This window comes from Sapajus apella, unplaced genomic scaffold (assembly GCF_009761245.1).
Source record: "Sapajus apella isolate SASKATOON/1434 unplaced genomic scaffold, GSC_monkey_1.0 scaffold117, whole genome shotgun sequence".
NCBI classification, from domain to species: Eukaryota; Metazoa; Chordata; class Mammalia; order Primates; family Cebidae; genus Sapajus; species Sapajus apella.
Window position 1 is genome coordinate 2787423 of NW_022437057.1, and position 71443 is coordinate 2858865.

Below are 71443 nucleotides of genomic sequence, written 5' to 3' on the forward strand. Positions count from 1 at the left end.
GGGAGGCCGAGGTGGGTGGATCACTTGATCACCGCCACTAAAAGTACAAAAAAAAAAAAAAAAAAAAAAAAAAAAAACAACTAGTGAGGCATGGTGGCACACACCTGTAATCCCAGCTGCTCAGGAGGCTGAGGCAGTAGAATCTCCTGAACCTGGGAGGTGGAGATTGCAGTGAGCCAAGATTGTGCCACTGCACTCCAGCCTGGGTGACAGAGCAAGATTGGGTCTCAAAGATAAATAAATAAATAAATAATAACAAAATAAAAAGAACTGCCAAGGGGTTTTCCAAAAGTGGCTGTACCATTCATGACCCCGCTGGCAACAAATGACGGTTCCAGTCGCTTCACTGATTTGTAACACTTGGGTTTGTCTGTTGTTCTTAATGTTATCTATTCTGCTGGGTGGTTAGTGATTGCCATTGTGGTCTTAATTTCCATTTTCCTGATGGCTAATGATACTGAAGCCTCTTCATGTGTTTATCATGTGCCCCCTTCATCTTCATTTGTGAAATGCCTGTCTAAGTCTTTTGCTCATTTTTGGCTTCCTTAGTTATCTATACCTAATTTAATCATAACTGGTTTATCCCCAGTTATGACAGAACCATGCAATCACCAGATCACCTGCAGCCCCTTCTGTCCCCAGCTCCTGATGGGGCTGGCTGCTATCTCCACCACTGTACCTCTGCACATCCTGGGACCCTGCCCTCTCTCCTGGGCTGGATCTCAGCTTCCTGGATCAGATTATGTCTGCCCTGTACTCCTTCATTTTTGGTGGAGCACGGCCCCAAGAGCTCCCTGAAAAAGGATATTTGAGAAGGAAATGTTTTGAGACCTTCCATGCCAGAAATACATCTTAATAGTAGCCCACTTGATTGATGAGCTGATTAGGTTTAGAATTATTTTCCCTTGGAAGGCCGAACCACTGAGCCTCTGTCTTGTGGTTTCCAAAGTTGCTGTTGAGAAGTCTGATGCCATACTGATTCTTGATCCTTTTTATGTGACTTTTTCCTTGCTCTGGGAATCTTTTGGGGTTTTTTTCTTTATCAGTAGGAGTTTCAAAATTTCACAAGAATATGTCATGCTGAGAAACTTTTCATTGACTGTTTTGGGTTCTCTGAAGGCCTTTTACATCTGGAACCTCTTATCATTCAGTTTTGCCCTATTTCTTAGACAATTTTCTCTCTACCATTTTCTCTGTTCCTTCATACTAAAGCTCTTGCTATTTGGATGTTAAATCTCCTAGACAGATCCTCTAACTTTCTTATCTTTTTTCCTTCCATAACCCATCTCTTTCTGAGAGATTTTCTCAAATTTATCTTCCAACTGTTTTATTGTATTTTTTATTGTTTTCTCTCTTATTCTAATTTTCAGGAACTCTTGTCTGGTTTCCTGAATGTTCTTTTTTTTTTTTTTGAGATGGAGTTTCGCTTTTGTTTCCCAGGCTGGAATGTAATGGTGTGATCTCGGCTCATCGCAACCTCTGCTTCCCAGGTTCAAGTGATTCTCCTGCCTCAGCCTCCGGAGTAGCTGGGATTGCAGGCATGCATCACCATGCCAGGCTAATTTTGTATTTTTAGGAGAGATGGAGTTTCTCCATGTTGGTCAGGCTGGTCTCAAACTCCCGACCTCAGGTGATCCACACGCCTCGGCCTCTCAAAGTGCTGGGATTATAGGCATGAGCCACTGCACCCGGCCAAATGCTCTTCTTTATATCCCTCTTAGAATGACCATGAATAGCTTAGATGCCCACGTGAATGTGGGCAGGAGGTCTATAGGGGCCAGGCTGGTGGAGCACTTGAGCGAGGTGGACAGGGTAGAAGACAATAGGGAGTGGTGGGGACAGTGTTGAACTGGAATGTGGGCTCAGTATTGGCCGATGTTTTCATTCTTGAAAAGACGTTGGAAATTTGGATTTTTGTGGCTTGTACATGCTGGCAAAGAATCTGGTGTTAAAAAAAATCAACACGTAAGTCAAACAAAACACAGTTACAGGCACTATTTGGCCTATGAGCCACAATTTTGTCACCCCCAAGTATGGATCCTACAGTGTGCACGTGAGCGTTCCATTCCTTTTTTTTTTGTTTCTTACAACAGCCCTGTGACGCCTCTTGCCAGAGATCTTGCCATGTGTAGGACCTGTCTCAGGATCTAAGCATAATGTTCTGTTTAAAGGTTTTTTTTTTTTTTTTTTCAAAAAAGCGTTGACTTCAGGTAGCCATTGTGTGTGCTGCTCAGATCTCCCTGCTGTGAAGAATGTGGTTTGCTCACAGCTTCTAGCTACCCCACTGTCAGGACCCCTGACGGTGTCCCTGCTGAGCTACACTCTTCCCAGGCTGCTCCCAGCAGTCACTGAGCTCACGTGGGTGCTGGAGCAGGGCGTCCATCTGTCCAGCACGGGCCTCCAGCGGCAAGCATGCTTCACTCTGGGGTTCTCCATCATCCTGTCAGGGACTTTTGGGACTGAATGGCAGTCCTGCCTGGCCCTCCTTCTGTCTCTGCAAAAGTATCAGAAGGCACCATGGGCTGAGGCTCTGCCTACCCACTCCTGTTCTTCACATGACCCTTCACGGCATTTCCCCCACATTTAATGCTGCTTCTGCCTCCCAGAGGACCCTAAGGGGCACAGCTTTTAAGGCTCCAGGCTTGGAACGGAGCTGACTTCCCTCTCGGCCTACCATGTTTGCGTAGACAAGAGGTGGTTGGAAAAGGAATCTCAGGACATTCAAGGTTGGTAGGGAGGGGCCTCCCAGGGCAGCCGGCTCCATTCCTTCTGCACAGCTGCAGCCATGAGGAGGCTGAGGACTTCCCCACCAGGTGCTGGTGGCCATCTGGAGGGGTCACAGGAATGCTTTCCCTCCTTGGAGGCACTAGGATGACCCAGGGGCTGGAGGGCCAGGAACTCTCTGCTCGTTTGCTCTTTTCTGTTGGAATGTGGGGAATACAGCTAGACTACTTTCTCCTGAGGGCTGTGAGGGGCTTCCTACCCTGTTCCTGCTCTAAGAAAGTTGGGGCAGGGGAGTTCCAGCAACTGATCCCTTTCCTGGGGTCCCTGTCTGCATTGGTCATTGTGCTCCCTGCCTTACTGGCTCTCTAGAAATGTGAGTTTCCATGGTGTTGCATGCTAGGAAAGAGGTGGGAGCCCAGCACGAAGCCATGAAGCCAGTGTTTGCTGAATGACCCTGGAGAAGGGAGGTGCTGAGCGGTTGAGGTGGTGGCTTCTCTTTCTTCTCATATCTCATTATTGTGCTTGCTTTCCACTGAATATTTCAAAATGACACTTTTGCAATCAGGGTCATCTGACCTTGGCTGTTGGAAGGGATGGGCTGTGGCAGCTTCTGGGGAGGGAGACTTCTTCCATCTCCCTCTCCTGTCCCCCTCACAGTTCCCATGCACTCGATGGAGCCATGGGAACCCCCTTTCTGTCCGTGCCTTGCGAGGTGAACGTGAACCCATGGGTTGCCTTTCTCCTGAACTCATTTGCTGCAAACCTTGCCTGCATTTTCCAAGTTGGACACGAGGACAAGCGTCTCTGTGGCCAGGTGGCTTTCAACGTTTCTCCTACAGAGATGGGCACGAGCCCCAGCAGAGACCTGGGAAGGGAGGGCTTTTGAGAGTGGTGGGCCTGGACAGCCCAGAGGACTGTCTTCATTTTCATGGTGTTGCTCTTGGTTAAGAAACCCAGGTGAGCTCCCCAGCTTTTTGAAAATTTGCCCCCCTTACTCTGAGAAGGCATCTGGACCCTGTCCTGGGGCTCCATTTCCTTCCTTTGTGCTTTTCATTGTTTCACTTTTTAAAAATACATTTCTCTTCATTTCAGCTGAGTCATTTTCCTCCTCCTCCTCCTCCTCCTCCTTCTCTTCTTGACACTCCCGGGAGCCAGAAGGAGCCCTGTCCCGAATCCTTGGCTCCTGCAGGCCAGATCTTTTCCAAATGTCAAACTCTTAGGAACCTTGGCGCAGAGCAGAGTGGGTTCTGGCCCTAAATCTCTTTCCTCCCTCATCTTTGTCAGGCTCTGCTTTCCTGTCTCAGTAAAGAGGTTTATTAATTAGCTTTTCTGTGCACCCTTTGCCTTGAAGTTTTCAGAGAAAGCCCTGGCAGGAAGGGCCCTCTGCTCCCCAGCATGGGCCTTGGTGCTGCCTGGTGGAGCTTGCCACATGGCACTCCTCGTGGAACTCAGCCTGGTGAGAGCATCATGGGGCTGCACAGGGGCTGCTCAGGGTCCACTGGCCCCCCTGGGACAGGGCCTGGGACTTGCTCAGGGCTCCTACTTAGCCTCCAACCCCTCATGCACACTTCAGGCAAAGTCCCACCCTGCGGGGCTGGCCCCTTTGTCAGGTCCCTTAGAGACTTTTAGCCTGCCCCAGAAGGGACAGGACAGAGCAGAGAGCATGGGGCAGTTCATCCCATCCATGATCTTGACTTAGGCCACTGCCTTCTGAAATGGCCGGGAGAAATAATCACCATTCTTTACGTGGCATTTCATAGTCTTCAAAGCATTTCCTAGGCTTTGTGACTTTTTATATCACTTAAGTCATTTTATCTTCAACTGTCCCCCATCCCCCTGAGGAAAGCAGGGTAGCTGTTAGTTTCCTTATTTTGTAGCTGAGGAAACAGGCTTAGAAAGTTGAACTGATTTGCCAAGTTCTCAGGGCCAGTCCTGATTTTTTTTTTCAGTCATTATTTATATTTCTTTCTTATCCCCAAAGAGATTTACCTGGTGCAAGATGAGTAGGTGGCTGGATGGATACCCCTGTCCATGTCTCCTGACTCCAAAATTACAGGCTTCCCAGCGATTTTCAATTTCAACACCCTCTCACTGATTCTGTGACATGTTCATCCCTCGTACAAGGATGCAAGGATATATTTGCTTTCAAAGTTAAAGTAAATTGAAGCTCATCTGATTTGACATTTTGGCACCCTTTTAGACAGAGGTTTCATTCATTCATTCGTTCATTCATTCACTCACTCACACCAAGCAATGGCAGGGCTGCTGGGGAAACAGGAAACTGTGTTCAAAAAAATGACACATCCTCCGTCCTCATGGAGTTTAGAACCTGTGCTTCATATAGTCCCAAGGGTGAAAACACAGCTCAGATTTGAAGAGTACGCTGTAATATCCTCCAGCCTGTCTTGGGAGAAGCCAGTCACTATGGAAGAAGTGAGACTACCCCTGGATGGTCATGCTCTGACAGGCCTTGGGGGACGAGGTGCCACAATGGGGCCTGTGGAAGATGTGGAAGGGGAGAAGAGAGGAGACTCGTCACCCAGGCACCATCTTGAGGAGGCCATCTTGGAAGTGGACCTTCCAGCCCTTGTTGCCCCAGCCACCACTGTGTGAAGAGTCTAACCACCCTTTCCAGACTTCTGACCTATAAAATTGCGAGCCAAATAAAATAGTTGTTTTATATCTACTAAACTTCAGGGATAGTTTTGTTACATAGCAATAAACAACTGGGGCAGAATTCTAGGGACTGATCATTCTTTCCGAACAAAGCCCTCTTTGGAGCCTTCAGCCCTTTGCACAATATCATTCATACCTCGGGGAACAAGCAGATGGTCCTCATCCTCTTTAGCATGCCACTGTTTTTTACATGTACATTCCCCCTCAATTTTAAAAACCATAAAAATTCCTGGAAATTATCGAATGGGAAATGGAACCAGCTGATTCTCCTCATTACCTTGTGAACAATACTCTGCCTCTGCTGTCGCTGAGAATTCCATGTAGGAGCTTTCTCTGTTTCTCCCAAGTTTTAGCTCACTCAGGCAGGCCCACTGTTCAGTGGTGGCAAGGTGGTGACAGATGCTAAGGTGCCGTGAGATCCCGGTTCGTCTTGGTGTGGAGTCCACTTCATGCACAAGTCTAGGTTGCTTTTGTGACTTTTTTTTTCTGTAATCTTTGGGAAGTGACTTTTTTTGTTGTTCTTTGTGGGGAGTGATAAAAACTGAACTGCTTATGCAAGCAGCAACACGGGACTCCCAGCCCAAAGCTTCTATTGCTCTTTTCTTCTCTTCTCCCACCCACAAAAAATAATTCACATAAAAACGGTTCTCTGGCCAGGGCTTGTCCCCTCCTCAGCAGGGGCTTTCTTTTTTGTTGACTTTAGAACCAATTTGGAGTTCTGTGTCCAGATTTTGGGGTGCATAGATCCAGCTTCCTTTGGAAACTTTGCTTAAATCCCAGCATATTTGGAAGCTCTCGGTCTTCTCCTCCCACAGCCTAATAATTCCAGAACGGTTGGATTGGAACAACCCCGGGGCTTAGGGGGAAGCAGCTGCATTTCTGAACTCATTTGGGTGAATTTAACCCATGTGTTCATGCCTGGGATGTGAGAAGACAAATCGGAGGGGTGCATTTGCCTCTGAATCTAGAGCTCACTAGCCTTGTGACTGGCTCCAGGCATATTAAATGTCATGAAGCCTCTGGTTCTTTGTCTTTAAAATGCGTTTTAGAAATAATATCCCTAAAGCACCAGGCAAAGCATGGAGCACATCATGGGTCCCCAGGAATCTGCAACTGTCATGGTGAGGGTGATGATAAGTTTGGAGGAGCCTGGCTTCTCAGAGAGGTGATGGGGTGAATTTAGTGAGGAAAGCCTCAGCTGCATGTTTCACAAAAGCCAGATGCTCCCTAAATTCTTTCCCAGTGGTGCATGAGAAGAACCTTATAAAAAATTATCCACATGCAAAGAAAAGTGAGGAGGCGCCACGACTCTCCTGCTTTCCTTATTGGAACCAAAATTTGAGTCTTTGCAGAGAGCAAAGGTGAAAGCATTAATTTTCCTTTCCATTTTGAAGCAGAACTCCTTGGAGGCCTGGAACTATAAATGTAAGAGTATAATTATTCTTTCCCCAAGCCTCGTGTAAAATAGGAATAACACTGATTGGTTTAAATTAAAAAGAAAGTGAAGGTTCTAGGCCTGAAGTCGGGGGAGGTGTGCGGGCTTAGGAGTCTTGATCTGGGTTTGAGTTCAGACCCCACCCCACTCCCTAGTTCTGTGCAGTTTGGAATAAGTCTGTACCTCAGTTTCCTTACCTGTAAAATGGGGATAGTACCTATTATTTGTGGGACATACTGAGCCTGAGATCATGCATGCAAAATGCCTATTGTGGTGCCTGGCATGTAGTGGGTACACCAACAGTGGCATAAATCCCATAAACCAAGGGCTCTAGCTCTGTTCTGGTGTCGTGAGCAAGAGCTGGGGAGGAGGCAGTGGGCTTCCCTGCATGTGCCAGGACACTCAACTGTTAAGCTGGTGGTGTCTGCTGCAGGCTCAGTCTGAGAGAGGGGTTGGCTAGGCCACAGGGGAGACTCAAAGGTGAGACCAGAGTGAGCTTTGAGGACCTCCCAAATGGGATGTGGGGGTGGCACTTCCAGGCCAGCTGCATGAAATGTATCCTTCTCCTTGTCTGGGTGACTCAGGCAGGGACTTGGACAGAATCCCCCTGATGGAGGTGACCCAGGGTGGTCTTCTTTATCTGGTGCCCCTCCCTGCAGGTTGAACATCCGCAGAAGAATAGGATTCTCTTGACGAAAGAGCTCACTTGCTCACAGCTTTCCCCCTGAGCACCGGACACCAGTGACCCTCTCAGACAATGATGCTACTCAAGTGGAAGCCATTTATTTAAAACTTTTATTAATGCTTCAAGAAAAATAATGCAATGTGACAACGTACAAGCCCTGTCGCGTAAACCCATAACAGAAACAGATACTATGACTTAGCAAGCTCACGTGGTGCCAATTCTGAGATCGGATGGGGTTGTTCTTCCTAAGGAAGTGGCCACTGGAAGCATTGTTTTTCCATGCTATTTCCGCAAAGACTTTTACTTGGTTCGAGTTTAAATTTCTCCCTTTCTGTGTGTATGACTGTAGCTCTGGCCTGGAGTTTTCTATCTATTTAGTTTTAGGTGTCAGCATTTTACTACAGTTGGTCCTCTTACTTGGGAATAATAGGGCTATTTATTGATACAAAGGAGAGGTGTTCAGACCAGCTTGTTAAGATGCAGAACTCAAAATAAACATCAAATCTTTATTTGGAGATGCACATCCTTCCTCAAAGGAAGGCTCATGAGTCAATTTGTAAGCAATATACAGCCCAAGTAGAGGGTGTATTTTTAATGACGACTTTGCTTACATTTTAGTTTGTGCAAATGTCTCAACCAATGCTTACAGGAATTTGGACCTCCCTCGGTTTTGAGCAGAAGACCCTGAGCAATCAGTACTATTGTATGCTTCCAATCTCATGAGGGACAGGATTGAAATGCTATCTACCTGACTTCTGAGAAGAAAACAAGCCGGTGAATTTTGTCAAAGGCCTTCTCTGCATCAATTGAGATAATCATGTGATTTTTGCCTTTGGTGCCATGTGTGTACCTATGCAACAATCTTGTATGTTCTTCACATGTACCCCCAAACCTAAAATGCAATAAAATAAATTAAAAAAAAAAAGAAAACAAACCAGTGGCATGAAAAATATACAACAGAGATCAGTAAATGGGTTCGAATGAACATAGTAAGCAATTTTATGCCTTAGGATCACAAGGTCAAGAGATTGAGAGATAATAAATACAAACGACAAATGTTTAAAATAGAAGCAACAACTGGGACATCAGTAGGTGAACACATAAAACATTTGCACTGAGGAAAATGGAAAAGTGATGCCTTTCACACATCCAGTCCAGGAGCTGGCGGACAAATGAACAGCTGACTCAGCAACGCGGGAGAATGTTATTGCTTTAGCTTTTGAGTGATGTTAGTAAAACAGTCAACGTGCCTGCCTGCCGAGGTGGCTCACTGCAGGAGACAGCCACGGTTTACACTTGTTCCCATGGCAGAGCCTGACACACCAGTCCTCCTCCCACCAAAGGCGGAGCTGGATTCAGTGCACCAGCTCTTCTGTTCTCTTCTCTGCAGCCCCAGATCTTGCTGGGTCCCGAGGGACCAGGTGGTGGGGGCTGAGGGCGGGGTTTCCTCCCCTCCCCCAACTGATGATTTCCCCACTTCCTCACTTCATGGACCATGAAAGACTGGGATTGGGTTTGGGACATAAAAATACTAGCTGTGTGTTGGTTGAACGCATTCCCCGGGAACTAGTCATTTTACAGCAGATACACTTAGCTTCTTGGTGTCTGGCCTCAGGTTGCTTTGAGGAAAAGGGAAAAGCTAATGAGTTGACAAATGATTCATGTGTTTTTTGGCCCACTCACTAGAACAGAGATCAGCAAATTGCGTCCTGTGAGTGAAATTCAGCTGGGGGCCTGTTCAATAAATCTTCCTGGAAGGGAGCCAAGCCCTCTTGTTTGTGTGTTGTCTATGGCTGCTTTTGTCCTAGGATGGCAGAGTTGAGTAGTTTCGACAGACACCTTATGGCCCGCCAAGCTGAAAATACTGGATTCATTATCTGGACCGTTATAGACAATGCTTGCAGACCCCTGCTCCAGAAGGGCACAGCCCAGGATACCCAGCCACTCCCTACAATATCAGCTTCTGCTTGAGAAAGGATAAGCTTTAATCTGATAGCCTATTAGGAAGAAAAGACCTACCTAGGTGATTTTTTTTTTGTTTTGTTTTTGAGACAGAGTCTCACTCTGTCACCAGGCTGGAGTGCAGTGGCGCGATCTCAGCTCACTGCAACATCTGCCTTTGGGGTTCAAGTAATTCTCCTTCCTCAGCCTCCTGAGTAGGTGGGATTACAGGTGCCCGCCACCATGCCCAGCTAATTTTTTGTATTTTTAATAGAGACGGGATTTCACCGTATTGGCTAGGATGGTCTCAATCTCTTGACCTGGTGCTCCGCCTGCCTCAGCCTCCCAAAGTGCTGGGATTACAGGCAATGATGCAAGAAACCTAGTACTGAGACTTTTAATGAGTATCCTCACCCTCCCTTCCTCATATTTTCAGTTCTGTCTCTTCACTCTGCCTTTCTTTTGTCCCACTGGACTCCTCTCCTTGTTGCTAAATTTCCAATTAGGATCTAGAAAACCCTGTCCCTTAGAGATTTTCAGCAGTCTCCTCGATTTTATGTAAAAGGTCAGCATTTCCTGATGGGAATTACTAAGCAGCCTTCATTCTCTTCTTTCCTTTCCCATCCTCTCAGATGGAGAAGCCAGGTTTCCAGCTGGGCCTCCTGGCGTTGCCAGGACGCAGCTTTACCAATCTTGGCTGAGGGTCAAGATGAGATAACAAAATCCTAAGGGAAATTTGTCAAATGTACTCCACATGTGTGCATTTTTCTCTGGGCGTAAGGTTTCCCCCAAGTGGGCAGGAGTCCATGTCAGGCAGTCAGATGTATTGCTATGTCGCTGTTTGATAGCTTTTAAAATAGAACTTAAAAAAAAAAAATCAGCCTCAAAGGATAGGCTGGTTTTTTAAAAATCCCCTTTGAGCTGGTTTTAATGACCCAATTGCTTTGTTTGAAAGCCATTTATTTAGATGTCAGATATGTAGATATAACTGGACAAATAAAAAGTGAAATGGAGATTTGAAGCAGTGGTAAAAATATAAACTCATAGGGGCCACTCCCTTGGACAGTGTGCCCCCGCCCCTAGCCCAGACAGAACAATGGCTCAGAAATTACACAGAGAAATGACACGCCTCCCACCCCTCCCCCTGCCCCCACCAAGAGCTCTGAACTGCAAGGTCCCATGCAAGAAACTTAATTTCAGTTTGGCACCAAGCACCCCTGCGGCCCCTGCCTCCTCTCCACCCTTGTCTTGCATTCTAAGCGATATTTACTTTTACATTCACTCCTGTCCTGGAATCCAGCCACCCTGACTTCCGTGGAGACAGCACCAGAGGCTGCTGCACCACAAGCTTTGGGGCGGGGCCCAGCACCCACTGTGTGGTCCAGCCCTGGGGGTCCTGCCTTACCCTGCCCCTCCCGGTTCACCTCCCCCACTACAGAGCAGCCACCACCCACTTGCTCCACAGATGGAAAGAAGACAAAGATACAAGGATAACTCGGGCGCGCTCCCTTGAGTATGTGTAAGTGCAGAATTCACCAGGCACCCCCGAGACCCCGCGGCCCCAGGGGTCTCCATCTCACCTGTCCGTTCCGAGAACACACACCTCCATGAAGCCTACAGTCCCCACAGAATCCTGCATGTGACATCCCCCCTCTCTAATGGTAAATGTTTTGGAATGTCCATAGGTAAGAAAATGGACGGCGCAGAGGAAAGATTTCGTCGCCAGGCGTTTCGTTTCACCTCCGGATATCAGAATACTCTGACTGTTCATCCTCCCACTCGCTGCTTCCAGAAGGTCCCTGGGCCCCAAGGTCCCCGACTCTACCCCGAGCATGGGGGTTTGGGTGGCTCTTGCTACCTCGCTCGCCCTTGGCACCTCTGCCGGTCTCCCTACTGCTGGGTTCTGGGAGATGATGTCCTGCTTCCCCGTGGTGGGCCCTGGAGAGCTTGGCTGTGTCCACCTGGGGCTGGCGTTCGGGGGGCTCCGTGGGGCGCCTCTGGATGGCGGAGGTGCAGAAACTCAAGATGGAGCACAGGCTTCCCCAGTTGTGCTCACACTGAGCTTGCACGCTGTGGGTGATGGCCTCCTTCACCTCCTCCCCACAGGTCAGCAGCAAGTTCACGAGGTCCAGGTAGGGTCTAAAGATCGAAAGCAAAGAGAGAGAGAGACTGGGCATGGAGCAAGTCCCGAACGCACCACAGAAGGCAGAGGTGATGCCGGGAAAGAGGCATGGTCAGTGCTTGGCTTGGGTTTGGTGGAAGAGCTCTCTCAAATGACCAAGCCTTTTCTCACTTTCTATAAAGTCCTGGGTGGCCAGTGTTCCAGGCTCATAGGTGCATAGGGCAAGAGCTTAGGGCTTAGGATGAGAGCTTAGGACCCTAAAAGGAAGAGTCTCTGGGGAAGGTCAGGACTCTAGGCGGCACTATGAACAATGAGGAGGGAAGGAGAGCTCTGGTAGGTTTAGGCTACACTAACTAGGTGAGTTTCAATTAGAGTGGAGATGGCTCTGGGGTCCAGTGGACTCATAATTAGGCAAATGGTGCAGGACCTTACATAGACTCTCAAACAGGGGATTTTTTTGGTAGGGAAGGGGATGCCAGGAAGGTTTAGGGCCATATGCCTTCTATAAGAAGCTCCCAAGAAACCATTTTCCCCATGTCTGTGTTTGCCCGGGGTTTAGGCTCACGATGAAGACAGGTGTTTTTGGAAGTTATTGGATGCATTTCCTCTGCATCTGGAGGAGTCTGGAAGAGCTGAAGTGGGAGGTAGGAAGACCACCTTCCTGGGACGTCATTGCCCATACATTCCCTCTCTCAGTAGTAGAGGCTGGGGAGTGGGTGTGGCCATCTAGGCATCTTTATTCTTTCAGTCTGAGCTTCCCTGGATTTGGAGGTGAAGGCTGGTGGTCAGGGCCCCCTGTGTTTGTGCGACGAACACGCCTAGTTCTGGAGGGCAGAGCCAGTTGCTTAGGCCATTCTGGTTGTCTTAGGTTGTTCTTTAGGGAAACTGCTGGAAGAAATGATTCTGGGGGTGGACAAGGTGTGCAGAAGGCAGGAGCAGTGTGCATCTGCTTTTTATATTTATAGGCCCATCTGGTAAGGAGTGTCCACAGCAACGGGCCACTCATTGAGCTTTTTTTTTTTTAACCTCTCACTGGTCTTTAAACCGCCCGCCACTAAAGGGGGTATAGAATGAATGTTTCATGTGGCTAACCAGCATTCCTAGTCAGTCCTCACTGGCAAAGTTTCTGATCTATCTGACCACGAGCTTTGCAGCTCTGGGCCATCACCCTGAGCAGGGAAGTCACCCTGGAATGTGAGGTCATTCATAACAAGGAGCAACCTGATTTGTCCTTAAGCCTGAACCACCAGGGAGGCTGTGTTACAGCCCATAACCCTTTCTTTGCAAGTTGGCAGTTGTTGCTATGTGGATAGAACAGATTGTGTTTTGAGATGCGTGCAGTTGTTTACTGCAGTTTTATTACTTAGTCCTCAAGTTGAAATTGACTGAACTGTCCTCACTTCATGGATGCAAAAAAAAAAAAAAAAAAAAAGAGAGGGGAGAAGGTGGCTTTTGGAAGCTTCTGGGCTTCAGGGCCCAGGGCTCGGCTGAGAGCAGAGCAGAGAGGAGGAATGTTCTGGCTGATAGAGATCAAGCTGCTTTTCAGGGCCTGCTTGATGACTTTGGAGTCAGCAAGTCTGTGCATGGCGGCTGAGCAAAGGGCTTTCAGCCCTCTAAGACAGGCCCCTGACAGCGCAAGACAACCTTACACGGTCTCCTTGGGCTGTCTGGAGTTGAGAACGCAGGAGGCAAATGCTCCACGCTTGTTTCCTTTTATTTTGTGAAAACTAGAACCTGCCTCTGGAGCTCGAGTTCACTGAGTGTGTCTGCTAAAGCGGCGGCAGGATTTTAGCACCTGACTGTGCCTGCCGCAGCACCAGGGCTAGGTGAGCACACTGCAGGGCTGAGTATCTGTCTTTCTGAGACACTCACTGGATTGGATGCTGTCTTCAAGCTCCTTTCCCCAGAGTAAGGGGAAAGCTGTCTTGGGAATATACAGATGGCCTCTTTTTTGCCTCCTCGGCCAGGGAGTTCTGTCTGCCAGATGAGCCCTCAGAAGCCCAAGGCCGATCTGGATCCGAGAAGGCTGGTCGAGCCCGCGCTCTCCTCTGCCCTTGGCCTTTTCTCAGGAGGAGGAAGCTGTGAACTGCGGGGAGGGGTGTGTGTGCCGAACCAAGTTCATCTAAGCCGTGTTCTGAGCTGGCACGGTGCCTTCTCAGGCTGCAAGCTCAGCCCGTGTCTAATGACAAAGTCTAGCTCGTTCAACTGGGTGTCAGCAAGGCTAAAGGATTTAAAAAAATACTTGGAGGGGGGTGTGCCTGGAGGCTGCCAGCACCCATCGACACAGCGAGTGGGGGCCGGGGGCTGAGGCAGGCTGGCTGCAGCTAGGGGGAAACAGATGCTGTGCAGAAAGTGGGGCAGGCGGGAAGGGGCGAGGGGAGTGGGGAGGAAGAGCTTGAAAAGAGCAGTATTAACTGGGGGTGAGTGTTCTGGTGTGGGGGGGGTTGAGTTGAAGAATGGGGGGGGTGCAGATTCTGGGGTGACTGTGATTTCCTCTTCTCTGAAATGAAAAGCAAGTTCTGGAGGTTCTCTCCCTTTTTTTTTTTAACCAATGCCACACATTCGGAAGTGGCCTTCTTGATATTTGGGGACCAATAGGATATTTTAAATCAGTTAAGATGGTTGGAGGAAAAAAACAACTGAAAAACAGGCAGTTAAGCCAGACGTACAAGCTGATGCACAGCCACGTCATGGCTTCAGAAGGAAAGGTAATAGGGGTTTTTGGGAAGCTGGAGTGAGGGGAGACCCCTGTCTAGAGATGCTGACTTAGCGGGAAGCGAGAGGACCATCATGTGACCAGGCTTCTTACTCCAGAGCAGGCTGGGGAGGGGGTCATGGGCTCATTCTGAATGGTGTGAGAAGCCCATGGCCCGAAGGGCCATATTCCCAAGAAAGAGACACTAGAACTCACAGGGCTTTACCTCCTTCTTAAATTAAGGGGAGGGGGTGGGACTTCAAACCTTCAGTTTTCCCAAAGAATACTCTTCTCCAAGAAAGATAGTCTTCCTGCGCGCCAGGCATGCATTATAGCCTGATAAACTAGGAATGGGCCCCATCACCCATCCAGTCCTGAGGCCAGCAGACTCTCTCTAATGGGTGACAGGCCTGGAGGCGAGTGAAGCTCATGGCGTTTCCTAGCCATGGGGCACTTACCTCTTCCACAGGCACCTGAAGGAAGGGAATTCTAGAGTGTTCTCCTTGTGTAATGGGGATATATTTGATAAAAGGACAAGAAGCCCACCACATGTGGGGAGCTGTGAGCCCTTTCAGGTCTAGCAGGGAGGGGATAGGCCAGGAGCAGCTTTGAAGTCTACTCCTGACAACTGGCTTCAGTCATGTATACCAGCAATTCCAAAGCTTAAAAGCAGGAATCAAACCTCAGTGCCAGTTCTCTAATCTCTTAGCTTCACTTTCCTCCTTGTGGGCATAGTGATTTCTGTCTGGTAGCATCTTTAGGAAAGATCAGTGAGATAACCCATGTAAATGCCCTGGCCAAGGGCCTAGCACATTAGAAAACATGACAGCTATCATTGTGGTTGGTGATGCTGTGGCTGCCATTGCTCCTTTACAAATATTTGAAGAATAAAAAATATTTTATAAGGTATTAGCCTAATTCAAGGAAAATGCAACATTATTTTGCTTTTGGCAAGAGCTTCCTGCAGTTTTGCCTGCACCAGGAGTGTTGCAAGATGCCTATGACCTTATAACCAAGTGGAGAGGGACAGGAGGTGGTTGCTGTCCTCTGTCATCTAAATGGCGTTGGTGTTGGTAGGGACATAGCTGGAAGAAGGTTGTGACACAGACTGAGGAGCAAGAGTTCATACAATTATACTGATTTGGCTCAATGAGTCACCATGGAGTGCCATTAAACTGGTAATGACTTATACTGAACTGGCCTGGTGAGTGGCTTTCTGCTCTGTGTCGCTGAGGAAAGAACCATCGTCAATATTTAAAAAAAAAAAAATCTTCAGGGATGCCTGGCCTTGTCTCATGTTAGAAACAAGTGTTTACCAATGTGCTTTACGGTGCTGTAAAATTTAGGATCCTCTAGCTGGGATGTTTTATAAGGAATGGGATGCATCCTGAATTTGTCATTGAATTTCAAGTCTTCAAATAAGTAAGTTCACATTTCCTTGATTTGGCATAAAAGTATTTAGCTGATTAACGTTTTTGGCATTTGTTTTGCATATTCTCTGGGAGGGCACCGATGTGTTAAGAGAAGGTGAACCAAACTTTCTATGGGAAAGGAAAGTTAAGGAGGCAGGAAAAGCATCAATAGCTCTACTTTTGGCATTTAAGAGTATAGGTTCTGGGGCCAGACTGCCTGGGTCCCAAGCCTGGCTTTGCCTGTCGCTAGCCTTAGTGAGTCTCAGTTTCCTCATCTGTCAAATGGAGGTGACAAGGGCTGTGTTGAGGATCAAGTGAAAAAGTCACAAGGAGCTCTTAGCCCAGGGCCTGGCACTTAGCAAATAATCAACAAATGTTATTAGCAATCTGCTGTCTGTAAGGACACCTCTCCAGCTACTCAAAATAGTCAGAGAATAGTGGGTTCTTGGCTAAGGGGAAGATGAAGAGCATTTTTGAATTGACACATTTCACGCTTAGTAAAATGATTTCCCATTTCTGTTGCTTGTGATTTTGAGACTGATGAGAGCATTCTCTTTTTCTGAAAGCCTGCAGGAAAGGAGCCTTCTAGGAGAGTCAGTGTAGCTTTCTGAAGTAAATGGAAGCCTTCTCCATTTGTCAGGCATTCAGCCTCTAGAAGCAACGCGGCTCTCCTCCCATAAACATTGCTGACCTTGTTGGGCAGCCCCTCCACCCCAGGCCCTCTGCGGGGCAGTACTTACTCCTGCAGCAGCATGTCCTTGAAATGGATCATCTCCACTATCACCTGGGTGTTCTCCTGGGCCACCGTGCACAGGTCGTGCTTGAGGTAGCATTCCCGCTGCAACTGCAACACCATTTCCCGGATGGCTGGGCACTTCCGGCTTATGCAGCCGAACCTGTGCCGCAGAGCGTGGGCCTTACATTTCAAGACGTCTTTGATGAATGACTTGCCCTGAGAACACACAGACCGGGGAAGGGAGAGAGGGGCAGAGAGCAGGAGTCCTCGTTACATGCTTGGACATTTAAGCCCTTTTTGAGCTTACACAGGATATTTCTGAGATCGAAACCGCAGGGCCCCACCTGAGATGGACGTCCTCCCAGTTGACAGGCAATGCCACATCAGGAGGCATGTCCAGAGTGACAGGACAGCTCCAGCACTTGGCAGCAAGGGATGTTCATTCTGTAGACTAACACCTCTCCCTCCTTCCTCCCCTGCTACTCTGTGAGTTTCCCTCCAACTGGGCTTCCATGGGTATAAGTAGCCCCATGTTGGTTCAGTGTCAACTTTTCTGGAACACAAAGGGAATTTGGCCAGATACAAATTCATAAATCCTTCACGGTTCTCGGAGAGCAGTTTTCCCTAAGAGGAAGGTGCCTGCTTGTCCAAATCACACTTTTCCTTTATCCCTTGATTCCAGGAGCAACACCAAGATTGAGTGCTGATTGTGCCTCCCTTTCTGCCTTAGCTCCTTCCTCGGACCCAAATCCATACCCTGTCTCCTCCCACCCTACCAGGAAGAGTGTTCTTTTCCTTTTTGAAAATGACTCTACTCCTTTAAACTGTTCGGATTATTGCCTCTAAAAGGCTGGCCTGGCACCCTGCCTGGCAGCATCTGGAGTCTGAACTGCCGCACTGGGGGCCCCTCCCCCATGCTCCCTGCCTCCGAGTGGCGAAGGCAGCCAGGCATACATCTGGCCTGCATTTCTCTTTCCTGGCAACCCCGTTTGATTGTGCTTACCCTAGAAAGGAGACAGCTGTTGGGGGTGTGAGGGGAGATTGGTGCTGCTCCCTTATCAACCTCCCACAGCCTGTAGGCATTGTGGGGTGCCTACTCAGGAATCCCCGCACCCCACATTACTATAGAAACGAGCTGTCGCTGGAGAGGTCACCCCTCTGTTTTTAGACAGGCCTGGAAGTCACTGAGTTGAGAAAGTAAACGGGTTTAGGTTGGAAGCGGGAAGCCAGCCAGCGCATTTATTTTGGTTCTCTTCTTTAGCAGCCATAGAAATGTCTACAGATAGCATCTGATCTCTGAAAAACCATGTGGCCCAGGCACCCTTTCCATGGCCAGAGCCATGGAGACTCTTTTGACTCTCCAGCCAGAGCCAAACGGAATGGAGGGCAGGGTGTGCCAGTTTATTAAGCAGTTATGTGCTGAGCATCGACTTGAAAGGGATGCCTCTAACTTGAGAATATATTCCTGTTGGTTGAGAAAAAAAAGGAAGATTAATTTCTGCGAGGGCTGTGGCCATCTGTGCTTGGTATTCTTCCCTGACATCCTGTGGGATTGCCCTTAAATACACGTCTTTCCTCCGGATTTCCTATTACGTTTCCTAATTCCCGTTAATCCAGAATGATGCTTTATTATGGAGCCTCGAGGAATTCAAAGTTCTACCTCTTTCCTTCCCTGGTTTCAGTTTCCTCTCTTGCCACTGCACATCCTCTGCAGTGCAGGCTGCTGGCCCCATCATCGCCTCCCCTCCTGGTTCCCAGACACTGCTTTGTTAGGCTCACTACTGCATGTCAACGGATGGTGTCTGGTGACATCCATAAATCTCACCTAAACTGATGGCCACCCTTTCCAATAAACTAGGGGAGAGAGGTTTCTGAGATATAATAACAGGGCGTTTCCACAGGGCATATAAGCAGCCAGGGAGAACATGAAGAAGGTGAGCCTAATGCCATGCCACATATCATCTAAAAATGTATTTGAGTTGTCAGCATTGGAGCCATAAGGTTGCTTGTTGTGTTCCTGCCCTGCCCTGAGCATCAACTCGGCGTTCCCCTTGGGACCCTGGGATAACTGAAGTGGGTCAGGCCTTGACTATATTTATTATATAGAGCAAAAGGAAAGTGTGGAATTGAAAGACTCAATCAGGGTTTTGACCTGTCAGGTCTGAAGAGAAGGATCTGCTACTCAGGAGGAACGGAAGTCTGCTCTTTTGGATGTCCTGAGTTATTTGGGTTGCCTGCACACATACCACATGATGAATTTTTACACACTTTTGTCTCATTTTCCTAGTAGGTGAAAATGGCTTTTGAAATGTATGATTGGGTGTTCCTGCCCCTGCACCTCATGCAATGCGCTTTGGGGATGAAGTTCTTGGTGGCCAGACACAGGATGTCCCCTTATAAGGTGTTTATCACTTATTATGACATTGGTCGCCAGTCCACCCTGCCTGTGTAGATGCAGCTTATGAGTGCAGAAGGGAGACACTGGCATAATGTTTTATACCTAGACTGTCGCTTGCAAGCACTAAAACACACCACAAGGCATAGCAAAGGAAGTTAGTTAACAAGGCTTTCTAATGAACATTTCAATCATGTATGCCCACCCCAAACAATCTTCATGCTCTGGATGGATTTTTACCTGGGCATCAAATTTTCCAGCGTTGTGCAGAAAAGTCATGCAAATTCCATGTAAGCCCCGAATCTCACAAGAGTTGTTCTCGAAACATTCAAACATGCCACACCCCACATCGCCAGCTTTGACCAAACAGTGCTGGATCTGCGCTAAAAGGAAAATCACATACAGATAATGTACAAAACTCTGACCCATGCTGGACAATGCAGAGAGGTCATTTGAAATAAAAATTAGCAACAACTAAAGGAAAATTTAAGGAGGAAAAAAGAGTTAGTAATGACGATATCAGGACCTGGGAAACAAAATTTCATCCTTTAACTGCTCATGAAAAATGTCTCTGTTTGTAAATATTTGTAGGAAGGAGCAAAAAAATTACAAAAATTATAACCAGAAAGGTTGGTCTGAGCATTCCTCCCTTTCATCCTTTCCATTTTATTAAAGTATATGTGGGAATACTTAGTTTGAGAGCAAAATATATTTCAGCTTTTTAAACCCACAGACAAAAATAAAAATTTAAATTGAAGACTGAAGTCTTCATCAATGAAGTACCCTTCTCTACTTGATCTGCAGAAGTTGCTGCTATTAAATCACAGCCATTTCCTTCCTGACACCCAAGTGACAGCGTCCAAAAAGCAGTTTCTATTCAGCTTTATGATTCAACACCTAAAAATCAAAACAAAATTCCTATTAAGGCAGTGCCTCCCAACCCTTCGCATTAAAATACCAGCTAGGGAAGCTGCGGTTGGCAAGCAGGCTCAGGAGTGGAGTTAGATGGGGTCTAGCCTTTAGAAACACCACTATCCACGGTTGCACCCTCCTTTTAATTAGGCATGGGGATGAGATATCACCCAATCCCCTAGAATTCCCACAGCCTGGGAGCTGGCAGCTCTTCTTCACCAAATGTGGCCCCCATTCCTCTCTCCGAAAGGACAGACGGAGGGAGTTAACTGTCAGGCTGCAGCGTGCAAAGCCTCTTTCCTCCCTCCCCACTACCCAAGTCTCTGATTTAAATCAACCACAAAATTACATCAGAAAAGTGTTTTTTGGAAGAAGGGCGGGGTCGGAGCTGATAATCCGCATTCAGATTAAATCTAGGGAGAGAATGAGGAGCGTGTATTTTTGAGGGTCACCAACCACCGATAATCACGTTCAGTTCTCAGAGGAAGCGCCAGAGGAGCGAGAGGGTGGGCGAGGGTCTCCGGGTGGTGGGGGTGCCGGCCCCAGCATGTGGAGGTGACAGGCTCTGGAAGACCCTTCGCGACGCCGGGGCAGGACCGCTCAGTGCCGCGATTCACTCACTTGGGGCGTCCCTAATGGGCACTAGTGCTTTCCTGCTCGTGCTGTGAGCGGACGCACGCCGCAGCCGCGGCGATCGCACGGCTCCCCAAAGTCGGGGGAGGGGGTCGTGGAGCGAAGGAGCTGTTGGCAGATTTTCTTTCTCTTTCCGAGCTGGGAAACGGGCCAGCCCCGTGCCCTGCACGCCTGGCTCTGCTTTGCAGCTTGTGGGTGAGCCAAGAGCCGGTCGAGCAGAGGAGGCGCACAGTTCGGGTCGTTTCACCATTTCTTGGCTCGCTGACCCGGCTAGGAGCTGGGGATGGCGGCAGCACAGTGGAGGTACGGTTTGCGCCACTCCCACGCTCCGTTCCGAAAGCAGTGCCCCCGCGGGGAAAGTTCGCAATGCCAGCTGTCTCGCCCGCAAAGTTTGGGATGTCGGGCAGTTTTTGAGGAGTGGGAAGACCCGGCGCTCTTACTGAGGCCGGCTGGCTGGGAAGAGAAGTTTTCCGGGTGCAGGGCGCAGCCCAGCTCCGTGGACCCTCTGTGCCTCCCGCATGCCGGCCGGGATGAAGCAAGCTTTGCACCGGACCCGGGACTCGGGGGCGGGGGCTGGCGCTGGCAGCGTCAGACGCTGCCTCATTTCCCCTCGACCCTGGGGAGGACAGCAACAAGTCCTGCCCCAGCCATTTCATCACCCTGCTAGCACGTGCAGATTCCGGGCGCTCGGAACCCGGCGCGGACCTCGCCTTGCCTCGCGCTTCCCTTCGCACTTCCCGTGCCATCCCAAGAGTTTGCGTGGTCCTGGGTGGGTGCCTGGCTCCCGGCTAAACGCCTGGGGGGCGCCGCGTGGGTGCACGGTGTGCTGTCCCAGCAGCTCCCGGCTGCGGGGGCGGGTGCACTTACCTGTATTCTGCAGGGACAGGCGGCCCTTCTGCTGAGAGCTTCTGTCTTGGGGACCTTGGAGTGGGTTGGTGGCGTCGGTCCCTCGCGCCGGGTCAAAGGTGGCCAACACAAAGACCAGGGTCACGAACTGGCCCAGCCGCTCGGCACACATAATTCTTGGTATTAACCTCCCACAGGGAGACCTGGATCCTTTGTGCTCCCCTCTTCCTCTTCCTCCTTCCCCGCTACCCCTCCTTCTCCCCCTCTTCCTCTTTGCTAGCCTTTTCCCTCCTCCTCGCGGCTGCAGCTCGGATAGAGGTTACCCAGCGCCCTCCAGTAGCACTCGGGAGAGCATGTGACCAGGCCGTTAGCAGCGCCGCGAATGCCCGGCAATGGCAGGGATGGTGCCTCAAATATCCCTGGAAGCTCTGGTGTCACTTGAATGAAGGAGTCGAGCAGGTGTTGTCCCGGCGGCTGGACCAATCCGAGACCCCGGCCCTTTTGACAACACGGCCGGGAGGCGGGGCCTGCGCCCAACTACTACAGGAGGAAGCCGAGCTCCGCCGGGAGCGCCAGACAAAGTTGCCGACCTGGCGGCGGTCACGCTTTTGGGTGTGTGTGTGTGTGTGTGTGTGTGTGTATGAGCGAGCGCGGCCGGAGATGCATGCGCGTGTGCAGGAGCGCCAGGGCAATGGCCGAACGGGCTGTAGAATATAAAAGCGAATCCCAGCTCCAGCTGCAGCTAAAGGGGGACGATCTGCGCTGGGACAGTGTCCCTGGGGCCCCTGGCTCGCGTGACACCCGCATCGGGTTGGGAAAGTTTCCTTTCTCCGCCGTTTGAAATTCAGTGAGATTCCCAGCCCAGAGGACTTGATAGATTGAAGCAATTTCCTCGGTACAGTGATGCTGTGGGCCAAATGAGCACACGTGGAAATTCCTGGCCTTGTGACAATTTGCATTAAAAAGAACCCCACTATTGGAGACAGGAGCAGAAGCACTAGATACAGTCTTTGGTCAGAGCAACTGCCCCGTCTTCCCGCTTGGGAAGACAATGCAACACCTGGAGTGTGGTTTCTCGTCCTTCCCCTAATCCCGACCCTATTCCAGCCTGGGCTACACGGATCCAGGTGACGGTCGGGACTTGCATCATTTCCAGGAGGGTGACAGGGAGGCCCAAGGCAGCCCTGAGTCAGCCCGCCGCGGACCTTCGCTTGCCCGGGAGGCCAGAGCTTGAAAGGCAACTTTACGCGTCTCCAAACACACTCCTGCATTTTCTCAAACCGCTGCCGGCTACCCAGCTCCGGGTTCCCTTTTACTCTCCAGTCATCGGACGGAAGTGGTGAGAACAAAAACAAAGACAAAAAAGCTAAATCCAGGGAAATTACCACCATCTCCTCCCTTTTATTGTTCGACCCCGTCTCCAAGACCGCCGGCTCGGGATAGCCCCGGCTACTTTCTCCCCCGGCCCGCGGAAGGAAGGAGAAAGTTGGGCGCAGCGTGCAGCGCCTCTTCCCCTGCTGTGTGTGTACGTGTGCACGCTCACGTCTCCCCCGGGCCGGGGCCGGGGACAGAAACTACTCTCAGCCGGGTCACTCCAACAGCGCAGCTCCGGGGGCTCTCAGGGCTAGGGGAGGGCAGGGACGAGAGCGCCGCGACGGAGCGCCCCGGGGCACACACCCGGCGTTAGTGCGCGTCCCCACCCTCCTCCAGGAGAGCTGGTGAGCCCGGGTACCAGCTCTCGATCCCCCACCCCCGCCCCGCGCCCCGCCCGCGCCCTCTGCGGTAATGCGCCTGGGAAGTTTCATCACCCACTGCCCAGGCGACGCGGCCTCGGGTCTCCGCGGCGGGAGCACTGCCAGCCTGGTTGGGGCCGCCAGGTGACACGGCTAGGGGAGGGGGTGCGGAGACCCGCCGCGGGCAGGTTATCTTTTGGCTGCCGCTTGACTTCCAAAGCTTCCCTTCCCTGGGTCCCGGCAGAGGCGGGGGACCAGGATGACCGCCGCTGGCCGCAGCTGTCCGACGTGTGGAGCTGAGTCGGAAGGGAGTGGAGGCGGTGCCAAGGGCGCCTTCAGAGTGGGCTTCCTCTGGGCTGGAGCACCAGGGAGCATCCATAAATGGTTACTTTGAAGGTCCGAACCTGCCGCGGTGGGGAAAAACTAACCACTCGTATCCACTATTCTAATAGCAATTACTCCTCGCAGCCACGGATCCTTTGTGGAAGGACGGGCAGGTACAAATGCATTAAAATGGGCAGTTCACATTGCCCACCATGCTTTTGTTTGCATAGTTAACTTAGCTTCCTTTATTAGTTTATGGGAAAACACTTTTTATAGATCATTATAAACAAAGCAAACAAACAAAACAGTGGCATTCTGGCCTCTCCTAGTTCTTTAAGGCTCTGAATTTCCTGAAGCCAAGTGGTCATTTGGTCCCGCTCCTGCTTATGGATATAGTTGCCTAGACTTTCTTTCTATATGGCCTCTTTCATAGGTGAGAATGTGATTGAAACAGTTACCTGGGCACAGTGATGAGCAATATTAACATTAAAAGGGCATAGGGTCACCTAATTTTTTGAGAAACAGAAATAGTAGAGAGCTCCAGGGGGCAGGGGCAAGCCTTCCTTTGCCAGATGCAGACACTGAGTGTACTGGGCAGAGGCCTCCAAGGATACCTGGAGAGATGGCCAAGCAGATGGAGTTCTCCTGGCTCTTGTTCTGCCCAGCCTTTGGCTAGGTGCTACCTTTTGCTACCATAGGGCCCCTGGGGCTGCCCTCAGAGGACCTACATAGTTCCAAAGTTCGTCCTGAGGCTGTTTGCTCCCACAAACAAGGGACATTCCTGATTTCCACCTCAGTCAACTGCCCCTTTAGAACTAAAAGAACGCATAGTAGCTAGAATTCAAGATGTTGTAAACACAGGCACTAATTCCTAAAGGTCTGTCTCTGGGCCACTTAGCCAAGTCCAAAGCACCCAGATAAGAATGCCCATCGCAGTGGGACCCACCAGGGCTATGTAAATTGCCCTGCAGAATCACTAGGCAGTTTGCTGGGACTGCCAGTCTAGGCCACAGGGGTAGAAGTGGGGATGGGGGCTCAGCCTGGTGACTTTGTTGTGATTGATTCCCCCTCTCTCTGGCTGATTCCTTTAGCTCTGTAACTAGGGCCAAGTTTGGCAGACTGTGGCTGATGAGGGTGGGGCAGGGGACGGTGATAATTATCATTATTACTATTATAAAGCTAACATGACTTGAGAACAGACACCGTGCCACAGACCACCTCATGCCTTTGGTGTCCCTCCAGACCTAGGGCCTGCCCTAGATGGGAACCGAGACCTGGGAGGTCTCTTGGATGGACCAGCTGTTGCTGCTCTGTGACTCAGCATTGCCTATCTAGATGGACCCTCCTCCTCAGTTTAATGCACACCCAGTCGTGGAGAGGCAGACATGACCTACCTTGTGTCATCCAGGGTCTTCTGTGGTTGATGCCTGGAGCCCATGTTTTCCTGTCTAAATCCACTTTGCTAGTTACATGTGGTCAATACTGAGTGGCAGGTTTTGGGGAGGGGGTATTTGGGTTAGACCATGAAGGATAGGGGAGGATAGTGACAAGTAGAGGCAAGGAAAAGAGTGGGCATGGCAGGTGGGAGGACCAGCAGGAGTAGATGCATGGAGAGGATCCGGTGGGATTTGTATCAGGAATAGGGGTTGCCCAGTTAGGTGCCAAAGTGGGACATCAAACTAGGGAAGTCGGCCAGGGCATGTTGTCAAGGCTGGGCCCCTTGTGACAAATCTGTGCTCCTTGTGGAACATCTGACGGTATTTAAGGATGAGACAGTAGGGCACTTTAGACCTGGTTCTCTTTAGGAATTAGGAAATGCTCAGGGGCCCAGAGCTGCCACTGTGGAGAAAGAGGAGAGGAGTGGGAAGGAATTAGTTGGAATCTTCACGGGCGTCTGGATGCCTACCAAGACAGACATGTTCTTGCTCAGGTGTGAGCCGAAGGGGCTTTAGCGGATGGGCACAGTTCATGGGTGCTAAGTCAGTGATGTGCAGGTTGAGACATGCTGCCTGGTCCAGGCTTTCTGAGTTCCGGAACCTGAGTGGAGAACATGGCTTACACGTGGGGAGCTCCGCCCACTGCACGCCCCGCCCCCTTGGGGCTGGCTGTCTGGGCTGATGGCACCACCTTATGGTCAGACAGAGGGAACTGTCTGACCACACGGTCCTCAGGACTCTGCCTACCTGGAAGGCCTGTGGCTCTAATACTGGGTCTCTAGCCTTCTCCCCAATTTCCTTACCTCTTCTTAGCCAATCAATTAATGCAGATTTAGCCAATTTCCTTGCAACAACATGCTTTAATCCCCTCATCAGAGAGATCTCTTTTAAACTTATTTTCCCTCTTGCTCCCCTATCCTTTGCTGGTTTTCCTTTGTGAGTCTCAAATCTACCCTAATCTTGGCTCCTGTGCATCATACCTGTATGAAGGAAAATGAAAAAAGGTATCAAGGTGAAATCGGACAGAAAAACATATCAAACTGCTGCCATCGGGCCTCCCAAATTATCTTGCAAGCAGAGTCTCGCCCTAAAAAGCCTCCGTCTCCCAGCACTTTGGAAGGCTGAGGTGGGCAGATTGCTTGAGCCCAGGAGTTCGAGACCAACCTGGGCAACATGGCGAAACCCTGTTTCTAAAAAAATACAAACATTAGCCGGACATGGTGGTATGTGCCTGCAATCCCAGCTACTTGGGAGATTAAGGTAGGAGAATGGCTTGAGCCCAGGAGGTCGAGGCTGCAGTGAACTGTGATTGCACCACTGCACTCCAGCCTGGGTGACAGAGCAAGACCCTGTCTCAAAAAAAAAAAAAAAAAAAAGCCTCTATCTTTTTTCATTAAACTGGTTATTTCATTAAATATGATTCAGAATAAAGGAGATTATATCTTTAATATTTGGGTTTGTTTTATTAATACTATTACCAAATTACATTCTGCTCATTTATACCAGACAAGTGCAGAGCCCAACAACACTATGAGTTAAGAAGGATTTTGTGGGGCTGGCCTGTAAACCTATCACGCATAATATTTTTTCTTGAAGAAAATATATTCTGAGTCCCCAAAACAACCAATTTTGGAGTGTTGGAGCACAACGCTTTTGTGAATTGGGCATTTCCTCTCTGTTACAGATCAATAGTCAAACCATTCATGGATTGACTGAAAATATAAAAGATAAACAGGATTAAGAAAAGAAAACCCAAGAAAGTGGGAACACTGTATCCCTCACACTAAAACCATTTGCTGGAAGGAATATAAAGGAATAAACACTGGACATCTGATTGTGGTCTGAGCTTTGTTAGCGCCTTGCTCTGGAGCCTGAATGGTATCCCAGAAGGCCTCTCTGTTTTACGTAGGTCATAATTTCTGCTTCTTGGTTGTATCTTGAGAGGAACTCCAGGAGAACACATTTCAGGCAGGGGGCTGCCTGGCTTCCATGCAGAGTGCTGTTTGGGCCCCGAGGCAGGCATCGTGGTGCTGGAATATTATGATAGAGCTCTCCCTGGGTGGGTTTTAACTTTGTTCTGAGAATGGTTAGACCTCAAGTGGATGAAGGAAGAGTCTTTTTGTGGGGCAGTTTTCTAGGGAGCCAGATTTTGAAAGCTTCAGGAAATGACCAAATCTGTGAATGCGATTTAACCTTCAGCATGTTATCAGGGTCCATTGGACCCAATTTTAGAGTTTGAAAGTTATTATTATTTTTTTCCTGAGAAGTTCTAACTTTCTTTTTTTTTTTTTGAGATGGAGTTTCACTCTTGTTACCCAGGCTGGTGTGCAGTGGCGCGATCTCGGCTCACCACAACCTCTGTCTCCTGGGTTCAAGCAATTCTCCTACCTCAGCCTCCTGAGTAGCTGGAACTACAGGCATGCGCCACCATGTCCAGCTAATTTTTGTATTTTTAGTAGAGACGGGGTTTCACCATGTTGATCAGGATGGTCTCGATCTCTTGACCTCATGATCCACCCGTCTCGGCCTCTCACAGTGCTGGAATTATAGGCATGAGCCACCGCGCCTGGCCAAAGTTCTAACATTTTGTAAGGATTAGTATTTCATAACTTTTGTTTGTTTTTAGAAGTCTTCTGAGATGAAAGATAACATCTAGTTTTTAACAAAAATAGAATAAAACTCCTTCTAAAAGTTACCATATGACTATTGAAATAATTTATACATTTATGATATATCATAAGATCTTAGCGATCTTCATTTTCTTATATCTTTAAACATCTCTCATTTTATCACCCTAGAAATTATTTCATCATTACTCACCAATTATTGCCAATTATCGTTAAAAAAACTAACAAGAAAATGGGGGAATGATGGAATCACCTAGAAGGATGATGCAACAATGAAACAAATGATCACTATTGCATCATCCTTCCTTTTTTTTAAATCACATTGCCCAAAGTATTACATCATCTCTCGAGAAAGTATAAAAGAAGACAGAAGACATCATCTTTGTAGTCTTCTTCTTGCTTTCATTAAATAGAGCTGTAAATACAACTATATTTTTTCATTTTTCTGCGCAAAACTGAAAAGAGAAGAGAAGTGACAGAGGAAAATGTTGTACAATTATTAGTCTAAACAGAAGATGAATGCAAAGAGACAGCAGTTGGAAGACTTTAATGATAATGGTGAAACTGACTGAACTGTATAAGCAGAGTCTCAGACTATGAGTCCTACATGATAATAACCTAGATTAGTTTCCTCAGATTTAAGGGTTTGTGCGTAAACAATATATTTCTAAGGACAACAACAAATATGATATTCTTATCCTGCTAGTCATTCAACAGGAATGATTTCATCACACTGTATTTTGCAACAAAAACTTGGAGCTAAAAGAATGGGGGCCATTTTTTTTTTTTACTTTTTACATTCATTTACTGAAACTTACTCGATACAGTTTGAAGGGAACAAATAATGAAGTCAGATCAAAGGTGAATACAGAGATGATTGAGAAGAAATAGGTGGTATGGAAAGGAAAGGAAAAATCATTGGATTAAACATTTTAACTGGTGTTTATAAATTTAAAAATAAAAATGCTTTTCAATTACAGAAAAAGTAGACGATCATCTTCTCCTGAACAAAATTATGAACTATCAGAGGTAATACGTTTTATGTTGCAAGTGTAAGAAGAACGAGAAGTAATGATGAGCTAGAACTTATTAGAGATTTCCTTGAAATCTGGACTTGGTATTTATAAGATGGGTCTGTCCCAGGTTTATGCATGACAGCTGGTGAGCAGTTAGTTGCATTCAGAAAACATTGCTCATTTTGGGCCTATATACATTCAAAGCCAGGAAAATATGCTGTGAAAATTTGCTATTACTAACATCTCTAGTAAAGTTTTTTAAAAATGATCCTTTGAGTCTTACTTCTGTAGATTTATTCATAAAAATAGAAAGAATCCATTGGACCCTGATGGTAAAAGATGATGACAACTCTTTCCTGCTACACTGGGTGTTAAGATTATAGAGGCAAAATATCAAAACAAAAATGAGGTAAACTCCTTCAGCAAATGGATGTCACTGTAGAGGTCTCCATCCATTCCCAGCCCCTTCTTACACAGGCCCACCATTGATTGATGATGACATTAAAGATGGGTGGTTTGAATGTGAGACATCGTCACGTAGCCTCTCTGTTTATTTATTGTAACTCGGTTCTTCTCAAATTCTAGTGGGCATAAGAATTACTGTATAGGACTGATACAATAGCTCATGGATATCATATCTTAATGACTGTTTTACAGACTGTTTAAGAATTTTGACCACAGAAGATTTTAAATCGAAGATTTTAGAATCTAACCCACTCTGTGGTTATATTCATTCATTCAACAAACTCTTGTGCATGCCTGTATACTAGATTTGGTGCTGCATCCGGGGAAACAGGAAGAGCTAGACACAATTGCTGCCCTTATTGTGGTGGCAATAAAGAGGGAGGAAGCAGTAATTCTTCCAGCATCGCATGGCAAGAATTACAATACAGATGAACCAGGAGGATGGGTGAGGGACTTGTGAAAGGTGTCAACAATGAAAAATTTTAGTTTTTATACTTACATCTTATTAAACTGGATCCTGAAGAATTGGAGGGTAGCATTCTGAGGATGGAGAAGAGAAGAAAGAAGAATCCAGGCAGTTGGACCAACTCATACAGAGACCTAGAGAGGCGAGCAAGCGGTAGGTTGGAAGAGCTGGGTGATTTAGCGTGGCTGGGGGGAGCAGTGTTTGCGGTAGGAGAGGACTCATGGTTGGAACCTTGACTGGGGTTAGATCCAAGGACCTGGTATGTCTGGCTTCATCTGCAAGTAACAGAAAGCCGAATGCAAAAGTCTTAAACAATAAGGAGAGTGCGTTATTCCAGGAAGTCCTGAGGATGTGGGAACTGCAGATGGACTGGAGGGGAGACCCCTGAGGCAAGGACCCACTGAGAAGTCTGGTGGTAAATTGGAGATGGGAAGGAAGAGGTGATTTTGAGAAGCTTGTAGGGACAAACTGGCATGATAACCAAGTTTTGCACAGGAATGGTAAATGGGAAAAACGATGGCAGTTTAGGGCCTTTGACTATGTCCTTGTCACCTTTCCCTCTTCCCATCCTATAACACCTTCCCCACCCCTCCGCCATCCCTGATCTCCAACAAAAGCCCCAGAAGTGATCTTTGATATCCTCCTTTTGTTCACACCTCTCTGTGAAACTCATCATCAATTCTTGTTGTTTTCCCCTTCCCATTTCTACCCTCCAAACCTCAGTTATCTCTGCCTTGAACTACTGCGGGGTTAACCAGCTGATTTCTTGTATCCACTTTCTCCAACTGATATTCTCTCCAATCCAAATCCTCTGCACCATATGTACCCCGATTGATAAAGAAAAAACCCAAATCAATAAGCAAAATGTCCGCAAACCAAATCATACCTCTCACTTGCTTAACTCCGGAGGCCAGCTTGGAATAAAACCCAGTCCTGTCCACATAGAAGGCTCCGGGAGACCTGGCCCTGCTGGTGGGCAGGTCTCATGGACTCCACTCTCACTTTCTCATGCTCTTCTGGTGCCGTTCTTCTTTACTGCAAATAGGCCAAGCTCTTTCCCCTGCTGTGGGGCCCTAATGTAGAGTGTTCCTGCAGATCAGAGGTCTCGGTCAATTATTACCTTTTTATTTATTTGTTTTGTTTCTTGTCTTATTCCTTCTCCTACCCAAAATGAATGATAAATTCCCTGATAGGGGAATTTGCCTGTCATGTTTAATGTCTAATTCCCCAGCACCCGCTACAATCTTTGACACACAGCTTTAAATGTATGTGTGTGTGCCTGTGTGTGTGTGTGGTTGTGTGTGTGTGTGTTGGATGACAAGAAGACCCCTAATCCCATTTGCAGAAATGGGACTCACAGAGGGGGAGCCCAGTTTGCAGGGGAAGGTGTTGAAAGCAAAGGGTGAGCAGGCCATCCAGGTGGGATGTACTATGGACAACTCACTCAGACCCTCCCTACTCTTTAGCACTTCCCATCCCATACTGCTTTATGTGGAGATTATGTATAGGTTAAAAGTGCTTATAGACACGGCCCCTTTAGACCTCTCTACAACCTTGGAAGGGAGTAGAATGATCATTCCCATTTTACAGGATAAAACCTCAAGCACAGAGATTCTTGTCTGAGGCTCACATAGCTGGAAGGCTCTAAGTCCAGACTGGACTCTGGGTATTCAAATCCCCAGATCTTTGTATTTTATTATGGTTCTAGAAGTCATAACCCATTTTCTCCACCTTTACCAGTGAACAATAAGGAAGACAAATCACATTGCAAAACACTTTCATTTTGATGCTGATCAAAGTGAGCTTAGTTTGCATATTATATATATGTATGTATACATAAAAGCTAAGCCCTATATATGTGTGTATGTATATATTTTCTCCCTAACAGCTTAAAACCTTGAGAAAGGCAGAACTAGGGAGAGAGAAAAATATAACTAGAAGAAAGGACTCAGAGGAAACAAATGAAAAGAAACAAAGGTAGGAAGATAAACTAAAAGACAAAGAACATATTTAGATTCTTCTTGTTTTTGGCAAGGTTACCAACAAAGAGATGTGGGTAACAAGATAAATTAGGCTTACTAAAGTAAGAATGTTTATAATTGATGAAGAAGAAAAAGGAGAAGACAGTTCCCTGGGGGGACGCAGAAGAAAAGTGAGGCGGGGCAGAGGGAGGCAGCCGTGGCCCAGCACAGCTCAGCCTGGCTGAGCCATCCCCAGATGGTGAGCACTGGAGGTCCAGCGTGTGGTGGGTGTTTAGGGGAGACAGAAAAGGGGAAGATGTTAGGCCCTTTGACATCATTTTGCTGATGGCAGCCGCATGGGGAGATGTTTGAGGGCAAGGAGAGATGATCTAAAGGGTGTGCAGGTGGGGATGGCTTTGGTGTGGGTGGGAGGGGCAGGGGCTTGGAACTAGGTGTGGAGGGATTTGAATTTCAGCCTTGATGTTGATTAGCTGTGTGACCATGGCCAGATTACTTAGCCTCTCTGAGCTTCAGTCTGGTCAACATAGGCACAGGTATAATACTATGTACTTTATAGGTTGTTGTGGGGTTAAATGTGTTGTGTCACAAATCTTGCCCAGTGCTTGGTGCCTGGCAGGAGGAACTGCATAGCCATTGACTCCCCTGGTGATCAAAGCAGCGGGTGGTGACTGTGGCCATTCTCTGACAGGTATCCGTAAGAGTCTCAGTAAGAGTTGTGACCTTCTGATTTTGGGTACTGTCATTAAGTCCCCAGGAGGCAGGAAGCAAGGAAACAAAGTCAATGAGCTGTCCCACCCTCACCTTGGGTGGCTCCATGTAGATGTGGAGATTGGGGTGGCTTTGATTCGTGAGGAAGCTGTGTGGGTTGTAACTGGGTACGTTTTTATTTGCAGGTTACTGTGTGCAGTAACTTACCACATTTGCTTTTTGAAAACGCCTTACGGGGCTGCTGTAGTAGAGAGGGAAAATCTTTCATGGGTGCGTGTATGTCGTCCAAATGGTATTTTTAAAGATTTATTTTTGAGTGTTCACGATGTTCTTGAATAATGTTTCCATAAGTACGGTCAAAGATAAAACTTGCGCGGTGCACGAAATCTGGTCATGCATATTTTGGAGTGTGACCGTCTTTTGACCAGCCGTGGGATCCATTTGTCAAGTTCTTCACTGACTTGTGTTTCCTTAGGAAGACTTGCTCGAGCCAGCTCGCCGAAGGAGAAACTTCTGAACATGGGCCAAGCTAATGGTGGTGGCCCTGTCGAGTGTCAGCCCTTCTCCTCTTACCTGCTTCAGTGTGGCTCTCCAGCTGGACTAGTGGAGGCCAGAGCCTCACAGCTCAGTCATTTATCAACAAGCAGCTGATGAGTGCCTTTGATGTGCTGGGGGCCATGTGGGGATCTGGGGGATACAGAGTGACACAGATGGACAAGGTAGCTGGTTGCATGCAGCCGATCATGTAACAAGAAAAGGGACGTGACTAAGGGCCGCTGCTAGCTAGGGTGGTCAGGCAATGACAGGAACTGGGGTCGTTTCTCCAGGAACTTGAAAGATACAAAAAAGCCAGCCAGGCAGGAGCAGCACAAGTGCCAAGGTCCTAAGGTTGGGATAATTTGGCTTGTTTGAATCATGGAAAGCTGGGTGATACTGTGGTTGCAATGTTTGTCCCCTCTAAAACTCATGTTAAAATTTAATCTGCAATGTGGCAGTATTGAGAGGTGGGGCTTTTAAGAGGTGGTGGGTCATGAGCGCTCTGCCCTCATGAATGGATTAATTCACTTATGGGTTAATGGATTAACGGGTTATCATGGGAGGGGAACTAGTGGTTTTATAAGAAGAAGAAGAGAGACCTGGGCCTGCGTGCTCAGCCCCTCACCCTGTGATGCTCTGCGCTGCCATGAAGATTCTACGGAGAGTCCCCAGCAGCAAGAAGCTCTCATCAGCTGCGACCCCTCGACCTGGATGTCTTGGCTTCCATAACTGTAAGAAATATGTTTCTTTTCTTTGTAAATTACCCAGTTTCGGGTATTCAGCTATAAGCAACAGAAAACAGACTAAGACAGTTGCTGTGGCCAGACCCTAGTGAGTGCTAGGGGGATGGCAAGAGATGAGTGCTCTAGGGCCAGGGGCCAGGGGCCAGGGGCCAGGGAAGGAGTGTGGATTTTATTGTAACACATGATAGAACTCTGGAGCCCTGTAAGACTTGGAGAAGAAGGGCAGGGAGGGCATCCTAGACAGAGGGAGCACTGGGCAAATGCTGGGCAACAGCATGGCTTGTTAGGGCCTGGGAAGATCATGGTGGCCTGGGCAGTGCTTGTCTCCCTTCCCATCTCTGCTCCTGTTGGCTGCTCTGCCTTCTCTGTGTTTCTGGACCACCTGGCAGAAAATGGCCTCCCTTAACTCTGGAAGGTTGCACCACTGCTGTACAGAGCCCAACCCAGAGCAAGCTGGTGTCTCTCGGTTCCAGTTCCAAATTCCTAATAGTTCCTAATTCCAGAGAAGAATCTGATTGGCTCAGATCCCTAGTCCAATGCCTGTGGTCAAGGAGGCAGGGTCGTAAGTACAGACCCATCCCACAGACCCACTTTAGTCCTTCGTTAATTGAGAACAGGTCAGAATCACAAACCAATTGTGTTCCATGGACAGATATCCTCCCAGAGCCTCTGCTGTAGACAGAACTGTGAGATGATCTAGGGAGCGTGCAGGTGGGGATGGCGTTGGTGTGGGTGTGAAGTGTAGGGGCTTGGAGCTAGGAGTCAAGGGATTTGAGACTCAGCTTTGATGTTGATTAGCTGTGTGACCATGTGATGTGTGATGTGAACTGGTGCCCACCCTGGGATCCTGTGGGTAGGGTGGGAAGGGCGGTCCCCTATCATGGAGCCTAATGGTACACAAGACATTGAAGGCCCCCAAAGGTGTGAGCACTGAAGATTTGGAAGCAAGTGTGGCAGTTCCACATGCCTGCTTCTGTTGCCACGAAGGAATTCTCAAGGTCTGGAACTCCTAGGTCAGACTGAATGGGAGGGAGCAAGCACCACAGAGAACAGCATGCAAAGTTTGAAAGCGAGGAAACAGTACAAGGAAGGCAGAGAGTAGGCGGAAGCCTGGCTAGAGAGTGATGCTCAGTCATGCCTGATCAAACATATCCCAGGAGAGCCTTCCTTACAGGCTCCTACCGGGGCTGTCTGGACCGCAGGGCAGGAGGGGAAATGGCTGGCAGGTGACTGTCATTTTCTCATGATGCTCCTCACCTTTAGAAGCACAGTCCTCTTGTGGCTTTCACCACCACAGGAAGGTCACCAGGGTCCCAGAGGGACTTCTTAGGGTCCAGGTGGCAAGGTCAGAGTGGAAAGAATGTTTCTGGTCTCCTGCGTGCTGATCTGGGTCTCCTGGGCCCCTTTCTCGTGCCCTGAACTGCGCTGTGCCTGCCTCATTCTCTTACGTACTGGTTTGCTCCATTCTCTGACAGAGCCCACTAGTTCTTTGCAGCAAGTAAGATTCCTGAGTCAGGGCTTGCTGCGGAAACTCCCCTTTTGTGTGACTCTCACAGTTCTGTACACAGCAGAGGCTCTTGGTGGATATCTGCCCATTGAATGGAATGGGTCTGTGATTCTCATCTGTTCTCGATTAACAAAGGACCAAGGTGGGTCTATGGATGGGTCTGTACTTATGCAACTGATGTCAGAATCATTCAGTCAGTGGTCATTTGCTTACCACCTTTGTGGTTTTTGGCATATCTGCATTTCACCCGTGCAGGGACGGACTTTCTACTTTTAAAAATGATTGACTCTCTTTTTTCACTTAGAAAATTTATTTTAGCAGGAAACTTTACACCATGACCGCACATGAAATCCAGTATCCCGTCCCATAAATAGAAGGTGGTGGTAAAATTAAATACAAAACTCTTAAATAGAAAGCATATGCTGATTGCTCCCTGAGTCATCTCTAGGGCAACAATAAAACAGACATTATTTCAGGGGAACTCTGATTTGTATCATGGGTGAGGATATGTTTAGGAAAATATTAACTGTTCCTGGAAAATTTCTGGACCTTGGGCAACTTCCCCTTCCGTGAACTGTGGACGTGGTAGCCAGGGCCGCCACTTGCCATGGGTGGCTCTGAGGAGGCAGCCTGAGTGACCAGTGAGAGGGTCACAGAAGCTAGGGCTTGGCCCTCAAGCTCTCCTTCTTGCCCTCCTGCCCACTCTACCCTCCTGCTGGGAGTAGAACTCACTCTCTCCTTCCTCCGTGAGCTGCTCATCCCAAGAACAGCTGCGGAGGAGGAGGCTGAGCAGAGCGAGCAGGAACTGGGCCTGTGAAACACAGGCTGAGCAGTGGGCTTGAAGGAGGAGAGAGAATGAGGCACAGATGCGTAGCTGGAAGATGGAGGGGAGGGGACTGAGGGGTGCTGGAGGGTTGGCTGTAATGCCTTGCAGCAAGACAAGGGTTTTGGCTGAGAATGAGAAGTCAGCAGAATATCTGTTTGCCTGTTGAGTCTTGAGGTGATGACTGGGTGGACGAGCCTCAGAGCAGTATTTTGGTTCTTAGGTTGCAGTGAGTGACCCTTCTGTATGACAAAAGAGCTTAGGAGTAAAAGGCAAGGTACAAATGTAAAAGCAATATGGGCCGGGGTGCGGTGACTCATGCCTATAATCCCAGCATTTTGGGAAGGCAAGTCAGGAGGATCGCTTGAAGCCAGAAGTTCAAAACCAGCCTGGGCAGCAAAGTGAGACCTGATCTCTATAAAAATTAAGTAAAGTAAAATAAGTAAAACCTATATGATGATTATTAAAGTGCAGACTCACTCTCTCAGTTGTTTGGATTTGGTTTAATTACAAGTTGGGATTTCAGCAGGCTAAGAGGTCAATGGCGCAGCGCGTCATCAATAAACCTACAAATGCCAAAGCTGTGTGCCATGGCTCAGTAAGGGTACAGAGTCTCGTAGAGCTGTCAGGGACCTTGGTGTGAGGTGTCTCCTCAGGGCCCCTGGGCTGAACCACTTTTAGCATGTTTGGCATGCCCTGAATCTGAACACAAACCTGTGGGAGGACCTTTCTGGCGGGTGACCCACTAGCTCCTCAGGGCACCTCTAGAGGTGCTAAGGCTGCCGAGGCTGCTGGTTCCTGAAGCTGCAACTCTTGCCCTTCAGATGCCAGGCTTCGAGCTCCTGTGAAGAAGACATCGTGCTGGTTTGGGACCAGCCTTTGCAAGGATGTTGAGAACCAGGATACATGGTTGAGGGTCTGGAGAGGGCATCGCAAGCATCTGCTCACAGGGTCATCTAGGCTGGTGTCTGTTCTGGCATTGCTATAAAGAATTACCTGAGACTAGGTAATTTATAAAGAAAAGAGGTTTAATATGTTCATGGTTCTGCATGCTGTACAGGAGCATGGCGGCACCTGCTTCTGGGAAAGCCTTAGGGCTTTTACTCATGGTGGAAGGCAAAGCAGGGGCAGAAGCAAGAGAGAGCAAGGTGGGGGAGGCGGCACACTTGTAAACAACCGGATCCTGGGAGAGCTCAGTCACTATCATGAGAACAAATAACAGCAAGGGGATGGTGCTAACTCATTCATGAGAAATCCACTCCCAGGGTGTAGTCACCTCTCACCAGCCCCCATCTCTAACACTGGGGACTACAATTCAACATGAAATCTGGTGGGGACACAGATCCAAGCCACATCAGCTAGCTTGCTTCTGGGTGGGTAAACCAGCCACCATATATATACCTGGGGCTATGCCTGACTCCCGAATTTATCTCGTCGCCTTATGATTATGGATAGGTCACTTAACCTCTCACACCTATACTGACTGCCTAATTTGAATCCCAGCTGTGTCACTTGCTAGCTGTGTGGCCTTGGACAGGTTATTAACATTTCTGTTCCTCAGTTTCTCCCCCTGTAAAATGGTGACCATTCTAGTACTTGTCTCTTGGGTATTGTGGTAATTAAGATACTTAACACACGTTAGTGTGGACAGTCCCTAAGCCATGGCTGGTGTACACTCTATATAGAAGTGTGAACTTCCGACATCATCTGGGGCTGCTCCCGCCACTCTCCCTTTTGCACGAGGGAGGTGTGTGAAGTTGAGAACTCCGTTGGCAGTGTTTGCCTTCTCCTGAGGCGGCTGCCACACTAACCTTCCACTCTGTCTCTTCTTTTTTGAGATGGAGTCTCACTCTGTCACCCAGGCTGGAGTGCAGTGGTGTGATCTTGGCTCACTGCAACCTCCACTTCCTGGGTTCAAGTGATTCTCCTGCCTCAGCTCCTGAGTAGCTGGGACTATAGGTGTACACCACCACACTCCGCTAATTTTTGTATTTTTAGCACAGATGGGGTTTCACCATGGTGGCCAGGGTGGTCTTGAACTCCTGACCTCAGGTGATCCATCCGCTGTGGCCTCCCAAAGTGCTGGGATTACAGGTGTGAGCCACTGCACCCAGCCAAACCCTCTACTCTGAACTTGAGCCTGGGGTCTCCACTCTTGATTCCTGTATTAGTCTGTTCTCATACTGCTCTAAAGAACTACCTGAGACCAGGCAATTTATGAAGAAAAGAGCTTTAATTGACTCACAGTTCTGCAGGCTGTGCAGGAAGCATGATTAGGAGGCCTCAGGAAGCTTACAATCATGGTGGAAGGCAAAGAGGAAAGCAAGCACATCTTACCATGGCCAAGCAGGAGAAAGAGAGCCAAGGGAGAAGTGCTACACACTTTTAAATAAGAGCTTGTGAGAACTCACTCACTGTCATGAACAGCAAGGGGAAATCTGCCCCCATGATCAGTTGAGCACCCACGAGGCCACTCCCCCAACATTGAGGATTAGAATTCGACATGAGATTTGGATGGGGACACAGAGCCAAACCATATCAACTCCCCAGAAATGTAACTACTAATAGCCAACTGTTGGCCAGAAGCCTCACTGATAACACAAACAGTCCATGAACATACATTTTGTACGTTAAATACTGTATTCTTACAATATGATATACTGTATAATATACTGTATTCTTACAATAAAGTGAGCTAGAGAAAATGAAATGTTGATTCTGCTGAGACAGTGCAAGAAAAGAGAAAATGTTATTAAAAAATTATAAGAAAGAGAAAATACATATACATGACTGTACTGTATTTATCAGTATGGCAAGTAAGTTCTCATTGTCTGTTTACAAGATGAATTGTCTGAAATGGCAGCCAGCTGCAGCTGCAGACCTCAATCTACAGTGCATCTCAAGCAAGTCAACTTTTCCTTGTGATGTCGTGACTTTTCTCTGCTTCTGAGGGGTACTTCCAGCATCATTAGCGGCACTTTGTATGGACCCCATGGTGTTATTCAAGGTTGCACTAAACACAATGAAAAATACACAGGAACCACAAGAGATCACTTTTTACTGCGATATGCAATTTACTAGAGGGATGAACTGCTCACACATAGATGATTGGTGTCACACAGTCACACAGTGTTTTAAGTGGATACTTGACATACTTGAGCTTATTGCAATAGATAGAAGGTGTCTGTATAATTATCACAGTAATATAGAATGTACTAGAGTCAATTTTATGCAGTTATTTTGTATTGCATCTTTACGTTTGTTTACATTTCTCTAGAATGTGAATGTGCCTTGTGGTCTATATTTGTATGTGTAAGTTTTGATAAATGTTAACTTTGTATAATAGATTTATATATATTTTATGGTAATAAGTGATTAAATAGACTAGTATCTCCATATTTTATGCATTCATGATATATACCTTTTCCTTTTTTTTTTCAGTATGTATAGGCTACGCAGTTAGCAAATTTTTTCAAATACTAATCTCCAAAAAATTTTTTGATACATTTACTGAAAAAATTCATGTGTAAGTAGACTCATGTCATTCAAGCCTGTGTTGTTTAAAGGTCAGCTATATTACTGGTTCTGTTTCTCTGGCAAACTCCAATTCACTTACTTCCTCTGAAGCCCTCTCTGAGCGTCCAGACTCTAGGAGCTGTGCCTCCCTCCTGGCCTATTCCTACTGCATGGATTGCCTGGATGCCTCTTTGAGACTTTAAATCAAAAGCTAGACTCGATTAAGCTTAGTGAGGAAGGCTTGTCAAAAGCTGAAAGCTAGGCCTCTTGCACCAGTTAACCAAGCTGTGCGTGTAAAGAAAAAGTTGTTGAAGGAAGTTAAAAGTGCAAGTCAACTGAACGCACAAATTATCAGAACACAAAACAGCCTTATTGCTGATACGGAGAAGGTTTGAGTGGTCTGGGTAGAAGATCAAACCAGCCACAACATTCCCTTAAGCCAAAGCCCTATCCAGAGTGAGGCCCTAACTCTCTTCAATTCTATGAAGGCTGACAAAGGTGAGGAAGCTGCAGAAGGAAGGCTGGAAGCTAGCAGAGGTTGATTCATGAAGTTGAAGGAAAGAAGCCATCATTACAATATAAGAGTTGAGGGTGAAGCAGCAAGATGTGGTGGAGAAGATGCAGTGAGTTATCCTAAAGATTTATCTGAGCTCGTTGACGAAGCCGGCTGCACTAAACAACAGATTTTCAGTGTAGATGAAACAGACTGATATTAGAAGAAGATGCCATCTAGGACTTTCATAGCTAGAAAGGAGAAGTCAAAGTCTGGCTTCAAAGCTTCAAAGGATAGCATGACTCCTTGGTAGGTGCTAACGCAGCTGGTGACTTTAAGTGGAAACCAATGGTTATTTACCATTCCAAAAATCCCAGGGCCCTTAATAATTATGCTAAATCTACTCTGCCTGAGTTCTGTAAATGGAACAACAAAGCCTGGATGACAAGCACATCTGTTTGGAGCATGCTTTACTCCCCTGTTGAGACCTACTGCTCAGAAAAAGAAAGGTGCTTTTTAAAATATTACTATTCATTGACAATGCGGCTAGGCTCCTAAGAGCTCTGATGGAGAGGTACAAGGAGAATAATGTTTTCATGCCTGCTAACACAACATCCATTCTGTGGCCTGTGGATCAACGAGTAATTTTGACTTTCAAGTCTTATTACTTAAGAAATGTATTTTGTAGGGCTATAGCTACCATAGGTGGTGATTCCTCTGATGGATCTGGGCAAAGCAAATTGAAAACTTTCTGGAAAGGATTTACCATTCTGGATGCCATTCAGATCATTTGTGATTCATGGGGGGAAGTCAAAATATCAACATTAACAGGAGTTTGGAAGAGGTTAATTCCAACCCTCATAAATGATTTTGAGGTCACTGCAGATGTGGTAGAAATACCAAAATAACTGGAATGGGAATTGGGGCCTGAAGATGTGACTGAATTGCGGCAATCTCTTGATAAAACTTGTATGGATGGAAAGTTGCTTCTTATGGATGAGCAAAGGAAGTGGTTTCTTGAGATCTAATCTATTCCTGGTGAAGATGCTGTGAACATGGTTGAAGTGACAACACGGATGTAGACTATGACATAAACTTAGTTGATAAAGCAGTGGCAGGATTTGAGAGGATTGCCTCCAATTTTGAAAGGAGTTATACAGTGCATAAAATGCTATCAGACAGCGTCATATGCTACAGAAAAATCTTTCATGAAAGGAAGAGTTAATCAGTGAAGCAAACTTCCCTGTTGTCTTATTTTAAGAAACTGCCACAGCTACCCCACCTTTTAGCAAGCACCACCCTGATCAGTCAGCAGCCGTCAACATCAAGGGAAGACCCCCGACCAGCAAAAAGATCACAAGTCACTGAAGGTTCAGATGATGGCTAACGTCTTTTAGCAATTGAGTATTTTTCCCTATTATTTTTCTTTTTTCTTTTTTTAATCTCAAAATGTATCAAACAGTTGAGTGTTTTAAATTAAGATATGTACATTGCTTTTACAGGCATAATGCCATTACACACTTAGCACACTACAGTATAGTGTGAGCATAACTTTATATGTAGTGGGAAACCAAAAAATTTGTGGTACTTGTTTTATTGTGGTGGAATGGAGCCGAACCCACATCTCTGAGGTATGCCTGCAAATTTCTGTTGTTTATAAATTACCCAGTCTAACATATTTTGTTATAGCAGCAGGAATGGACTGAGACAGACATGATGCTCCTGATCTTTCAGACATTTGTTTGAATGGTACCCAGGTCTTCAGTGTTGTCATGCTCAGAACTGCATCTTGCACGTGGCTACCTATCATGTTGAGGGTTCCTGCCCAAGTGGCCATCCCGTGGGTATTTCCAAGTTGTTCCAAGAGGAAAACCACAGCTGTGCCTATATAAATCCAAATAGCTCAGTAGACTGTGCAGGACAGCAGCATCCTGATTTGACTGGGTTCAAATCCTGGCATTGCCTCCCAGTGTAGGCTAACCCCTTCCATCTCCCTGGTGACATTTTGCCACATGGCCCCGGGGCCACAGCGAACTAAGAAGTCTCTGCCTTGAGCTAGATAACTTTTCAACTTTAACAAAGCCATGGCCTTCCTGGACTTTTCTTTTAAAGACCCATCCTTAACCCTGTTTTACCTCTGCTGGGGTGTTTTGGAGTTGACAACTCTCATGCTTTCTCTTTTAACCAAAAACACTACCCTTGTTAGTGAGTGAGGCAGAATTAATGAACACAAGGAGGGCATTGCAAATGGCTTTTGAAATGGCAAAAATTCTTTTTTTTGTTGTTGTTCTTACGGAAAGGTCAAATAATTGAAAAAAATTCCTTGATGAGGAGTTCTACTAAGGATTTTCAAAAAAGCACACTTTGTTGATAAAATATGAACTGTTCGAAAGATTTATAAGAGTCTAAAATCCTGCATAGCCCTTCAGAATTTGAAGCAGCAGGAAACCACTGTGATATTTTTAAAACAAGTATTTATAAAAGTAATTGGGTACTCTTGATGTGGAATAAGGAGGGGAGGAAACAGAAACTGCTAAAGAAGCTATATTGGACTTGACATAAAAGCGAGGGATGTAATTTGGGAGCAGAACGGAGGGCGAGGAGCGTGTACACACAGTACCTGTGGGCCTCTTTGGTTCGGAAGTGCTGGAGGCAGGAGCAGAAAGCCACGGGCGGGCGGCTGGCCCATGTGGCCGCCTCCCCCGGTGCTGGGAGGGAGGGCAGCTCCTCAAGGCCTGAGGGAGGTGTGCAGGTAGTACAGCTCATTTCTGAAACACCCTGCTTAAAACTCTGAGGCGTTCTCAAACTGATTACATGCAAGCGGGACAGAAAACACATGTTTCTGAGAACATTTTGGTTAAAATTAAAAATTGGCAGGGACCGTGCCAATAATTTGCTTGAGAATATCTGAACCAGATGTTGCTAGCCCGTAATTCCGAGTAATTTGCCAAAATTATGTATTTACTTTAATCCCAGAGATGAAGTTAAAAATATGCATGCTTTTTGTTACTTGTGATGAAAAAAAAAACCTGCCGTGACTTCAGCTATTACTGGATGGAGAATGAAGGATGGTCCCGATGTCTATTAACTGCTACTTCAGCGCGCACTGCGTTGACCAGATGGCTATCAGAAACCGATCCTCAAAAAGTAAAATACCCTAGGAGGTTAAGCAAACATTGTCGGGTAGAATGTTAATTCATGAAATGACAACCTTGCATTAAGACAGTGTTTCTACTGGTGACAGAGCTCTAATTCCCAAGTGGCTCCCACTCATCATCTTATTTGTGTGATGCCAAACATCTGGGTGAAAATGGAAAAAAATTCAGTCAGCTCTCTGAATTCCTACTCTCCGTGGAGCCAAATAATTGAAAAGTGGGGCAAGCCGGTCAGTAGACAACATGTTTTTGTTCTAATTTAGACGTTCCGCATCTAACTAGACTGAGACAACTTCAAGGAGCGCATAAGCATGAAGGCCCTGAAGTTACAGCGACGGGGTTCAAATCCTGGCTTTGCCACAAACTGGCTTTGTGATGTTGAGGTGGTTATTGAGGTTGGTTGTGCTTGGTTTTTCCATCTTTAAATTGAGTGCAATGACAGTGCCTACCTGGTGGGGTTGCTGTGAAGATTAAATGAGTTAATAGATGTACATAATATAATATCTAACCACAGGAAGTGCCCTTTGTAATGTTAGCCATCTTTATTCTTCATGGTATTTGAGACCTAGGGAGGGTGGTCCTTGTCCTTGCGTTTATGACTTTTGTTCCTTTTGGCAAATGAGAAGTGTTACTTGGTGAGGGGGAGAGTTTATTTTTCTTTTCTTTTTTTCTTTATTTTAGAGACACGTTCTTGCTCTGTCGCCCAGGCTGGAGTGCAGTGGTGCAATCATGGTTCATTGCAGCCTCGACCTCCTGGGCTCAAGCAATCTTCCTGCCTCAGCCTCCCAAATAGCTGGGTATACAGGTGCACACCTCCATGCCAGGCTAAGTGTTTTTTTAATTTTTACATTTTTCATAGAGATGGGGTCTTGCTGTGTTGCCCAGGCTGGTCCCAAACTCCTGGGCTCAAGCAGTCTTTCTGCCTCAGCCTCCCAAATAGCTGGGTATACAGGTGCACACCTCCATGCCAGGCTAAGTGTTTTTTTAATTTTTACATTTTTCATAGAGATGGGATCTTGCTGTGTTGCCCAGGCTGGTCCCAAACTCCTGGCATCAAGCAGTCCTCCTGCTTCAGCCTCCTAAAGTGCTGGGAATACAGGCGTGAGCCACCACGATTAGCCTTCTCCACCCTTTTAATTGTGGTAAAATATATAAAACATAAAATTTACCATTTTAACCTTTTGCGTGTATGTATGTGAGACAAGATCTTGCTCTGTGGCTCAGGCTAGGATGCAATGGCGCTATCACAGCTCACTGCAGCCTTGAACTCCCAGGCTCAGGCAATCTTCCCGCCTCAGCCTCTTGAACAGCTTGGACTACAGGCACAAGCCACTATGCCCTGTTAATTTTTAAATTTTTTGTAGAGACAGGGTCTTTCTACATTGCCCAGGCTTGTCTCGAGCTTCTGGGCTCAAGTGTTCTTCCTGCCTCAACCTCCCAAAGTGCTGTGATTACGGGTGTGAGCCACTGTGCCCAGCCCATTTTTGAGTGTACGGTTCAGTAGCATTATGTACGTTCACATTATTGTACAACTATCACTACCATTCATTTCCAGAAGGTAATTTATTTTTATTTAAATAATTTTAAAATGATTTTTATTTTTTATAGGGATGGGTCTTGCTGTGTTGCCCAGCCTGGTCTCAAACTCCTGGCCTCAAGTGATCCTTCCACCTTGGCCTCTCAAAGTGCTAGGATTATAGGCGTGAGCTACTGTGCCCTGCAGAATTTATGTTTAACATAAAAATATCTCTGGAGTCCATGGCTGGCTATCTATAGCCTTAGCTTGTCCCCTGTCCCCTCTTACCTAACTATTACAGTGGCCTGGTGGTTGGGCTTTCTGATCCCTTCTAATCCATGTTGTGGCTCTAAACCAGTCCTTCTAAAATGCAAATCAGATCTCTGTTAGCCTTAGGGTCTTTCCATTCTTCACCCACACTTTCCCTCCAGAAGTAGGCTAGGCCTCATTAGCATGGCATTTAAGGCATTTAAAATTTCAGTTCTTGGCACACAGGCCTCAAGAAGTGTTGGGAGATCTCTGAACATGTACTGCCTGAGGGATAAGGGATCCAAGAATCATGCCTGTTTTGCAGATGAGAAATGGTGACATCTTCAGCCTGGGATTCCACCCTATTTAGGATGGGGTACCTTTCTGGGCAGCCTCATTGTGGATAATTTGAGAAACACCAAGAGCCAAGCATTGTTCCCTGATTCCAAGCACTCTGCTTGGGGCTGGTCCTTCCGTGAGAAATGGTGCCACCAAGTGGGGGTGTAGGAGATCTGGGTTCTAGTCTGGCCTCTGCCTCTGATTTGTGGGGGGACTTGACCTTCCTGGGCCTCTATTCTTCATCTCCGAAAATGGAAGGTTGTTCTGTGCTGGTTCTGGGAGAGGATGAAGCCTGCGAGGCAGAGGGGTGCTACCCTCCCTCAGAAGGGTGGAGAGATGGTCAGAGGGAGAAGGAGCAGAGTCCTTATTCACCGTTTTGCTTGGTGAGCTAACTGCCTCATGTCACCTGCTGACATTCAGAAAATGTGCAGCCCAGGGCCTGGTCCAGAGCAGCTGTCAGTGAGGTGTCTATGGGTGAAGGCATGATTGGGGTCCTTGGTGATGCTTTCTGCAGTCATCCCTCAGGTTCTAATAATCAGCTCCCTCAGGCCCACCTCTGCCAGCCCATCATACCTTGCATTAACTATTCACAGCCTGTTTTTGTTCTGCAATTTACCTTCTTGGGGAATGGATGGCTTTCTTCTGGGTGTTTTTAAAAAAACAACCTAATGCTCAGTAGGTTCCATTCCTGCAGTGTGTTCTCCATTTCCTACACTTGGCTCCATTAGTTTGGAAATGATCCCAGGGCTTTCTGGCTTTCAAGATTGGAGAAGGATCTTCCTGGATGGTAAGAGTGCGGGGAGGAACTTCTATACAGATTCTCTCACTGCCATCTGTGGGGAGGTTGCTCTTTAGTGATCTTCACCGTTTGACCGGTTTTCTGGGTGATTCCCCTGTCACATTGAGTTGGAGCCTCCCAAAAGCTGCCGCTGGGAAAGATTTGCTGGTTGCCTTGAGTTGAATAAAGGCTGGAAAATGACTTTTAAAAAAGTACTTGCAATATGCTTTGAAGTTATTGATGGTATTAAGATTAGACAAGGAAGATCTCTGCTTGCTAAGAAGTTTGATCAGGTTTTGCTTTTTGGCTGTTTCCGAGAAAACCTCAAAAAGGAGAATGCCCTCCTATGGGGACATGAATGGTACCACCTGAGGGACAGACTTGAGCATGTGGCTGCCATCACAGTAGGGGAAAGCTCCAGAATGTGTGGGTCAAATTTGATGCCTGAGCAGGTGGTTGAGTTGGAGTTGGGCTGTCTTTGCTGCTGCTCTGCCTGGGCCGGTCGGTGCTTGTGGTCATTTACACCCTGTGCATCTTCAGGGGAAGGGGAAGTAAGGGAAGCTTTCTTCTTTTAAATCTCCTAGGAATTTGAGGAAGGCCAGTCGTCAGACCAGGAGAGTTGGCCACTACCTGCCACTCTGGCAAATGCATCTGCCTGCCTGCTACAGCCCTGCTTGCTGTCAGTCAACAGCTCATACTGAACCCTTCTATCCATGGGGTCCTGTGGGCGCACGAGGAGATGGAGGAGGAGACACTGTTGTTGATTTCAGCACAGGGTTCAGGGTTGGCTTCTGGGGGATTGTTTATTTCTTCTGAGGAATTTTGCTGGCAATTAGGCCAGGTTGCCCATGGCAAAACACAAGTATGTTGGTGGTGGTCTGAACAGTCATGCTTCTTATGGGTGTGGCCACTCATTGCACTTGCACACCCAGGCACACCCAGGCTCACACACACATGTGGGCAACCATACCCCCTGCATGCAGGTACCCATGGGAACCTACCACAAGCATGCACATGTGCACAAATGCCCTCATGCACAAGCACAGGTGCATACTCACACAAGCGTGCACATATGTGGACACTCACCATGCAGCTCTTTAATTAAGCAGGGGAACATAAACATCAAACAACAACCTATTTATAAAAACGAGAAACCTAGCAGAAATACATAAAATAAATGCCAACATAAAATCGTATACTTTCCTCTCTACTCCTTAACTACTAATACATCATCCTATTTGTCATCCCCAATCTCTGTTTGTCGTTCTGTTTTGAGAAGAGAGGCCACTACTTCCTCTCGCTTTTACTTTGGTAATGAAAACTGCCTTTGAGTCTCATTTCTGCTCTCTGCCTGCACAAAAGCTCTGGATCTGTCTTCTCAGGAGGCAGCGTCCTTTGATGGTTAAACTCTTGGCAGCTGGTCTCAGCGGCCAACTCTGACACTTATTAGGGGTGTAACGTGGTGCAAATCACCTAACTCTTTCTGCTTCGGTTTCTTTGCCTCTAAAATGGGGAAAATAATATCATTGCCTTTTTGAGATGTTGTGAGAATTAAATGAATGCTGAGTCTAGCGCCTGGCACATAATATCAGAGAAATATCGGTGATGACTTGTTTCCCTCTGGCCCTGGCCATTCTCTGGAGAGACTCTTCTGGCTGTCTTGGGCCTTTGTCCTTCTGCGCTCTTCCCCCCACCCCGAGTATGTATGCTTGGGAAAGAAGTTATCTTTCTTTTCCATGCGATCTGGGGAAGAAGAAGGCAGCAAGATTAGACACAAGCCCCATGGTTCTTTTCTCCCATCCATAGACTTCTGTCTACCTGACCGTCGGCTTTGGTTTTTACCCCTTTGAGCTATAGCTGGGATTATTCCTAATTTGCAGCACATGGTTCCTTAGCAACCTTCACCAATATAGGATTAGGTATAAAAATACTTTTGGTTAGAATTTCAAACGACTTCATTTATTATAGACCATTGCTTTAAACAAATCTTTTATTTCCCCCTCTTCTTATTACAAAAGTAATAGAAATTCACCGTCACATAATTAAGAATCCCCAGATAATCAGAAGGAATAAAAGCCCACCTTTCACTGGCATCTAGGTATAAATTCTTCCAGTTTTATACACGGTGATACATATATATTTGTACAAAATGGGAACTGTTCTCCACATCATTTTTATAAACAGCTTTCCTCTCATTTCACAAGGACCATGAGTCCATGATGTTTTAAAATGATTTTTAAAAGAACATGAAGTTTCGACTGGGTGCAGTGGCTCACACCTGTAATCCCAGCACTTTGGGAGGCTGAGGCGGGCAGATCACTTGAGGTCAGGAGTTTGAGACCAGCCTGGCCAACATGGTAAAACCCTGTCTCTATTAAAAATACAAAAAATTAGCCGGGTGTGGTGGCACATGCCTGTAATCCCAGCTACTTGGGAGGCTGAGGCAGGAGTATGTGAGGGCTCAGCCTTTATTCAGACCTGCTGGGGTCCTGCAGCCAACAGGGCGAACATGACAACAGCAGTGGCAGGTGGCTAAATGGGTTCTCAGACTGGCAGCACCAAACTGGAAGGGACTGGGATTCATACCCAGGTGTTGGCTGCCCGCATTTGGCCAGTGCTGATTACAACACTCTTCAACCTAGCAGGAGTAGGCACCTCTTTCTGAGCACTCAGGGCTCCTTCTGTCCTACGTGGAGATCATTTCTTAATTGTATTAGTTTCCTATTGCTGCTGTTAACAAATTACTACAGACATAATGGCTTAAAACAACATAAATCTATTATCTTACAGCTCTGCACGCTAGAAGTCCAACACAAGGTTTCACTGGGCTAAAATCAAGGTGCTAGTTGGCTGCATTCTTTTTGCCATTTTTATTTTTATTTTCTTTTAAAGGCCTTTTATTGGCTTCAGATCTTTTTAGAGGCTCACAATGGGCAATTTAGAGGCCACCTTTTCCAGCTTCTAGATGCTGCCTGCATTCCTTGGCTCGTGGCCCCTCCTTCCATCTTCAAAGCCTGTCTGGGTGGGTTGAGTCCTCCTCACATCTGAATCACTCTGATCTCCTCTTCAGCCTCCGTCTTCCACTTTTGAAAACCTTTGTGATTCCTTTAGGCTCACCTGGATAATCCAGGATAATCTCCCTATTTTAAGATCTGTCGATTGACACTCTTAATTCCACTGGCCGCTGCAATTCCCTTTGCCACATAAGGTAACATGTTCACAGGTTGCAGGGATTAGGGTACGAACATCTTTGGAGACCATTATTCTGCCCACCACATCTGTTGTCTTAAACAGTGCTTTCCGTCTCTCACTGTTTTGCATCTCAGGTGGAGTGCTTATGGTCCGCCTCCCTACCCAGATGTAAACTCGTGAAAGACTGAAATTGGGACTTACTGTGACCTGAATCGTCCACGATTTGATCTTCAAACCTTAGCTACTGATGCTCCCGGAGGTATGGTAGAACTTCCCAAGGGGTATGTGGGCAAAGGTGCCTTCAGAGGAATCCCCTGTGTCTTTTGCTAACACATATCTGCCTGAGAATGTGCCTGTAGTAGAGGCTGCTTCTCTTTTTGCCTCCTACTCTTTCCAGATGTTTTTCTCTCACCTTAACAAAGAAAGACCCAGCCCTATCTCCCTGGAAGTGCCAAACAGTGACATTCAAAACACTGGTGTCTGCAAAGCCTCCATGTCCTCTTCAACCTGATTAAGACATATGTTTTCAATAGATTGTATATGTGGATTTAATATTCATATACCAAAATTTGTAATGTGTTTACATAGCCTTGATCAAATGTATACAAATAATGATTACAATGATATTCAATCCAGAGGAAAGTTTTTAGCCTAATGGTTGCAAGAGGTAAAAAGGAAATTAGAATTTTAACTTATGTACATTTTTTTCTTGCATAGAATTAGGATAGCAAGGTAATTCTAAAAGATTTACGAGCACAAAAGTATATTACAACAAATAAATTTGATTTCAAAGAGGAAAAAGGAAAAATGTAATATTTTATGACTCATAAGGAAGAATTTGTTCTTGCATTTTTAAAAATAGCTGATGGTGGGGATCAAATTGCTATGGTATTTAGATTTCATTGGAAACATTTAAGAGAGTGATGTAACAGTTTTATTTATAAAATGTCAATATTTACAATACAGTGGGAATTGCATCCTTCATATTATTTAAATTTATGTTAATTTTAGATGTCAACCAAAAATGTGCAAAGACCTACATAGTGTATCAAAATTCTTCAGGAGGTAACAGGAGCTTAAAAGTTTGAAGACTTTAACTTTTAAAGTTAAAAGCCTCCCCAATGGGACCTTATGCACAGCAAGTGCTTAAAATGTTTGTATTTGAAGTTTGTAAAACATTAGAAAGGATAAATTGGTAAAAAAAAAAAAAGAATGAAGTTAGAAAGTTTTAATACAGAAGATTCTGTAGTGATACCTTAGACGTGCTCCCCTTGACAGCTCATGAGCATCTTTGGGGACTCTGGGATTCTAAGAAATCTTTAACATCCTTTCCTAGTCTGAGCAGTTGATGATTGGCTTAAGGCAGTAGAGTCAAATCAGACTGTATGGGCTTTGCAAAATCCCTGAAGAATAGCACTTAGGAAGGGCATGAGATTTTGGCTGCTCATTTATCCATCCATCCATTCATCCAACCAACCAACAAACCAACCAATCAACCAGCCAATTCCAAAGAGTGCTAGGTCCTAGGCTAGGAGCCTGGAGGTGGAGAGTGGAGGGGAGACAGGAAGTACAAAGTTGAATTAAGTGTACTTCCTTCCCCCAGGAGCCTGCAGGCCATAGTGAAGTGTATAGCATCTTGGCCTTCCCTGGCTTCTCTTGGAGACATCCTCCCTTTCTGCTTTACTCCATCCTTTTTAGGATTGTGCCTGACCGACAGAACATGCTTCTGGTAGAAGATTTTGCTGTCTATGCTAGTTGCATTTGGGAGCAGAGTCTCAATGTGGCAGCCATTCCTCCTCTTCCCTGTGTATGTCCGTGAGGTCTCCTGCACCCCACCTCACCTATGCTCCTGGCCGCCTTAGGTTGTTGATTCCTAGTTATCAGGAGTGAGTCCATTTTTAGGAGTGATGAATGGACGGAAAAATGTCACCAGTCACTCATGACAGATGTCACCAAAGCTTAATTAAGACTAGGCGAGATGGTTTCAGCTCAGTAGCTTCATAGATAGTGTGGGAAGAATGCCTGATCATAGAGTAAGGATTCAGGGTCTCAGGCAAGATTTTGAAAATCAATTTGTCTCATTTTTGTGCAAAGTGTTCTGCCCCTGCAAAACGTACAAGATGTATTTTCTGTTCTCATGGAGGTTATCATTAAAAGTTTGCATGTGAAAAGAAATGCATAAGATAAAAATTGTGTTTTTACTTTTGTTGCAATATTCTCTCTCTTAATCTCGCTCTCTCTGTTTCTCTCTTGGTTCTGTCTCTGGCTTCTCAGGCTGTGTGTCTCTCTCTGCTAAGGGACTTGGCAGGGCTCCTAGGCCCTGTATCTGACGGGGTAATACTTGGGGAGAGGGGATGGTGATGAGTCCTTGAGAGAGGAAGAACCATCAGAGAGAAAAACAGAACAGGTCCAGGAAGTGGGCATGGAGCATGAAGGAATCAAGAACCTTATTGTAGGATTTTGGGAGCAGTTTTGATGTGGACTTAGTCAAGGCCAGGCATGAGGAAAGAGGCTGCTGGGGACTCAGTGGGTGGGAAGGGAAGTGGAGAATGAGAAGAATGGAGAAAGAGAGCTTGATTAGGTGTTGGTATGTGTTGTGAATTATAACCCCTTCAGTGTTCTAGAGGGGGTGCTGGTAAAGATTGGAATTACTCACATTTAGGAAGACCTCACTCCCTAAAATATTATTAGACTGTGTTAGTCTGCTAGGACAGCCATAACAAAGTGCCACAGACTGGCTGAAACAGCAGAAATTTATTGTCTTACAGTTCTGGAGGCTGGAAGTCGAAGGTCAAAGCATCTGTGAGGTTGGTTCCTTCTGAGGGTTGTGTGGGCAGTCTGTTCCAGGGCTCTCTCCTTGGCATGTAGATGGCATCTTCATGTTCATGTGGAGTGCTCTCTGTATGCATGCTTGTGTTCACATTTCCTGTTTTTATAAGGACACCAGTCATATTGGGTTAGGGGCCCACCCTACTCTGGTACTTCATCTGAATTAGTTACATTTGGAATAAGCCTATTGTCAAATAAGGTCACACCTGAGATTCTGGGCCTTAGGACTACAATTTAGGGTTTTTTATTGGGCTCACATAATTCAATCCACAACCCAGGCATACTCTGGATCACATGGTGCGCTAGCTTGTATTTGGGTTATTGTATTTTTTTAACGTCATGTTCATGAAATTGTGTGTCATCCTTACACAGGGCCCATGCTAATTTTCTCTGTATCTTTCCAATTTTAGTATATGTGCTGCCTAAGTGAGCACTATATATGTATTTTATTAAGTGAACTAATGCAGAAAACAGGGTAAATGATACTATGCATTTGCTATTGCTAAAGCTACGGTAAAAGCAATACTCCTGGTTTAAACTAAGGCTAGCTATGCTATTTGAAAAAGCTTCAAGATGAAATGTGAATTTCTTCATGCTATTTTTAGGCTTCAAACCCTCAGTGCCTTTCCCTTGCACTTGGGGTAAATGCCAGCTGCTTTAATTTTTTAAAAAATTAAAAGTTAAAAAAATATTTTCTGTAGATACAAGGTCTCGCTGTGCTGCTCAGGCTGGTGTTGAACTCCTGGCCTCAAGCAATGTGCCCGCCTTGGCCTCTCAAGGTACTAGGATTTCAGCACAAGCCACTGTGACTGGCTGTAAAATGCCAGCTTCTTACTGTGGCTTCCAAAGCTTTCAGGACAGGCCTCTGCCCACACTCCCAGCACATCTTACTCACTCTGCTCTTGCCACACCGGGCTTCTTTCAGTTTTTGTAAACTCAGCTGCTTTCAGGGCCTTTGCACAGACTGTGCCCTTGGTCAGCAATGCTTTCTCCCTATGCCCAGCTCTCCTCTTCTCTGCAAGGTGTGATCTTTCTCATTCTTCAAGTTGTGTCTTAAGTCTCACCTTCTCAGAGGCCTTTGCTGACCCCTTGATCTAAAGTAAGTTGCCCTATTATTATTTCTTACAATGTAGGGGGTTGAATGGTGCTCCCAAAAGATATATCCACTTGCTGGAACCTATGAATGTGACCTTATTTGGGAGAAAGGGTATTTGTATATTTAATTCAATTAAGGATCTTGAGATAAGATGATCCTGGATTATTTGAGTGAACTCTAAATGCAATGACACATGTCCTTATAAGGAACAAACAAAAGGAAAACACATGGGGAGAGGAGAAGGCTGTGTGGTGTTGGAGGCAGAGGATAGGGTGGTACAGCCAGAAGCCCAGGAATGCCTACAGCCTCCTGGAGCTGGGAGCAACAGGGAACGATCCTCCCCAAGACCTTTGGAGGGAGCATGGCCCTACTGACACCTGTATTTTAGATTTCTGGCCTCTGGAACTGTGAGAGGATAAATTTCTGTTGTGTTAAGCCACCCAGTTTTTGGTAATTTGTGAGAGCAGCCACAGCAAATTAGCACACACAGCACTTTGTTTTTTCCCTCCATGTCACTTATGACAACTTACTTTCATGTCTCAGCCTTGGTGACTTGTTTACTGTCTGCCCCCAGTTCCCTTTTTAAATTATTTTTATTTTTTTGAGTCAGAGTCTCACTCTGTTGCCCAGCCTAGGGTGCAGTGGCATGATCAGGGCTTACTGCAGACTTAACCTCCCCGACTCAAGTGATCCTTCCACCTCAGCCTCCTGAGTAGCTGGGGCTACAGGCATGTGCCACCTCACCTGGCTAACTTTTGTATTTTTTTGTAGAGTTGGGGTCTCACTGTGTTGTCCAGGCTGGTCACTTACTCCTAGCCACAAGTGATCCTCCTGCCTCAGCCTCCCAAAGTGCTGGGATTATAGATGTGAGTCTTCCTTTAACATGCAACTCACTGTCCGTTCTGGGCTTTTCCATTCCCTATTGCATCTGCAGTGTCCAGCACAGTATCTGACACACAGTGGATGCTGAAGAAATGTTTGTTGAATTAGTGTCTCCTTGTTTTGAATCGTTTAGGAAGGCATCATTTTCTGGAGAGCTTTAGGTACAGTACTTGGCTCCTTGCAGGTGGAAAGCATACTTTTCAAGTGCTTGACGTCCACTGAAGCCTGCTACTCTTTGTTGGGGCTATGATCATTTCCTCTGAAATTGAGACCACACTTCTAATTTTCTTTGCTAATTGTTTCTTTGTGGAAAAAGAGGCATTCAACTTCCTCATGCTCCCTCTCCAGATGACCTTGGATTGCAATGCTAGTTGGGGGCAGCCCGGCTTGGAGCTTGAAGGTAAGTGCAGGAGGCCCAGGCACATAAAGTTTCAGCAGGATTCGATGCCAAAGAAGCACGTTCTCTGCAGAGAAGGGTAATTGCTCAAGGCTTTGTCTAATGTTAAGGCAGAGGGGATGGACCATTTCGACTGGTTTAGCATTCATGATAATACATGGTTCAGGACTCAATAAAAGGGTATAATTCTATGGAGGGATTCCACTGAGCTCATAAACCACGGGAGTGTGGCTTGTCAGCAGAATGCAGAGATTGGGTTACCACGGAGCTTGTCAACAGGGACCACTGCTGATCACTTCAGAGAACGAATTAGTACAGGTCTCCTCTGGACTGCATGCTTAGAAATCAGTGCCCAAATTATTTTGTGAAATTTATTAGATAGAGTGTGTGTATGTTTGGTATTGTAGTACCAAAGTATACCAAGGGTCACAGTGGAACAAACGTTTCATGACATGGCATTTGTTAATGAAGTTTATGTACAAACAATCTGCCTCTAGAGATGCCATAAATAAGCAAGTGATGTTTCCTAGAACTCTGAGTGAAACAGCCTTTTCTTTTGCCCAGGAACAATGGCAGTAAATGTGAAAAGTGACATGGCGTAAGACAATAGGGAATAGTGGAGACTATGGTGAATCAGACAGTGCATTTCTTGCTTAAACCCTAGGTTGGCCAAATAAAACATGTTGGCAGCAAATGTGAGATGTTGACTTACATGCTTATCTTTCCACTAGACAAGGGATTCACAAACTACAGCCCTTGGGTCAAAATCTGTCCTGTCACCTATTTTTAGGAAGCTTTCTTGGAGCATGCTATGCCTATTTGTTAGTGCATCGTCTATGGCTACTTTTGAGCTATGGCAGGAGAGTTGAGTATAGTTGTGCAAGAGCACAAATGACCCTCAAGACCTAAAATATTTGTCATGTGTCCTTTTACCAAGAAAGTTTACTGACTCTTGTACTGGTCTATGAGCTTCAGAAGGCCACTTAGCACATTTTCTAACCTCAGTAATTATTTGTTTACATTCAAAAGAGGATTTTATATTATATACAATAGGAACTGTGGGTTGCTTGCCCAACAGCCATTCCTCCCTCTTCCTTGCTAACAGGGTCAGCCAAGAGTTTCAGGGCTATGGGGAGAGGGGTTTCTTTCCAGTCCCAGAGGGTGAATCTTGATTAGTTTAAGCCCATGGTAATTATCTCGCTCCTACTTATTCTGAGGTTTAGGCACAGGCTTGTGATGGAATTGTGGCCATAAAGATGTGAAGGAAAGCCTATGAGTCAGTGTAACACTTTTCAAAGGGACCCGAGGAGTACTGCCTTTCCTTCTTTTGCCTCTGGACACCGCTGAGGGAGGATGTGAGGATTGTAGCAGTGACAGCATCTTGGGACAAGCCCAAGGCCAAAGCCAAAGAGCTGAGGATGTCAGAGTACCAAGACAGAGCCTGGGTCTCCAATGACATAATAAAATTCAAGTTAACCCATTCAGAATCTATCCTATTTCTTTTTTGTTTGTTTGTTTGGGTAAATGTCCTTATTGCGTATTCACTTTTAATTGGACTGACAAGAAGATGGTACCCTAAAAAATTTAAAAAGTTGTTGGATAGCTTTACTCTTTCTTTGGGGTTTCTGACTTTTATCCTTGTTTACTAGGAAGGTCTCCCAAAGATGTTATGAAAATGTTTTGTATTTTCTTCTTATGTTGTTTTATTTGTTCATGTAGAACTTTACTCTATCAGGACTTAATGGTTTTATGTGGTGTGAGGTAGGGATCTAACTTTATTTTTCTTCTGGCTGCCTACTTTTTTTTTTTTTGTGAATGACAGTGAATGAAATGTCTAGAATTTTCTTTATTATTTTCTTCTTTTTTGACTTCTATTTTAGGTTCAGGGGTAGATGTGCAGATTTTTTTGGTGTGAGTAAATTATGTATAACTGAGGTTTATATACAAATGATTTCATCACTCAGGTAGTGAGCATAGCACTCAGTAGGTAGTTTTTCAGTTTTCACCTTCCTTCCACCCTCCAGCCTCAAGTAGGCCCTGGTGTCTATTGTTTCCCCCTTTTTGTCCATGTGTACTCAGCGTTTAGCTCCCAGTTATAAGTGAGAATATGAGGTATTTGGTTTGCTGTTCTGCATTAATTTGCTTAAGATAATGGCTTACAGCTGCATCCACATTGCTGCAAAGGACGTGATCTCATATATTTATAGCTGCATTGTATTCCATGGTATATATGTACCACATTCTTTTTATCCAGTCCACCATTGATGGGCATCTAGGTTGATTCCATGTCTTTGGTATTGTGAATAGTGCTGCGATGAAAATATAAGTGCATGTGTCTTTTTGGTAGAATGATTTATATTTTTTTGGGTATATATCAAGTAATGGGATTGCTGGGTCAAACAGTAGTTCTATTGTAAGTTCTTTGAGAAATTTCCAAATTGCTTTCCACAGTGGCTAAATTGATTTACATTCCCATCAGCAGTGTGTAAGTATTCTCTTTTCTCCACAACTTGGCCAACATCTGTTATTTTCTGACTTTTTAATATAGCCATTCTGACTGGTATATGATGGTATCTCATTGTGGTTTTGATTTGCATCTCTAAGGATTACTGATGTTAAGCATTTGTCATATGCTAACTGGCTGGATGTGTATCTTCTTTTGAGAAGTATCTGTTCATGTCCTTTGCCCATATGTTTCTTTTCAAATTTTATTTTGGGTTCAAGGTGTACATGTGTAGGTTTTTTACATGGATTAATTGTATGTCCTGGGGGTTTGGTGTACAGATAATTTTGTCATCCAGATAATCAGAATAATACCTGATAGGTAGTTTTTCAATTTTTATTCTCCTCCCACCCTTTATCCTTAGTGTCTGTTGTTCCCTTTGTGTTCATGTGTGCTCAGTGTTTAACTTCCACTTATAAATGAGAACATGTGGTATTTGGTTTTCTGTTCCTAAATTAATTCACTTAGGATTATGGCCTCCAGCTCCACCCATGTTGCTGCAAAGGACATAGTCTCATTTATTTATAGCTGCATAGTATTCCATGGTGTTTATGTACCACCTTTTCTTTATCCAGTCCACTGTCGATGGGCATCTAGGTTGATTCCATGTCTTTGCTATTGTGAATAGTCTTTTGCCATTTTTTAGTGGGATTGTTTTTTTCTTGTTGATTTAAGTTCCTTATAGAGTCTGGATAATATACTTTTGTCAGATGCATAGTTTGCAAATATTTTCTCCCATTCTGTAGGTTGTTTGTTTACTCTACTGATAGTTTCTTTTGCGGTGCAGACGTTCTTTAGTTTAATTAGATCCCACTTGTCTACAGGATTTTTGTAAAGATAATATGTTCTTTTCTATACTGGAGATGAATATGACAAGATTGGTTTCTTCTAGATATCTTAGAAAATGGCTAACTTCACTGATAGTTTTTAAATGCAATGGTGATGCAGCTAGAGTGTTTTCTAATTTCCAAAAAGGAACTTAAAGTAACTTGAAAGTCTTTAACAGAGGCATCAATTTTAAGACAAACAATATAATGTGAGAAAAATACTAACCCTGTTAAGTATATCTGATCTGGTCCATCCCAAGAAAGATAGAGTTATTTCCTAGTGCTGATTAGGAATGCTGACAGAAAAAAGTCAGAGTAAAAATGTATCAGCATCTTTCACTGTGTTGATTTTAAACTCCAGAAGTTCCTGTTTATTAAAATTGGAGCTAATGTTCCTTATCAAATCTAAAACAGATATGCAAACAAACAAAAAACCCTTGACTGGTACTTGGTAAATTAAAAGCTACCTTCAATAAATTGAAATGATAACTTGGAGACGATATCTGCAATACATACAACAAAGGATTAGTGTCATGAATATGAAAAGAACACCTACAAATCAATAAGAAAAGAAAGTCGAAAAATGGGTAAAAGACATGAACAGATATTTCTGAGAAGAGGAAGTGCAAGAGGCCAGTCAACTTATGAATTCTTGCTCAGTATCATTAGGGTCAGGGAAGTTCAGCTCAAGACCTCAATGAGGTTGCCCTCCACATCCATTTAGTTGGGAAAAAGGTACCTTATACATAACCAAATTTATATTATAATTATAACTGTGCACTAACTCTTGGTACATACAAAGTAAGAATCAATGTTTATTGTTTTGTGTGTATGTGTGTGTGATTGTTTTTAAAACATAAATTAAAAAAAAATCATAAGATAGCACTACCTGATATCCAGGCTTTTACCTTAAAAAGGACACATCTTGACAAAGATATCTGAGGCATCAAACTCTGATGTTCAAATAATAATGATTTTTTAATCAAGCAATTATTTTTGAAACTTTTATTTAAAAAAGCATTTCTGCAGACATTTCCTTCTTTTGTTTTAATTGTTAGCTAATTGACCTTGGCCAGATGCTCCTTTGCTAAGGTGCCTGCGTTTGATTTAAGCAGCTCTTCACCATTACTCTCCCAGAATTCATGACTTCTTGCATCTTTGGGAATATTGTCAGTGTCACTTTGTATTAAAATGATACTGCACTGTGGGCATTTCAGCTTCCTGGTGATCTTGGCAAATAATTCGATTTAGAATTTCTGAGATTAGGGGGATGGGAGAAGGTTGGCAGCTGGAGAAGCCCAAAGTTGCTTTTGTATGTGTCTCTCTCTCTCTCTCTCTCTCTCCCTCTTTTTTTTTTTTCCTTTAGAGACAGGGTCTAGCTCTGTTGCTTAGTGCAGTGGTGCCATCATAGCTCACTGCAGCCTCAAACTCTTGGGCTCAAGTGATCCTCTTGCTTCAGCCTTCCCAGTAGCTGGGTGCATGCCACCATGCCTGACAATTTTTCCTTTTTTTTGAGTCGGAATCTCACTCTGTCGCTGGGCTGGAATTCAGTGGCACGATCTCAGCTTATTGCAACCTCCACCTCCTGGGTTCAGTTGATTCTTCTGCCTCAGCCTCCCGAGTAGCTGGAACTACAGGTGTGCGCCACCATGCCCAGATAATTTTTGTATTTTTAGTAGAGATGGGGTGTTGCCATGTTGGCCAGGATGGTCTCAAACTCTTGACCTCGTGATCTGCCCACCTCAGCCTCCCAAAGTGCTGGGATTACAGGCATAAGCCACCGTACCCTGACTGGCTAATTAAAAAAAAAATTTTTTTTTTGTTTTGGTAGAGATGAGGTCTTGCTATGTTGCCCAGGCTAGTCCCAAACTCCTGGCCTCAAGCAATCCTCCTGTAATCCAAGTGCTGGGATTACAGCAGGAGCCACTACACTTGGCCGGTTTTGTCTCTCTAGCAAGGATTTCCCCCTTTCTGGCAGCAGCACCCTGATTTTCTTGGGGAGACCCACTCTTCCCCAACTCTCAGTCCCTATGGTTTGACTGAGGTCACTCCCATCTCCAACTGAAGAGATGGACATGTGTCTCAGGCACTTCATCTCTTTGGCCACAGTGATGAAGTAAATCCTTGGCTACCAAGGGGCCCTATTAGTTTTTTTTTTCTTAATTACATTTTTAACTGGAAATAGGCAATTTTATTAGTTTCCTAAGGCTGCTGAAAGAAATTACCTCAAGCAATGGCTTAAAACAACACAAATTATTCTACATTTCTGTAGGTTAGAAATTCTATTTGAGTCTCACTGGGCTAAAATCAAGGTATTGGCCGGGTTGAACTCCTTCATCAGGCCCTCTAGGAGAATGTTTCCTTGCCTTTTCCAGCTTCTAGATGCCGCCTGCATTCCTTGGCACATGGTCCCATCCTCCATCTTCAAAGCCAGACTGGGAAGGTTAAGTCTTTCTTACACAGCATCTCTCTGACCTCCTTTTTTGTCCTGACTCTTGTGATTACAGTGGATCCACGTGGATAACCCAAGATACTCTATTTTAATAACCACTGATTAGCTAACTTAATTCTCTTTTGCCATATAAGGTCACAGAATCACAGGTTCTGGAAATTAAGAGAGGGATGCTTTTTGTACAGTTAGGGGAAGGAGGTGGTCATTTCTCTGCCTTCCACAGCAATTAATTCAGCTATTCTATCAAGTACTATTACTTGATGTAAATAGTACTTAAAAACCATGCATATTTCTTTGCTTTAATTTTGTGCTTATTGAGGAACCTTCTGTATTTAAAGATGTAACACTGATGATGACCTTATAATTTGTTTATGATGGACAGTCATTGAATGTTAGGGCTGTTGCCCTCACTCCTTCTACTTTGCACTCCTGTGTAATTTGGGCTCTTGAGTGGATCTACTTAACCTGTACAGACCATTGATCCTGGTCTTTAGGCTTCTCACATAACTTATGGTATGTCCATTAAATGGAATTAAGGAATTTATTAAACCTCCCATAGCTTGGTTTGTCTGAATTGATTTCCCGAGTCTGCTAGCCCACTTTTTGGTAATAGCACCCTGATTTTCCTGGGGAGAACCATTTTTCCCCAACTCTCATTCCACATGCTGTGACTGCGACCACTTCCATCTCCCACTCCAGGGGTGGGCATGTGTCCCAGGCCTGGCCAATCAGAGCACTAGCATCTCCTTGGTCACAGTGATTGGTTCAGGGATGGGCACAGGACTGAATCCAGGCCAATGAAATTCCATTCTGTGGCTTTTGATGAAATTGTTGGAAAGGGGGCTCTTCTTTTCACCAGGGATTGCTGAGCTGCTGGCCTGTAAGCCTGGACCTGCTCTGCTTGTGGTCAACTTGGCTGCCACTTGGGGAGAGCAGATCTGAGAAGAGAGCCAACACAGAGACAGCAGTGTGCTGTCACAAAGGGAGATGGTTTCTTCTTGACATTTTTGGAGAACCTTTTTGAGAGGTTTTTATTTATTTTTGCATAAGTTGTTTCAGTGAGTTTTTTTCACTCGCCCTCAAAGGAGACCAGTGGACTAATATGAGGGCAAATCAAGATTAGAGCCCACGTTTCTTAGTCCCAGTTCACTGCATGCTACACTCTACTTGGGTCCTTCCCCCATAGTCATGTGTTCAATGCCAGCCTGCTCCTGCATTTGTGATCTAGCAAGAGGTGATGTTATCACATGTGTAAGAAACTGCCACCTATCCTGATGGAAACCTGTCCACATTAGTCAAGCAGTTTATCTGAGAAAATATTTGCTCCATGGAAGGGTGGATGAAACTTTACTCACCTTCAGCAGGCTTGTTCTATCCCTTCAGAATGGAACTTTAGAGTAGAAAGTGACTGGGAGCCAGGGCTAGCGTGGAAAGTGTAGGACTTCAAAGAGGGTTGGAATAATTACTATGTGGGTCCCACTTAGTAATTGAGATGCAGCTCAGTAAGAAGCCAGGAAACATGATTGAGCTTTCTTTCTCTTCTTCTTTTACCATATTTTGTGCCATTGAACATAAGCAAAAATAGAATAAGAATGCTAGTGGTTGTGGATTTGGGGAGAAAAAGAGACAATTTAGCACACACTTATCTTGACCTTCCAACATGCAAAATACTGAAGGGAAAAGTGGGTGAAATGAGGGTGTATGTATGTATCTAACAGGTTAGGCCAGGTTTTGCTGCAGTATCAAATAGTCCTTAAGTCCCAGTGAATTTTAACAACAAAGGTTTGTTTCCTATTCATACTCCATGCCCATTGGGGGTTGGCAATGGTACCCAAGGTGACAGAGCAGTCACCATCTCCAAAGTGGTTAGTCAGCATCTGAGGGCATAAGAACTCTAGGGGTTCATGTACTGGCAACTAAATGACACATGTCACTTTCACTCACAACTCACGAATCAGAACTAGGCCCACAGCTATAAGGGCATCAGAAAGAACAATCTTTTCCAGTGTTGGAAGGTGGCAGGTGGGGGGGGGGGTGGGGATGGTGGTGGGATTTGAAAATGGGAGCTTGTCCTGGCTCATCCAGGTGGGCCCAATATAAGCACAAGGGTCCTTATAAAAGGGAGGCAAGAGGGTGTACCTCCAAGGCAGAAGATATGACAGTGCAAGCAGGAGTTAGAGTAATGTGCTTTGAAGATGAAGGAAGGGGCCACTGGAAAAGCAGTGCAGGCAGCCTCTAGAGGCTGAAAAGACAAGGAAATTGATTCCTCTAGAGCCTCCAGAAGGAACACAGCCTGGATAACACCTTGACTTCAGCACTGTAAGGCTCATTTTGGACTTCTGATCTGCAGCACTGCAGGAGAATCAATTCACATTTTTTTTTTTTTTTTTGAGACGGAGTCTTGCTCTGTTGCCCACACTGAGTGCTGTCACGCGATCTTGGCTCGCTGCAGCCTCCATCTCCTGGGTTCAAGCAATTCTGTCTCAGCCTCCCAAGTAGCTGGGACTACAGACACCCACCACCATGCCCAGCTGATTTTTGTATTTTTACTGGAGATGGGTTTTCCCCATATTGGTGAGGCTGGTCTTGCACTACTGACCTCAGGTGATCCACCTGCCTTGGCTTCCCAAAGTGCTGGGATTACAGCCGTGAGCTGCTGTGCCCGACCATTCACATTGTTTTAAGCCACTGAGTGTGGTAATGTGTTATGGCAGCATAGGAAACTAACACAGTCCTACACCCACTGCAGAGGGAACTTGCAGATGCTAACTCCAGCACCAGTAGGAATGACCACAGAGCCACTTTCTACGTTAAGACTCCTCGCCAGCATATGACTAGGATCTCATGAGTCTCATTGGCCAAGCTTCCACCCCAACCCCAATATGATAACCTGTGCAGCTGAGTGCCCCACACAAGAAAAAGTCATCTTAGTGCAGAAGTCAGTTTTAATGCTATAGATGCCATCTGATGACAGGCAAGCTGGATTCGAAGGATCTCTCATTTCCAAAGACCTTGTTAGCATAAAATAACCATTTAAATCGCTCCCCGAGCGATGTCTGATTATGAGCAGCTCCCCACTAGGTGGTGGGAAGGGGGTCCTAGCTTCCTGCCTCAGCTCTAGGTAGGATTCTGTACTTTTAGGCAGAGGCATCCATGGTGGCTTCTTAATCCCCTAAGTCTTCTGGTCTCATTTTGCAATTATTTTTATTTTTATTTATTTTTTGAGACAGAGTCTTGCTCTGTCACCCAGTCTGGAGTGCAGTGGCATGATCTCGCCTCACTGCAGCCTCCGCCTCCCAGGTTCAAGCAAGTCTCCTGCCTCAGTCTCCGAGTGCGCCGGAGGGACTACAGGTGTAGGGACTACAGGTGCGCGCCGCCACACCCGGCTGCTTTTTGTATTTTTAGTAGAGATGGGGTTTCACCGTGTTGGCCAAGATGGTCTTGATCTCCTGACCTCGTGATCCACCTTCCTCGGCCTCCCAAAGTGTTGGGATTACAGGCATGAGCCACCATGCCCGGCCTATTTTTAATTTTAAGAATTTTTTTTTCATATTTATTCATGGACCCAGAAGTGGAAGGACGTCTATTTCCTGCTTTCTGACAATGGCATGAGACCCACAGCAAAGAAACTCCCAGTTCCTGTTTATAATTCCTTAATTATAACAAGCAAAACTTTGTTCTGGGGCTTTTTCCACACAGAAACTCGTTTGATTTTCCACTCTGTCCTCAGCTGTGTGACCTTCAGCAAGTCACAAGACCTCTCAGAGCCTTGTTTCCTCATCTATAAAACAGGGATGAAATTCCAACTTTGGAAGACTGTCATGAGGATTAATTGTTGAATGAAACCATGTAGTCTTCTTCAATGACTGCTCAATAAATAAATAGAGGCTGGGCATGGTGGCTCATGCCTGTAATCCCGGCACTTTGAGGAGGCTGAGGCAGGAGGATTGCTTGAGCCCAGGAGTTCAAGACCAGCCTGGGCAACGTAGGGAGACCCTGTCTCTACAAAAAAATTTACAAATTAGCTGGGCATGGCTGTGCACCTGAAGTCCCAGCTACTCATGAGGCTGAGGTGGAGGATTGTTTGAGCCTAAGAATTCAAGGTTATGGTGAGGTATGATCACCCCACTGCACTTCAACATAGGCAACAGAGTGAGTCCCGGTCTCAAATAAATAAATAAATGGCAATCACTGTGGCACTTTTCTCCTAAATTAAATGTGGCGACCTCAAAATCTTTATTAGAGTTTTGACTAAAGAGAAATGACAGTTCTATAAGATCTTTTTTTCCTGGATTCCTAGGCAGATACCACCCTGCCCTTCCCATCCTCATATGCCACAGTGGGCATTTTTGATTGAGTACCCAGCGCCCACTCCTCCTTCCTCCATTTCAATAGAATCTGTTTTCTGGCTTCCATCCCTCCCCTGAGAAGCCCCCCGTGTCTGAGCCCACCCCTACCCTAGCAATGGGCCTGACTGGCTTAAGGGATTCCCACTGATTGGTTTTGGAATGTGGACTTGAGCCAATCAGCACATAGTGTTGGTCCAGTAACTGGTATTGGGTCAGGTTGGGTGTGTGGCGTAAGCTGTCCAACTGGAATGAAGGTATTGAGTGTGCAGTACTCTCTCTCTCTCCCTAGATGTAACAAGCATGCAAATCTATTTGCTACAGGCTGCCATATGCCACAATGAAGAATGCACTCTGAAGTGCAGAGTCAATGTGTGCAGGAGGATTGAGCCCAGAGCCACAGATAGCATCCTGATCATACCACACTTGAAGCCTACACCACCCCTACATTCCCTGTTACTTGAGAATGTACATCTTCTGATTGTTAAATCAGTTTGCCTCAGGGTCAAGCTGGGGAACTCTCTGTGGAGGAATTTTCCTCCTCTATGTTAATGAGCATGTGCTATACAAAAGTGCTACTTTCTGTGTTGTTTCCAAGCTTACAGGTCTCCCTTTGAAGGATCAGGGCAGGGCTCACAACTGCAAGATCAGTTAAGTTTAAGAAAAAAATTTGGAGCAAGGATTATGCTTTCTCCTCAGGGAGGTAAGACGTCCACTGAAGATAAGACAATGAACTCTGGGAGAGTTTCAATGGGAAGTGAAGTGAAACACCAACCTCCTTTCTACAGGACCTTCAGTCCCCTCTGAGAGGTAGCATGGCATGAAGAACAACCATTCAGAATCTGGATTCCAATCTAAGTCTGGATTCTGACTCACTCAGTTCCTAGCTAGTACCTTTAGACGAGTCACTCAGTCTCTCTAATTTACCATTTACTGAAATGTCTTTGAATATCTCCTATATACCAAGCACTGTTATTGCTGCTTTCTGTGTATTGGCACATTTAATCTTCATGACCACAAGGGGAGCACATTTTACCAACAGGAAAACAGACTCAGAAAGACAAATATCTCACCTAGAATCATAGAGCAGGGCAAACAGTACAGGGATTTGAATCCAGACAATGGATGCCAGAGACATCTGGTCAACCCCACACGGTATTGCCTCCAAGCTTTGGGGAAGTGGGGGTCACCAACCACATACAAGCAGGAAGCTGAAGGTGAGTGGCAGAGAAGCTTCAATACTCAAGGCCCCTCTGTTCTTTTAACTCACGTCCACATGTATCTCTCAAACTGTGAAAATGTGTTTTCAGATGTCCATTTTATAAGATGATCACTTGTTAGGGGCCTCCTAAGTCAGATGTGGCAGGGGTGTGAGCTTCCTTCCCTGCAGTTGCACTTCCCAGTTCTTTTAACACCATTAAGTAACACATTTCCCAGACACAAGAATAGAGATCTCTTTCTGAAAACTACCAGGAAAGGCTGAGACCAAGCTCTTTTTTCAAAGGCTCCGGGTCCCCACACAGGTCATGTTCCTGGTCAATTCCAACCACAACCATTTCCTCCAACTTCAAGCTGACTGCAACCAATCAGCCCCATGCTGTAGACCAGTAAACAGTCCCACACATGAAGGGGCAGCCCCCGCCAGGTCATCACCTCCAATGGAAAAGCAAGACCACGGGATGCTGGGCCCAGCTCTACCATGTCTTCATCCAACAAAAAGGATGAGTGATAGAGGGCTGCCCACCTTACACTGTTTGAGGAAGACCAAGGAGATCATATATAAGAAGACACTTTGTAGACTATTAAGTGTTCTACAAGTATGGTGGTCACATGATTAGTAGCAATTTCAAATTCCTTCTTCACCTTTTAATGCCAATGAAAAATGGGAATAGGCCAGGCGTGGTGGCTACATGCCTGTAATCCCAGCATTTTGGGAGGCCAACACAGACGGATCGCTTGAGCCTAGGAGTTCAAGACCAGACTAGGCAAGATGGCAAAACCTTGCCTCTACAAAAAAAAGTTTAAAAATTAGCCAGGCATGGTGGCACATGCCCGTAATCCCAGGCACTTGGAAGGCTGAAGCAGGAGGATCTCTTGAGCTCTAGAAATTGAGGCTGCAGTGAAGCTCACAGAACTGGAGGGAAAGTGGAAGAACCAGGCCTCCCACTGGAAATCAGATCAGCTCCCAACAGCAGGACCAAACCACAGCCTCTTCGGTTCCAATTGTTTCCTTTCTTCATGTCATGCAGGTTTCAGATTCCCAGCAGAGAGGCTGCTGGCGTGGCCACACCACTGTTCTCCAGAGCCTGGGTAATAAAGCAAGACCCTGTTTCAAACAAACAAACAAAAAAGGGGTCTCAGAGAGCTAGTTAGCTTCTTCTGTCAATGAGGACACAGTGAGAAGGTGCCATCTATAAACCAGAAAGCAGGTGTTCACCATTCACTGAATTTGCTAGAGTCTTGATCTTGGACTTCCCAGCCTCTAGAGCTGTCTGAAATAAATGTTGTTTCTAAGCCACCTGCTTTGTGGTATCTTATTATAGCAGCCTGAACAGACTGAAACACAAACTGTGATATTGGGACATTACTTAGGCTTTGAGGCTCTCAGCCTCTTTGTCTGAAAACATGGAAGTAGATACTCATGTTATGGTTGTGAGAATCCAGTTGGACTAAGAGTGCTTTTATGGACATCTTTTTTGTCTAAGTAGTCGTCAGTCACTCCTCTTGTTCCAGAAGGAGCTCCTTGCCTTCCCTTTGATGGGAGTTCCTACCACATTCAGTCTTAGTGAGATTGCCATTTGGGGAGCTTTGGCTTTCCCTTCTTCACCAAGGCTGCACCAAAACCCAAGCTATGCCAGCAGCCTCTCTGCTGGGAATCTGAAACCTGCATGATATGAAGAAAGGAAACGACTGGAGCTGAAGAGGCTGTGGTTTGGTCCTGCTGTTGGAAGCTGATCTGATTATCAGCGGGAGGCCTCGTTCTTCTACTTTCCCTCCAGTTCTGTGAGTTTCCCTGGAGCCATCGGATATCATCCATCTTTGCTTGTTGTTCCTAAGTGACCTAATGAAATTATCCAAGAGCTTAGAACAGGAGCTTACCTGATACATAATACACATGCAGCAAATCAGCTCTAGTACAGCAGTTGAGTGACACATTCAAGTGGCCCTGAAGCCTGTTTATTCCACCCACAGCTTCCCCTCACCACCGTTCTGCCTGCCTCCATCTGAGTGGTATCCTTTCTATTCTGCCTGTACATTTTATTTACCCCTCCGTCAAAGACAAGGCCAGAACTCACCCACCATGGATCACTTGAGTGATGCTCATTAAGCCCTCTTCCTATACATGGAAGGATTGGACTTTCTGGTCCTCTTACGGTTGCATGGGGCCTAGTTCTGACCCATGAGTTGTGGAGTGAAAGTGACATGTGTCATTTAACTGTTCTTATCCCATCTGGGATGCTGACCAATCACACTGGAGATAATTTCTGCTCTATCAGCCTGAGTACCCCTACCAAACCACAATGGACATGTATCCTGTACAAGAAACAAACTTTTGTTGTTAAAAGCTACTGGGGAATGGATGTGGTGGCTCATGCTTGTAATACCAGTTCTTTGGGATGCTGAGGTGAGAGGATTGTTTGAGCCCAGGAGTTTGAGACCAGCTTGGGCAACATCAAAATATCCCATCCCTACAATAAAATGTTTTTTTTTTTTTTTAATTAGCCAGGCATGGTGGAGCACACCTTCAGTCCCAGCTACTCAGGAGGCTGAGGTGGGAGGATTGCTTGAATATGGGAGGCTGAGCCTGCAGTGAACTGTGATTGTGCTACAGCCCTCCAGCCTGGGTGACAGAGACAGAACATGTCTCAAAACAAAAAACAAAAAACTTACTGGGATTTAGGGATTATTTGTTAACCACAACAAAACCTAGCCCAACCTGACTATATCACTTTCTCCTTCAGCACTTTGCATGTTGGAAACCCATGATAAGTGTTTATCAAGTTGTGTATTTCCTCCCAAATCTACAATCACTATGCTAGTGGTCTTCTACTGTTTTTGGCCATGTTTGGTGGTACAGAATATGGTAAAAGAGGAAGAAGAGAAAGAAAACCCAATCGTGTCTTCTTGCTCCTTACTGAGCTAGGAGGCTGTATACCACACCCTGGGAAGCTCTGCAATGGTGTCCTGAGGAGGATGGGACTGTCAGGTGTAGATGGACATCCTACCATTCAAGAGGACACTCAACCAGCCAACATGTACTTGGCCCACACTGCGTTGGTTGCCGGGCTAGGTGTAGGCACTCAAGGACCCTCCAGGAACCCCAAGTCTGGTGGGGGAAAGTGTGGGTAGGAGACTGACCATCTCAGCTCTTAAGAGCATGAGTCAGGTGGCCCGAGAGTAGAGAGGTGGGAGTGACTAACCCCAGTTTTGGAGGTTCAGGTGACATTTGATTCGAGTCCTTAAAGAAAACAGGCCTTACCCTACGCTAAAACCAGCTCAGTAGCTAAGCAAGAAGCACCAGACATGTTCGTGGGCAGACTTGTTGGCTCCAACTCCTGAGGGGCATTGGGCAGCAAACTCCCTGGAACTACGGTGTTCAGAAAATGTGTGAATGTATGAATGCTTGACAAATCACTGCTTCCAGGGCTGTGGGTAGGGGCAGCTGAAGAAGCACATTTCCACCAAGGATTTAGAAAAAGGCAGAATCTTCATCTAACAGGATGCCAAAAGAAATGGGAATATCCAAGGCTTGCTCCTTGGTGTTTGGAGGAAGCTAGGGTCCCCAGGAGCTAGGAAGGTGTGAGGCTAGGACTTGAGGGGTGAAGAGTATGTGAGATGAAAATGCTGGAGTGTTGCTCTGGTTTCAGGAGGGATTGAGGCCACCCTGGAATTACCATTTTAACAGAACGCTGTAGCTGAGTGACAGATCACGGGGGTGAGGGGCTTGTGCCAAAAGAGGAGGCACCTCTATTTTTGGCAGACCTTGGAACACCCCTCACAGGAAACCAGTTTACTTGGAAGAAATTACACCTTCCTCTCATTTTGTGTACAATGACCGTGAAGTCTTTGGAATAAAATGATGAGGTTAACATTCTTTAATACAATAAATGTCAATAAACGTACAAAAACCTGCTCAACCTTGTCAGTGACGAGGGAAATCACGGGCAGTGATTCATATTCCAATTTGTGCAGGACCTGCTGCGACCTGTGTCGTGTTCTTTCCTGCTGGATTTGAACCTGGGAGGATAGAGGCTGACATTGGTGCAGCCATCTTGCCACCATGACGGGACAACTTGTCTGCGAGTGGAGCCACAATAGAGAAATAAGAGGTAAGAGGTGGAGAGGGTGACCAGGGCCTGACAGTATCATTGGAGCTGCACCAGTGGCCAGTGCTCCCCTGGACCTTTCAGTTATGTGAGCTAATTTGAGTCAGATGTGGATCACTGACAAGAATTCTAGCCAACACAAACATACTGATGGAGGGGCAAAGGCGCATGCATCTCTCACTTATTGAGTGTTCACTCCACACTGTTCTAAGCACTTCATGTGGATGACTTCATTTGATCCTCACAACGAGCCTATGAGGTAGGTAGGCCACTCTTATTTCCATGTACAGTCAAGGAAACTGGGGATATGCACATATGGTTTAAAAATCTTGCTCAAGATCACACAAGCTCGGACTTAGACGGTCTGACCTCAGAGCCTGCCCTGTAAAACTTTTCAGAGCTTTTGGGTCAGGCCATGAAGGGTGGGTGCTTCCTCTGCAGTTGGTCAAGGCTGCCTTTGCCTGCAGGTTCGTGTGTTCGCGTAGCCAGTGGAATCCTGGACATTGAGGCTATGGGAAAAATCCACAAGATGTTTTCAAATTCATTGTCTTTCTACATTTAGAAGATGATGATGATTTTCCATCATGCAGTACAATGATATGGGATTAATTTGGTAATTAAATGTTTGTTGTGGGAATGAATAAATTGTCCTCCATCACTAGGAAATTTTTGTCAACTCGCTTTGAAGTTGGAGAAGCAAGACGCCTGCTTGTTTAGTGTGGCATCCACTTCTGCTTTATAAATTCAGATAATATCTGCTGACAGTGCTTCCCCATTTGCATTCTCTGGGAAGATGTTATTTATTGTCCCTGAGGCTAGAGGAAAAAAATTAGGTCACTGCCTCACGCATCTTCCTGAAACCGTCCATAACACGTGCTTCATCAGACAAAGAAATGCATTTTCTGAAGAAATCATGACCTATGCCAAGTCTTTTTGTCTGTTGTAGCCAAGCTTTTGTCTAAGATGGCTGTGTTCTCAAATGTTTGCAGGTAGCGTTCTGAAATGATGTCGAATATGTTTCTTATTCATGAGATGCTTAACCTGTAGCCCTCTGAAGCTGTAACATCATCACACTTTACAAGTACTGAAGTCACTTGGTGCTGAAACATTGATTCTCTGCAGCTCACATCCTTCTTGCCATGAGGGGAATGTCTCTAAGATGCCCAGGGCTCACGCTGCTCACCACACACAGCACGAGCAGACAGACTAGTGCATATAAACTCTTCCGTAAGCTCTGTCTCAAATACTAGTGTCTTGTGGATGACGCTTCATAAAAAAGTCACTGATCTGCTTCATTTCTGCCATATGATATCAATGTGGAGTTAAGCAATTTTTGTTTTTTGTTAGGGGGAGTTATAATTCTTTTGAAATAACTTACTTTTTAAAAAACACACATGACAGACCGGGCGCGGTGGCTCACGCCTGTAATCCCCGCACTTTGGGAAGCCAAGGCAAGTGGATCACGAGGTCAAGAGATCGAGACCATCTGGCCAACATGATGAAACCCCATCTCTACTAAAAATTCAAAAATTAGCCGGGCGTGGTGGTGCATGTCTGTAGTCCCAGCTACTCGGGAGGCTGAGGTTGGAGAATTGCTTGAACCAGGGAGGCGGAGGTTGCAGTGAGCCGAGATTGTACCACTGCACTCCAGGCTGGTGCCTGGCGACAGAATAAGACTCTGTCTCAAAAAAAAAAAAATATCAGAGGACATTAGTATGTGCTTTTTTTGACTTGTATTGCACCCTAAAATAATGTAGAATTTTTATCCCTTTAAAAAAATGTTACATGAAAATGAACTGTTAAAAAGTATTTTTGGAAGGACATGCAACATTTATTCCCAAAATATTTAATTCCAGGAGAAAGAACACATGTATAGGCTTTGGAGTCAGGCAGGCTGGGGTCAAATCCAAGGGTTTTACTTAGCGGCTTTGGTCAAAATACAGCATATCTCTGAGACTCAGTTTCCC

The 71443-nt window shown here is 45.9% G+C and overlaps 1 protein-coding gene and 1 non-coding gene across 2 annotated transcripts; both read right to left on the reverse strand.

Annotated features, from left to right (window-relative positions):
• Positions 1-10404: 10404 nt before the first annotated feature.
• Positions 10405-22697, reverse strand: STC2 (stanniocalcin 2). Its single transcript, XM_032260376.1, has 4 exons — positions 21234-22697; positions 19062-19204; positions 16431-16642; positions 10405-11600 (listed from the first exon to the last, which is right to left on the reverse strand). Exons 1-4 carry the CDS (start codon positions 21382-21384, stop codon positions 11198-11200), a joined length of 909 nt encoding a protein of 302 aa, XP_032116267.1. The 5' UTR covers positions 21385-22697; the 3' UTR covers positions 10405-11197.
• Positions 22698-51973: 29276 nt separating this feature from the next.
• LOC116538162 lies at positions 51974-52080 on the reverse strand. Its single transcript, XR_004263528.1, has one exon. It is a non-coding gene; the product is annotated as a U6 spliceosomal RNA (small nuclear RNA).
• Positions 52081-71443: the final 19363 nt, after the last annotated feature.

What these genes read in the sequence shown, in the direction of transcription:
- STC2 (XM_032260376.1), bottom strand. Translation starts at nt 21,384, where the DNA reads ATGTGTGCCGAGCGGCTGGGCCAGTTCGTGACCCTGGTCTTTGTGTTG. An exon ending in CCTGTCCCTGCAGAATACAG is followed by an intron (nt 19,205 to 21,233) that starts GTAAGTGCACCC and finishes TTTTCCTTTTAG; the next exon opens with CGCAGATCCAGCACTGTTTG. An exon ending in CTGGAAAATTTGATGCCCAG is followed by an intron (nt 16,643 to 19,061) that starts GTAAAAATCCAT and finishes GTGTGTTCTCAG; the next exon opens with GGCAAGTCATTCATCAAAGA.